The sequence below is a fragment of the Passer domesticus genome, chromosome 6, assembly GCF_036417665.1.
Source record: "Passer domesticus isolate bPasDom1 chromosome 6, bPasDom1.hap1, whole genome shotgun sequence".
NCBI lineage: Eukaryota > Metazoa > Chordata > Aves > Passeriformes > Passeridae > Passer > Passer domesticus.
Window position 1 is genome coordinate 55,467,451 of NC_087479.1, and position 69,874 is coordinate 55,537,324.

The following is a 69,874-nucleotide window of genomic DNA, read 5'->3' on the forward strand; positions in this document are numbered from 1 at the left end:
ATCTCTGGCCAAGGCACCTGATGTCTTCAAGTTCTGTCGTCCCTCTGAAAAGAGTCAATGAAGGGATAACCAAGGTGAAAGCAAAGGAAAAAAAAAAAAAGAAAAAAAGAAAAAAAAAAAAAGAAAAAAAGCTCTACTGGAAATACTGGTGTTCTTCTGACCTAGCACTTCATTGCCAATGCAATATTTATAATTAATTTATTGAATACGTACATCTGTTTATTTTGTTACTGTTATTTATGCTCAAAATTCTATTTATATACTTCTGAAGGTGGGTTTTTTAGTTGTAACAAATCTTGTGAAGTTTTGTAATCAACAGAATTTTAGCCAACAATAGCCAATGTTTAGCCAATTTTTAAATAGCCATAATTTTAGCTAATTTTTAAATCTCTGTGCATTATCATTAGTGTAATGTGTACATTTGCAATAAAAGAGAAAATCATCTTCAACACTGAAATCTGCTTGAATTTTCTGTCTCTCCCTAAATGCCATATCCACACATCTTTTAAATACCTCCAGACATGGTGACTCAACCACTTCTCTTGACAAAAAAGTCCTGTGGGTAGAAGGCTGCTCCCATTTAAAAATGGGAACCATTCTAACCAGCACTGCCAGGGAGAAAAGTGGGGGGTTTTGCCTGAAAAAGATGTCAGTTTCTGGCAGGAAAAGAGCCCGAATGTGTCCATTTGGAAATGCAGTGAGACACAGGAACAGCAGATTTCTTGGCTGGCAAACACCTCCCATGGTGTTTTCCCATTCTCTTTTGTGCTGAGCTACTGCCACATATCCAGAGGGTTCCTACTCCTCATGTGCTGCAAGAGGTAGTTCTGATTTTCAGGTTGTTTTATTCCAAAACTTTTCAGATTTCAAGGGGTTTCATTTTGAGTTTTGATCAGTCACTATATTTTCTTTGAACACCTTTTAAAGCCTTTCTTTAAAAAAAAAAAACCAAAAAAACCCCAAAAAAAACAACAACAGAAAAAAAACCCCAGAAAACAAAACCAAAACAAAATAACAATGGACTTTTAAAGTTTAGACAAGAAAAGAAAAGTCACTTTTACTCTTCTGCTAAAAAATTGCACAGATTTGACAGGAAACATGGCAAATAATGGAGTTTGGAGGGTACACGATTTAACTGACCCAGTGAGGGATTTTTTAAGTGGGTGTAACATTGTGAATATTTCTCAAGAGTGCAAAGACAGGCAATCTTACATTTTGGCAACATCATATTAAGCTCTCTTATGACCCTATTTGCTGACACCTTTGGCGTACATTCTTCCACCAGCAGCACTATGATTTTTCCTGCAACAGCATGATTAGAGGTTGGTTCAATATTTATTCAGACAGAGGGAAGAATGCCAGGAGCTAAATTAACCCACACCACTTCCTGGGGCACTTGAGTTTTTGTTGGAGTTTTCCCATCCCAGCTCTGACCAAACCTGGCTGTTTTGCTTATAAAATCTGACAAGACCTTGGCTTGAGGTGGGAGGATTGCTGGGAAGTGCTTCCCCTGCCACCTGACTCGGTCAGGAACCGGGTGTGCAAAACCTCCAGAAAGGACCTTTGGTTCTGTGGGAATGTAAACACCACCGCCACCCTCAGCACACCCCTGTCCCCTGCCCATCAGAGCTCCTCAAAGGCAGCAGGACAATGGCGGCGCTTTCATTTGCAAGAGCACATTTTACAGCCCTAAAACGTTTTTATAGCTCAGGTGTCAAATGTCTCCTTGGGAAGTCTCAGCTGGAAGCTGTGATGTGCAAATACGAGTTGCTAGAGGAGCGGGGAGGCTGCAGCAAAGGAGATACTGAGCGTCTTCATTTCCACTTGGAGGAAGTGTAAAAACCTATAAATCAATTCAAAGTCATAGTGTCCACTTTACCTCTGCTCAAATCACTGAAACCCTGTTGGTGGAAAATTTGGGGCCCACTCTTTCTACTCTGCCAGCGTACTTTTCATATAAATGGGGAACAACTTGATAAATTAAATAAAATTTCCCTTTCTTCCATCAAAAATATACATATTCCAACACCAGGGTGGCAGAGTGGTGGCCCAGAGGGTGATGGTGAAGTGGTGCTGCATCCAGCTGGCGGCCAGTCACCAGTGGTGTCCCTCAGGGCTCTGTGCTGGGACCAGTTCTGTTTAATATTTTTATAGATTACATGGATGAAGGCATCGAGTCCTTCATTAGTAAATTTACAGACGACACTAAGCTGGGAGCTTGTGTTGATCTACTGGAAGGAAGGAGGGCTCTGCAGAGAGGCTTAGATCGGTTGGATGGTTGGGCAGAGTCCAGCAGCATGAAGTTTAATTAGTCTAAGTGCCGAGTTCTACATTGTGGCCACAAAAATCCCCTACAGCGTTACAGGCTGGGGACGGTGTGGCTGGACAGTGTTCAGGCAGAAAGGGACCTGGGTGTGCTGGTCGACAGCCGGTTGAACATGAGCCAGCAATGTGCCTTGGTGGCCAAGAAGGCCAACGGCATCCTGGCCTGCATTAGGAATTGCGTGGCCAGCAGGAGCAGGGAGGTCATTCTTGCCCTGTACTCGGCACTGGTGAGGCCACACCTTGAGTGCTGTGTCCAGTTCTGGGCCCTCAGTTTGGGAAGGACATTGAGATGCTTGAGCACATCCAGAGGAGACAATGAGCCTAGTGAGGCGCTGGGAACACAAGCCCTGTGAGGAATGTTTGAAGGAACTGGGGTTGTTTAGCCTGGAGAAGATGAAGCTTATAAGTGACCCTATTGCTCTCTACAACTTCCTGAAGGGAGGTTGTAGACAGGTGGGGGTCGGTCTCTCCCACCGGGCAGCACTGACAGAACCAGAGGACACAGTCTCAAGCTACATCAGGAAAGGTATAGGTTGGATATTAGGAATTAATATTTCACTGAAAGAATAATAAAGTACTGGAATGCTCTTCCAGGGAGGTGGTAGAATCACCATCTCTGGATGTGTTTAAAAAAGACTGGACATGGTACTTGGTGCTATAGTCTAGTTGAGGTGTTAGGGAATAGGTTGGACTCGATCTTAAGAGGTCTCTTCCAACCTCATTTTTCTGTGATTCTGTGACCCAGAGCCACATTTTCATTAAGTATCTGGAAAATAATAGTATATGCTAACTTTAAAACATGTGCTTGTAAATGAGTATAAATATTTCCTTTGACCAGTGTTGATCTGTAACAACTTGTAAGTATTTTAATAGAGCAGCCTAGAACAGCACACTACAGTTTGGTTGGATATTAACACCAAAAATATTTATGTTTTAGAATCATAGACTGGTTTGGGTTGGAAGGGAGTTTAAAGATTATAATTTCATTCCAGGGGCAGGGACACCTTTCCACATTGCTCAGAACCCCATCCAACCCGGCCTTGGACCCTTTCCAGGGATGGCACATCCACAGCTTCTCTGGGCAACCCGTGCCAGGGCCGCACCACCCTCGCAGGGAAAAAATTGTGGGCATATGCACCAAAACCACACTTTTGAAAGCCACAGACACCAATATTATGTGAGAGACATGTGCAAACCCTATCATTCCACGACCAGAGACAGCAGCCGAGAGAACGCCCTGAGGCTGTGTCAGGTTGGATATCGGGTGAAGGCTCCTCGCCCTCAGGGGGCTCGCAGCACCAAGGCTGGCTGAACAACGCTTTGAGCGACAGGGTGGGATTTCTGGGACGCGGGGGTGGGATTTTTGGAACAGTGTGTGGGATTTTTGGAACACTGGGCGGGATTTTTGGGACACGGGGCGGGATTTTTGGGACACCGAGGTTTCCCCGCGGACGGCCGAGGCCGGCCGGGATCTGCGGCGGCGCTCGGGCGCCCCCTGCTGGCCGCACGCCATCGCCGCGCGTGGGCGTGGCTCACCACGAGGGGGCGTGGCCTGTGTGTGCGGACCACGCCCCCTGCCGCGCGCCGTCCGCTCCCGGCGTGCCGCGCGCCGCCATGGCGGAGCTGTTCGACGGGATCGTGATGGCCGAGCAGCGGTGAGGGCACACCGGCACCCGCGGCGGCTTCTCGGCAGCCTCTGCTTCCCTCTGGGAGCTGCCAGGGGAGGGAGGGAGGGAGGGCGGGGAGAAGAGACCGAGCGGCGCGGAGCGGGCTGAGGCTGGGCCGGGGGAGGTTTGGGCCGGACGTGAGGGAGCGGCTCTTCAGGCAGAGCATGGCCGGGCGCTGGGGCAGGCTGCCAGGGGAATCGACCTCGGCACAGAGGGGCACGGGGGTCGCTGGGCTGACACCAGCGGGGCGAGGGTCAGCAAGGCCAAGGGCCGGTCCTGCCCTTGGGTCACTTCTGCAGCGCTCCAGGACAGCGGGAGAGTTCCTGGAGAAGGGAAAGGGCCTGGGGGTGCTGGCCCAGAGCTGCTGAACACGAGCCCAGGTGGCCGAGAAGGACAGTGGCATCCTGGCTTGTGCCAGCAGCAGTGTGGCCAGCAGGAGCAGCGCAGTGACCATCCTGGGGTCAGCTTTGGGTCCCACACCACAAGAATGACTTTGAGGTGCTGGAGTGTGTCCGGAGAAGGGAATTGAGCAGGGGCGGGCTCTGGAGCACAAGTTGGATGAGAAGCAGCTGGGGGGGCTCAGCCTGGAGAAAAGGAGGCTCAGAGAGAACCTTCTCTCTCCCTACAACACCCTGACAGGAGCCCACCATGTGGGGCCAGACTTTACTCCCTGGTAACAAGTGACAAGAGAAAAGGAAGTGGCCTCGAGCTGCACCAGAAGAGGTTTAAATTGGACATAAGGAGGAATTTCTTAAAGGAAGAGGTTGCCAGGCCTTGGAAGGGGCTGCCCAGGGAACTGCTGGAGTCACCACTTCTGGAGGTGTCCAAGGAACTGCTGGATGTAGCCCTCAGGGCTCTGGTCTGGTTGACACAGTGATGGTCATTCAGAGGTTGGACTGGATGATCTCAGAGGTCTTTCCCAATCCAAACAAGCCTGTGATTCTGGAATTTAAATCGATTTTGTGTGGAGTTTCTAAGCTTTGGAGGCGATGCACGTTCCTGTTGCCCCGGGACACTGCGAGCTGCACAGGAGATTAACAGAGCTGTGATTCTGCACTCCCAGGTTCCACGGGCAGGGCTACCAGGAGGGGCTTGCCGAGGGCAGCCACGCTGGACTGGCTGAGGGCAGGAGGTACGGAGCACTCCACGGAGCCAGGATGGGCTCGGAGGTAAACGGGGAAGCTCTTCAGCACTGGGATCTCCGTGTTGCTGCAAAAGGACAGCCACACAGAAGTTTTCAGGCTGAGGCCTGCTGTGTTTCACTGCTCTGTCTGTGTCCAGGAGCTCCCATAAAGCTGCTTTAAAGGTGCTGTTTTGAGCTGGAGAGTTCAGTAGCTGCACTTGTGTTTTCTCAGCTTATTTGCAGTATGGAGCTTTGGTTATATTTTTTCCCAAATTTATGGTTAAAGGCCCCCCTGTACCCCAGTACCATCTGCTGTGGCCCAGCATAGGGAAAAGCGTGGAATCTTGAGACATAAAGAGGCAGTTCTGTGTGTCTTGTGAGCCCTTTGTTAGTTGTGGTGCTGTGGGGGTTGGTGGCACTGCTCCTCTTCTGCAGGTGGAGCCAGCTCTGTGTGCTGGCACACCTGCATCAGTAACCATTCCCAGGAACTCAGGGGCTGGAGACTGCTGGGGAGGCACTCAGCTTGTCCCATATGTCCACTCCAGTTTGTCACAGCTGCAGAACGAGAATGACAATGGATGGTTTGTACAAAATGGTCCTGGACAGACCATAAAAGAGACTTGCTGTTCTCTCCTCATACTGGGAAAGCTCCAGAGGGAGGCAGGATTAGACACATCCAGTGAGAGGTGGCTTGGGCAACCTTACACTTGCCAGCCTTTCCAGCTTGGAAACACGTTTGTGTATCCAGGGTTTCGTTTCCTGAAGAGTGAGATACATTGTAGTGCTTTATTTTTGTTCCACTGTCTATGCTCTGTTGTCCTTTGGGCTTTTTTCTTTCCCTTGTGACTCTTTTAAATTAATTTTAGATTGGTTGCTACCTTGGGTTTGCACTGACGTGGCACTGTCTGCTCCAGAAATGCACAGATGAAAAGAACAGGTGAGGTTAAAAAGTCATTTCACTGTGACTTCCATTCTTCTCTGCCTGTCTTTTTTTTCTGTCCCATTTTGATTAATCTGTCTGCCAGAATTGTCTTTTTGGTTGCATTTCTTTATTTTGCCCAATCATCTAATCAGTATTTTTGATGATTCTTGAATATTTTTGAGCTTTGGACTGGTAGGTTGAAATGGAAGCTTTAAATCTGTCAGTTGTGGCTAATTCCCAATTTGGAATAATTCCTAGTTTGGATAATTTCTTATTCAAGAATATAAATATCTTCTTACTTAAGAATATACCTGACAATGGGCTGAGTGGGATAAATTGAATTAGAGAAGGATGGAGGCTTGGATTTTGTACTTTGGATTATTATATGTCAGTATAATTTTTATAATGATGGATTGGAAAAACTCCTGTGTGAGGATCATTGGGTTTTCTTTTGATTTGATTCATTTTGTTTTTTTCTAGAAAAAAGATAAGGGCTCTGGATTCATTAATAGGGATGCTTCAGAAATTCCCATATGAAGACCCCACTTATGATAAGCTGCAAGAAGATCTGGAAAAAATCAGAGGAAAATTTAAACAGGTTTGTAGGATTAAGTTGTAATTTTAGCACATAAATTAATTTTTGAAGATACTTTGTTCCTAAAGCCACTCCAAAATTTTGTGAATCAGTTATTGTTCCCATTCTGCAATGATAGCAAAATACTCGAAGTGAGATAAATTAAGTGAAAATCCTTGATAGTTGAAAATTTCCCAAACGATAACAAATACAAAATAAAGGAAAAAAAATTCTTTAAAAAGTAATTTGGAAATAATCTTTGACAATTTGAATTACAAGTGGGACCAGAAGAAGAGAAATGGAGCAATTGGGAGTTCTGTTGAACATTCTTCTTGAAAAACAGACCCTTTGAAACACTTCTCTGTATTCCTTTTTAGGTTTGTTCAATGCTAAATATTCAGTCTGATTTTAGAATTGGTAATGAGGGATCTTCACTAACATTTTGAAAGCAACAGATGAAGATAATCGTGGATGACCAAAGGAAAAAACCCATTAAAAGAACAGATCTGGAAAAGTGTCTATCTACTTTTATATGGAAAAAAAATCAAAATAGTGAAGAGATGTTAAAGGGAAAGTGAAAAATCACTGGACTTGCAATATTATTTAACATTTATCATCTTCAAGTTTTATTTAGGATATTACACACACTAGTGTGTAAATCTGTTAAATAGAAATATTTGTTTTAATTCTTTCCTAGTCTTTTACTGATAATTCCTCAAAAGGAAAACAAGCATTTGCACAGTTTCCTTGTTTAAAGGATGTCTGTTGCTTAAAAATCTGTGTATGCAGATCATTCAGTTTGCACAATGTGTACATGCTGTGGGTGAAGGAAAATAAAATCAAATACCTGCAGACTTCGCAGCAGGAAACATTTTTGTGGGGAGAAGATGGAATGACAAAGGATGTCAGAATGCAGAGGAGAAGGATGAGGATACCTGCTCAGAATATGGAATTTGCACCTGGATTTTCCAATAGTTTTGCAGACTGATAGGGGGAAGGGAGCAAACCCCACAAAACCGAATCCCTCCCTACAAGTTACCAGTTTAAATGGTGGGTGAGATGAACGTGCCTGCCAGGGGAGTTGTGAATCTCATTGACTGTATTTATTGGTGCCTCTTACACAGGCCAGCTTTTCATGTGCCAGCCTTGAAAAGTGACCACTTCAGTCTCATTCCAGACCAATGGATGCTGGCAGCTGCCTGTATTTAACTGTGCTAGCTGAGAGGAGTACCTGCAACAGGCTTTGGCTTGGGCTGCTGGATGTCTTTGCATTCCAGTAAGGAATTGCAGAATTCCAGCTTTTATCAGCTGTACTGAGTGTGCCTGGCTCTGCCTGCATGGCACGGTTCAGCCTTACAAAGTCAGATTTGAGGTTTTTGGTTTGTTTAACTGTCCTACACATGACTTTTGATACACACAGGCAGTGTCAGAGCCATCTAGTGGATATGTGGGATTGTAGGAGCTCACAAATATCTGTGTGGGTGAAGTGGTTAAAATAGACAGTACAGAACGTACACACTCATGATAATTCTAATTATGTGGGGAATATCTTTGCAGTGAAGTGACACTGAGGTAGGAATTAATTTTTACTTGTTTCCTCATTTGGAAAAATGCCTGTAAAAGCAAGGGCAAGGTTGTGAGAGCTCCAGGTGGAGCATTTGTTTAATAGAAGTGTGTGATATGTGAGTGACAAGCCAAGGTGCTGCTCCAGAGACTGTATCAAACACAATTTTTTTTGTTCAGCTCAGGAGAGAAAGGGTCTTTGGCAGTCAGGTGGTGACTGTTATTTGGAAAATTGGTTTGGTGGCTAATTTTCTTGTATTGCTTTAGTTCTATTTTTAAAAAACAAAATTATAGTAAATTATTATATAAATACATGTGTATATACTGAACTATAAATATTGTATCAACCAGGATTTCCAGCTGGGATATACCAAGTTTAGGGTTATCTATTAGGTCTTTAATTTTTTAATTATGTCTTTAATTAAATTTCATTTGTGTGGACACATTGATGGAGTCTCTTCTTCCAGGAGTCTGTATTTTTCTGAATATCTGCTGTTTTCACCTTGTGTGGTCCTGATGTGGTTTATTAAATAAGGTACAGTTCAAAATCCTGTTGGATGTGCAGTTGTTGTGTGCTTTCTTCAGTGCCATTTTTTTGTTTCCTGCAGTGATTTGGGGGGGTTTGTGTCACATTCAGTGCTGTGGCAGTGGAACATTCCCAGCATTCTGTAGAGGTGTTTTTATGCCTGATTTACAGCTGAGGTTTTGGGTATGCCTGATTTATAGCCTAGGTTAAATCAAGAATATTAATTTGTCTTAGGGTCACAAAGATACTGAAAAATATGCAACGTTGTACATTATGATACTGGTTATTAATAAAGCAGGACATTGAGATTGTGGCTTGACTGATTGTCCAAGAAGTTTGAAATTTTGCAGAAGTAAGACTTAAGAATATATAATCTCTACTCATTCACCACCCCTACTTATAGCTCAGTAGTTATAGAGGGATGTTTGAAACATTTCACTCAGCAATTTCTGACTTGCCTGGACTGTGTTCTAGTTTGTTTTGTCTCTTTGTGATCATCTCTCAGCTGAGCCTGTGGAATATGGAATTTTATTAAAAGGTGGATATACAGCTCATTACTGCTAGGCTGCTGAAGTCATGGCAGTCCAGAAGAGTTGTAATTTTCCTTTCTGCAATGTGTGATGAGTACAAGAAATAGTGAATTTTGAGGCATCAGCCAAGAGGTAAACTTTGAATACCATTTGGTAAAGTTCCCAAGCACAGTTCTTGTTCTGTCTTCATTAAGCAACTTCCTTTCCATTTCTTGTCAGCTGTACTTAAGGTGATCCTTTAGTACAAATTCCAGCTTTGAGTGAATATCTATAATCAACAGAAATGGGTGAAATAAATCAGAAAAAAAAAAGAATCTGGGTGTGCAATTGTTTGCTTCAAAACCAACTCTGTAGAGATACTCTGGCTCATTTGAATCCTGATCTATTTATCTGAAACAAGGTTGTGGTAATTTCCACATTAGATTCAATTTGGAGTTTTAATTTTCCAGTAAATCAGTTTCAACGTTTGTATAAGTTTTGGTTTTTGAAGAGATGCAAGAGAGAGTTTGAACCTACCCCGTATTTATAAATGCTTATTTACACTTTGGCTGGAAACAACTTCCTGCATTGGAATAAAGGGAAATCCATCTGTCAAAAGCCTGCCTGCACCCTAATATCCCACAGTGCTTTAGAGTAAGAACTCAATATTTCTGGTATTGGTTTCTGATTCTTTCTATTCTTGGTGCCTTTTGAATAGTGCCCTTTGCAACTTCTTACAACCATGGCTTCTGGTCTAATTGCAGTCTAAAACTTCAGCTTTCATAGTTTGGCAAGTAACCATGAAGATTCTCATTTTACAGTCTGCCAGAGTTGTTTTTTTAATGGATAAAGTTGTGACAGTACACATTCCCACAGAAGTGGATGTATCACCAGGGAAAAAGGGGATTTGGGAGGTGTGAGAGGAGTTCAGCAGGTTCCCAGTTGCAAGTTGTGGTGTCTGGGACTGATGTGTAAAGGCCAGCTGGAACAAAGCACTGCTGAAGCACTTCAGTGTGTCCCAGGGCTTGGAACTGCAGGACCAGCCTAGCCTGGGGTGATAATAAAAATAATAATAAAAGCTCTGTGTGCTATTTTGTAAGCTTGCACAGTCAGTTCATTTGTAGCTAACCTGAATATCTCTTTGACGTTACACTGGGAATGCTCCCACCTTAGTCACTGGAGTGTTTATTCCCTAAGTGTGGTCATTATATTTTTTTAGCATTTTTCATGCTAGAATTCTGTGGTACTACTTATCAAATGCTGCACTACTGTGTGGAAGGAGACATGGTCACTAAGCTCCTCTGAAATGTGGAAGATTTCTTAAATCCATGGAATATATGACAAGTGAAAAAAACTCAGACATTATTTCACTTGATTCCAAAGCAGCTTGCTGCACAATGTTTTAAATTATTTTATCCTATTCTGTAACCATAACCAATTGAGCACTAGTGCAGCATTCTGTGTATCTGGTTTTGGGGAGATTTCTGAATAGGAATAAGAAATGGCATAAAACTTTTGCCTTGGAAAAATTAGAAAGCTACACAATTCAAGTTGTGCAGAATTTGTTAGGGTGACATCTGAAATAGTGGCCTCCTGTCTGATAGAATTTAACTGATACTTGTTCCTAATAAAATCACCAAGTTTTATTTTAGCAAAATGTTCAGCAGAAAGGAGGTTGGTTATTCAGTCCCTGCATCCTGACTGTGCATCAGACAGAATCAGCTCAGCATTTGCCACTGTTCCATTTTTGATTTTAACTCCCTATTTTGCTGCTTTATCTCAACACTTTTTAACTTTCAGCATCTTCAGGATTCTGGGGAATAATATGTGGAATCTTTCTTGATAGTAGGAACTGTGAGTCAGCAACCCTTTAATTTTTTTAGTTGCAGCCATTGTTCCAGCAGCAAGCTTTGCTGCTATTGTCCACTGTTTGTCCAGCTCACGTTTACTGGACTGTGGGAACGGATTAGGGTTTCATGGCTTTTTTTTTTCTTCTTGCATAAACTCTTGATCAAAGACATTCCTTGGATGACAAAACACTGTATACTGTGTCACACAGCCCTGACCAGACTGCACGAACAGTAGTTTAAAAACACATGCCTACATTGTTCTCTAAACTGGCTTGCTTCTTTTTTTTGCAATGTATGTGCAGACATTGAATTTTTGAGACCCCGTTTACCTCTGTTAAAAACACACACACATACAGAAGTTATTGTTAATAAGCACTTGACAGTTTCTGAAATACAAGTTAAAAAGCAAATTACTCTGACACTAAGAACAGACAGAACAGAATGTAATTTCTTAGCAGAGCTAGGAGTTATATCTGCAGTGTATTTCCTTCCTGAGGAGACCTTGGTTGTGGGGCAGGTAGTCAAGGACACTGGAAACCTAAACCCACATGGATTATGGCATCATTTGATGTGTTACAGCCAGAATCCCTGAGTCAGGTGGAGAATGATTGGAGCACAGTTTGGGACTGCATTAACCTGCTTCACCATAAACACATTGTTAGAACCACATTTTGAGAACCTGGCTTATTACAGTTTTATGTCTTGGTCTTCTTTAAGTTCTCTTATGCATTAGGAGGAGGACAAATTCCAGAAGCATCATTATTCCTCAAACTAATGAGAAAGGAAAAAATGTAGACACTTTTTCAAGGAGCCTGACCTTGTGATTTGCCTGAAATACTCCTTCAGCAGAAACATGGAGGAAAGAGATTCCTGAAGACACGTTGAGCAGGTTTACAGAGGGTTTTAAAAACATGGGAGGGCTGATTTTGGTGGTTGGAAAGCTGTTTGTGAAGGAGAGAAACGATGTTCCACAAACTTGCATTGTCTGGCTCTGCAACACTGTTGAACACTGTCATGCAGAAGTGAAGGCAGATGAAACTTCTTTCACTGACATTGGAATGTCATATCCATAAGGGAAGAACCCTTCTGATCCTTTGCAGTCCAAGGGTCTCCATGGAAAGAGAAACCTAAAAAATACATGGCTACCGGATGTGTTGTCTAAAAGGAATTAAATGGTCAGTGAGTGACTGAAATGGCTACAGAAATATTAAGTCAAACCCACAAAATAAATGTATTACACTTAGAAGAAATGATGTTTACTTATGCGTAAATAATTTATGATGTCTTCTGGAAATTTAATGGCATACATTGGCTGAAGCTTTGTCCTTCATATTTGAAATAGCCAAATGTAAAGAACTTTGGTCTGTGGATGTTCAGGGAGGAAAGAAAGCTGTTCAAAAATAATACCCTGTATTTGAACAATCTGGAGTGATACAATCTAATAAAGGGGAGAAATGAAACATCAAAAAGCTCAATTGCCCGTTGCAGACAGTTTGCCATCAGAGAGTGGCTCAGGACACCAGGTCACTGCCTCGGGCTGGCTCAGGGGTGTTGTCACAGTGCCCTGCTGGTGCTTTCGTGGGCCTTGGGTGAGGCTCTGCCCCTCTCAGCCCAGCCCCTTGGAGACTTGTTGCTAATGCTGCAAATCACATCTTAGCCACAAACAGCCACAAACGTGGTGGCTGTCAACGGGAGACCAGGCATCTGTGGAATATGGCTTGGGAGGGAATTAAGCCATGTCACAGGGCTGCTGCCAGGTGGGATGGATGAAACAAAACCACTTGGCAATGTAAAATCTAAAATGTATTCAGCAGGGAAGCGTAAGTGGATGGCAATTTCCACTCTTGTGATGCACATGCTACAAGCATGACTCAGAGCTCTAGACCTCTGTTCCCCACGTGGATCCAGAGGAGGATTCTTTCTCTGGCCAGTCCGTATGTCAGGTCCTGCCTTGGAGCTTGGCCCCTGCATGTCACAATTCCTCCTTTGGTCCAGCGTTCCTGGTGCTGGTAGAGATCCCCACCTGTTAATTCCCTGAAATATGAGACTTTTTAATACCCCATCTTCACACAGGCAGAAAGGAGAACAGGTCTAGGTAGGGCTCTGCAGGTGCTATAGGATCAGCAAGGAACTATTTCTGGTTTCATTCCTAAATGTTTATGACAGTCAAAAAGCAAATGGGTAACTTTTGCCTTCCTCCTACATTTGGTCCTGCTTGGCCATAAAGAACAAAATCAGAAGTCTGGCAAATGTCCCATTATCAGTGCAATCCCATTGACTAATTTGCAATCCTTTTCACTGGATTGGAATATGGTGTGGGACTTAGAAGACACATGGGAATCTATGCTGGCTATGCCAAAGCAATTACTACGAGCAATTATATTTGTGGGATCATAAAAATACCTTGTTTGTCTGAAGAGATACATTTCTCATAAAATGGTGCCAACAGGAATTCATTAAAATTAATTAAACTGCCATCATTTATAGCTTTACTGCCATTGTCCCATTGTAGGAATCTCAGCGTATGTAGCCCGTGTATGGGTCATTCCTGTGAATCTTTTAAAAACAATAGCTCCAACATTCTCTTTCTCCTCTATCTTATGGAGTTTTCTCTCACTTAAAATGCCAGCTGTGCTTGAATGAAAGTGGATTATGAGTCTTTTTTCATTTGCTAGTTCTTGTTTATTGTTTAATAAAGAGCATTTGAATTTAAGTGTTCATAAAAGGTCCAAGATTGTCAAATGGCCTGAATTCAGCAATGGAATTAGGAAGGTTTTTGGGAGGTCTGTTGGAGGTTTTTCTTTGTACATGTCTCAAAAAAAAATTACAGTACTTTTCCCTTTAATAAGCTACAGCATAGTCTAGCTGAACATGCATATTTTTTACAGCCTATAGTAAATTGTTTTTCTTGCTACATTCTTGTCTTTCTGCCCTTTGCAATGTGAGTAATACTGGCAAAGTTCACCCAGCATTCAAATTTAGGAGTCTGCATTTAGAGATGATGTTCAGGAGAAGGAAAATGTAAATAATAGAGCTATGTGGGCTTAAACCTACTTTAGTCACAACACTTAGTCAGTTTAACAGCATTTATAAAAGAGATGGGAATGGCAAAACCTACTTAACACATTCAACCAAACACAGGTTTACATTTCTCACTGAATCACTCTAATGTTTTTATCAGCACAAGATTTTTGTGAGAAGTCAAGATCCCCTAAGTGTGTCCTCACTTGATTTTCAAACACTGAAGATCAGAGGGATGAGCCATCAGCCATACAAAAGAAAGCTATTTGTTCTTTCTGGAGTTTTGGGGTTTTTTTATGCTGGAAAAAATTAATCATTTTTGGCCCAGACCAGTTTAAGCTTTGGCTTGGTGTGTTTTTGAAGTCCCTGTGAGTTTAGTTCAGGTCATCTTTCAGTGTTTTACACCTCCCAGTGTAACTCAGTGTACAGAGGAGCTACCCATTTCAAAAGGAACAAAGCAGACCCCATTTGTACTGGTTTTACTCACCCACCTGCCCTGGGATTTTGCAGCAGACCACACAGGCTTCAGGTTTCTGGCTGAAATGACTGGGATACCACCGAGCTCTCACAAGCTCATCTGGGATTCTTCTGATGCAGGTGGTTTCCCATCTAGTGGTGGATTCTTCTGATGCAGGTGGTTTCCCATCTAGTGGTAACTGGCCTGAAAGGAGCTTGTTCTGCACTAGACAACGATTAACCTGTTAGAAGTTGGCTCTGCGGTTTCATTTTTCATTTCCTGTGCTGCACTTGCTGCACAGAATCAGTTGTAACGTGAAGTTTAGTCAATGGGAAACTCAGAAGGCAGATACCAAATTTCTAATTGTGACAGCGAGGAGAAGCACTTGGCCTTTTACATAATTTTTTTTTTGGGCAGAAATAATTTCACAGGAAAAATAACCAAATACATAGGTTATAAGCTTGACCATCTCCACTGAAAATAAGCTGTTTCTGCTGTGTTCAGCTCTGAAAATAATAACAAAATTAAACTAATAATAATAATAATAATATGCAACCCCTATTTTCAGAGATATTTTGGATTGGGTATTGGAACAGAGGTTATAATTTTTTCTCATTTTATTTTGTAATAATATCTAATTCCTGTCCCAGGTCCAGTTCTTTTCTTACATTCTTTTAGTTGGCTTTAATGTTTTTCAGGTTTATTCCGTATTCTCTTAGCTGTAAAAGCTGTCTGAGGGGAAGGCACAGAGAAGGCAGCTTAACCAACTGGCTTTTAAAACCAACTGTCTTCTGTAAAGGTGTTCTGGGACACAAAACCTTCCACTGATGAGAAAGTACCAGCAAGCATTGTGTGCCATCCAACACCTACTTTGTTTTACCCTTTGTTCACATGAACCACCAAAGGGGCATTTTACTATGACTAATTTCCTTTAATGTGAAAAATAAAGTCTTCAGGCAGGGAAAAAAATATTTTGCTTCTTTAAAAATGCACGTTGGTGTGACAGGCAGGCAGTTACGTACCCATGGCTCGAAACACCCACGGTTTCCTAAAATAGCAACAAAAGGTCTTCAGCTTTTAGAGTGTGTCAAACCTAGAAAATGTCACGTGCTTTACTCACAGCACCAGGTAGTTACAACCATTCAGCATTTTCAAGGCAATTAAAAATAAATGTAAATTAAAAGACGACAACGGTTGGGTTTTACCAATTTTATTTCTATTTCTTTAGATTTTTTTGCTGGAAACTTGTCTGTTACAGGTCTGTTGGTGAAAATGTGCATTTCAGACCAGTGATGCCAATAAGTACAATATAAAAATGTACAAATCTGAATTGCTTTTGCTTACTACAGATTGTTATAATAATGTGACAAATAAAGCATCTCTGTTGGCACGTGAACCCACTTATCTGGATTTGGCCTTTTTCAGTACATACAATATTTCAAAAAAATTTGCAGTACACACTACCACTCAGTGTAACACATAATAAAACCAACAAGCACTAAACTCAATAATCATGTTTGGTTCAGAGACACAGAGATGCCACAAACAGAAGTGTTTTATGAGGTAAGCAGTAAGAAATGTTCCTGAAATTTGGACAGAATATATCCAGTCCTCCTGGGTCCTGCGACTGCTAGTAGCATTGCAATGCTTATTTATGCACTATGTAGGATCTTAACTGCATTTGCCTCAAAATGAGTTCTAATTCTGTTTTGGTTTAGCAGCATACAGGCAACAGCTAGATTATTCTTCAGCATACAACTCTGTTAGCTGGCTTGTTTATGAGATTTACAGGCTTTTTTTTTAAATTAGCATTATGCTATAATTATAAAAAAAAAAACCAAAACAAACAAAAAACCCCTAGTATATCATAACAGATTAAACACACAAAATACTTAGAGTTCCAGAAGATAACCTAACATACCAAATGATGTGTCCCAGCTGAGGGAGAACCACATCAGGTGGCACACAAGAGTTATATTATAATGCACCTTTCATATATCAATGTGGCTAGTAACACAACTTAAAACTACTATGATAATAAACCCCAGATCAGACAAAGAATCCAGCTTTATAAAATGCATAACAAAAACCAAAAAAAAAAAAAACCAAACCAAAACAAAAAACCAAAACAAAAAAACCCAAAAAATCAAAAAACAACCAACCCTTGATATTAATTGATCTTCTGAAATGTCTGCTAGTTTTTAAATTAATGCAGAGACCCATTCAGAGCAACGTTCGATGCATTTCCGTTTGCAGTAGAACTATGAGGCACTGTAAGAACATCAAAACCTGGTCTAGACACGGGTAACTGAAGTATGAGGTATTGTGAAACAGGAACCTTTTTTGGAATAGAGCAGTAATCACATTAAGTAAAAATTGATCACATAAAAAATCTACAAAAAATGATGTCAATAATATAATTTTCTATGAGAAAATTAAAACCTATTACATGGCAGTATATGACATTGTATAACAAAAAAAAAAAAAAAACTGATCCACAAAATAGCAGCAAAACACAATGACAAAGATACAGAAAAGCAATGTTAATTTTTTTTCAAACCATGCTGGGAATTTATCCATAGCAGCTCAATAAAAATGGAGCATCCACTCCTTTTGTCTTTTTCTTTTTTTTTTATCTTTTGAATTTTTTATCTTTTTTCATTTTTTTGTTCTTTTTTGTTGTTGTTATTTTTGTTACAATCAACACCTTAGCGGCAGTTTTCTCACATACATTTCACCATCACATTCTCCTCGAGCATCAACTTCAACAGCTATGTCCACGTCCCTTCAGCTACTTTCTAAAATAATAATAAAAAGATACATAGCCAAGATGTGCAAATTTTCTATTTGTAGCTAAATAAAAAAAAAACAAATGGGGCATATTCTGGAATAAAAACTTCTTTCAAGTACTCCAATTTTCATATCTATTAACTATGGTGTTTTTTCATGGTTAGACTGCTTTTGAAAATGTATAGGAAGGGGCCAAATAGACTGCCTGGTTTTGAGTTTGTTCTTTGAAGCATATCCTTTTTTTTGCTTTAATAAGCTGGGTAAAAAATTGCAACACCAAGGGTAGAAAGATTTTCTTTTTCAAAAGGGGTGATTGCATTAATTTACAAATCATACTGGCCTTATGAACATCCTCTGCAATAAATATTCTTTTTAGCCTTAACTATAAATTATATATTTTAGTGTTTAAAAACCTTCAGTTGTAAAAACATCTAGCGATAATCCTTAAAACTATGTGTCCTATATGTGAACCTTTAAGGCCCCTAATTTATAAAGATGAGTTGGCACCAAAGGGTTCTAAACTCCAAACTTTTCTATAGAAAAGGAAAGGAAGATATCCTGGCAATTTGTGAATGCAATTTTCTCTCACTGGAACACAACCTTCGGAAAAAAAGAATCACCTCTCCTCTAACACCATAGTTAAATGCACTTGCTTTGCAATTCCAAGTTTGCCAACAAGCACTTTATATATTTCCAAACCATTCCATTAAAAAAACAAACAAACAAAAAAAAATTTCCACACAATAAAAGAATGTATTTCCTATATCTAATGGACTGAAAGTGCTTTGAATGGAATGGTTTCAGAATATTACAAACGAACAAGGAAAAAAAAAAAAAAAGACTCAACTGTGGATTGAACCTGACTATAATTAGGCTGAATATCTGTGGGGTCAGAACAGCATTTTTACACAGGTAACTACAAAAATAGGAAGATTACAAAAATATAATATATTATGTCACTATTTCGGTTTCTCTTTATAATAGGGTCCTGTATGAGTAGTACATTGGCCTTTCCCAACCACACTAAGCTGGAACCCTACAAATGCCTCAATGCACAGGCAATCCACAGGCACAAAAAAAAAAAAAAAAGATTAACATATAATAATGCTGCATACTAACATACACTAACTTATGGGTTACGTTAACCATTTATAAGGTGAAGAGGATAAAAAAAAACCTAAGGAAATAAAATAAACATTTACAGATGAATTATAAAGTGACTAAATGCATAAGCAAGCAAGATACAGAAAAGCCTAGAACTGCGTTAAAGCTATGCTCTTTAAAGAAAAAGAATATTTCATTTACTATCTAAAAAAAAAACCCTCTTCTACTTTAAAAATGGTTGGTTGGTTTGTTTTATATGTACGAAATCAAATCTAATACCTCCCCTGGAGACATTTCGTGTGTTAATGCCTATTTTTACAACATACAGACAAGAACACTTTAATATAAAAACTAGTTGATTATTATTGTATAAAATCCTCTATTTTTGTAGCACAAACCCCTGGGGGTAATGCAAATACTATTTTTTTCTTTTTTTAAGACAGTTTTTGGGGTATTTTTTGTTTATTTGTTTGTTTGAAGTCACAGATGGAAGGGAGACAGAGCAAGAAAAAATATAACAAGACTGGTTTTCCCTTCTGGTATAAAAATGTCCTGGAGAAAAGGGTTTCTGGGGGGGAGATCCTGATGCCGATTCCTTCTCAGATGCCCTTTCTTTGTCTGCTTTTCTTGCCAAGCAAATCCATTTAGGAAGAAGTCCTCTTTAAATGTTCACGTCTCGCACATCAGTAGGTGTGCAGGAGAGGTCTGCTTCGTCCTCTACAGTCTTTGTTTCTGAAGATATGTTGTGCTGCTGTGCCTGGCGTAGACTGGACTCCAGGAGGGACTCAATCTGTTCTTGGCAGGCTCGTAAACAATCCTGCAGGAGGGTGCAATGGAAGGGGAGAGACAGAGAGATAGAGAGAGAGAGAGACCCAAGAGTACTTTAGAAAGATCACAGGCTAAAACACCATTTTTTTGACAAAGCAAGAGAAATGTTACCAGGTTATCTGGGAGAGCAGCAGGCTGGAAAGGAGGGTGGGAAGAGCAGAAGCACCCGACAGTGAAAGGACTGGCTGAGCAAGCCTGGTTTTTTTGCAGGTTGTACCTTGCACTGCTGCTTCTCTGCCTGTGCTGTTTACAGTTCTCTACAAGCCCACTGCTCACAACTGTGATTTCTACTTTTACCCCAGGAACCCTTTAGCAGTAGAGTCTGCTAGAAGCAATGCTCACTTTCTTCCCAAGGCTAAATTCCAATGACAGAAATGCCATATATATGTTGAGATGCCCATGGCCAAAGCTGCGTGCCAGCTGCTGCCATGTCCAGCTGTGGGCAGCTGATAAAATTCCTAACCCTGTAAGCATCTCCAGAGATGGACTGGACTGTCAGTCCCCGAAAGGGAGAGGTCTCTCAGAAGCTCCAGAATGCACCTCCCCAACCACGCGCTACCAAGCCCATCCAAGCTTCCTGTGTGCCACCACATCCACCTGGAAATCTCAGTCAGGCTGAGACATTTTCCTCTCACTTCCAAAGCATTTTCTCCAAGATGGATGTGCACACCCTCCTCCTGAGGGTTCAGGAGGCTGCACAGGCCTCGCTGGAAATTAAAAAACCATAAAGAACTAAGAAAGATCCTGTCTGTGGTGGGGAAAGGCAACTTCCCCCAGGCATTATGCCATACCATGAGGAGAGATATATCAGATTCCCAGCAACCAGAAGTGGAGAAGGCCTTTTAGCTCAACCTGCACAGCTTCCTGCAGGCTGTGGAGGCCTGTACACCCACTGCCATGACACAGTAAGGGTGCCCTAAACAGGCCAAACAATCCCACAGCATTTTGCCAAAACTCATCCAGCGTGCTGTTTACCCTTATCTTTATAACAAACATGGTAAGCTTTTCCCCCCAAACATCTTTAACTCTGTGTATGAAGGACTTTGAAGTTTCCTTTCAGCATTGCCTTTTCTGATTTAACCTATGACATGTGTTAGCCCTTGCGGTGAACCCAGTCTTCCATGATAAATTGCCGTCAAAAGTGTTAGGATGTGCATGACTGAGAATGAATGTTGTTTTCCTGAGAGGGTGACCTGCCTGCTGTTTTCTTTATTTCCCAGTTTCAATTCTGCCTTCATTCAGAGGCTTCTTGTGTGATCTACCAGCTTTTCACTGATTCCACTACCACAAGAATCTCCTCTGCCACCAATAAGGGCACATGGCATTTGGGGTAAAATAAGATTAGAAACCCAAGCAAACAATTCTCTGCAAGTCCTTTCTGAGAGAGAGGGAGGTTAATCCTACCTCTAAGCAGATCAGACCATCAGTTACAGCTCACTGAAAACACATAACCTATGACCTTTCCTGGTTTAAAGCCTAGTGTAATATTTCCTCTTGACAGAGACACACAGCGTTTTAAATGACAAAAAGAAACGCTTCATATCCTAAAGTCATCATGCCTTTGGCTCCTGCATACCTCTGGCCTCCACAATAAGGTCTCTATGAAGTCCCTGCACCCAGCCCTCCTCCAGATATGACGGATCAATCCTGACTGTAAGGCTCCCCCTTGTACCACAGACACATTAAAGAGTCCACAGCAGCACAGCTTTAGGTGTTCCTGGCTTTACAAAGCCACTTCTGAGCATAATTCTCTTTTAGCATGCTCAGTGGTCCAAACTGAAAGCATTTTTATTTTTCAGAGCAGAATGAATCCTCTTGGGTTTTGTTTTGGGTTTTGGTTTTTTTTTTTTTTCAAGTGGGAGTAGATTTTACGGTGAGTTTTGATGGGAACTTCAAATGATGGGGTTTTTTTTTAATCCTGACCATTTGCATATAGCATGTTTGAGCTCTGAAAACTAAAACCATTCAAAAGAATTTCTATAAATACCTATTCTTCTCCCTCTGGAGTTCAGTTATGAATAATTACTTAAGACTATGTAATTTAAAGGTACTTTTTGCCCACAGAATTTTTTTCATTTAAAATTCTCAGAGTGCAGCATGCTGTAACTGTTTTTTTTAAAAACAATCTTTACAATATATTATGAACAGACTGTCTTAAGCTACAGTTGAATGAAAAGGTTTTTTTACTTTTTAAGGCATTTTGTCCATGTCTTATTCACATGGCTATTAGATAAATAGTTTGCCTGTAGGAACGCATTAGAGCTAGCAAAAAACAACTGCAGAACATAAAATTCACTGTGAACAACCTCAACAAAGCTGTTTTCATTCTCAGTACTTCCCAACACTGAAAAGCAAATACAAAACTTGTGCATTACTCTGATAACTTCTCCCAACAACTTTTCTGCTTCACTACCCAAATTTTCAATGCCCACAGTTTGTTCAAGGTCATAAACCCTTCCTGGATTAATTAAGCTCCTCAGTGAAAAAAAAAGAAAAAAAAAAAAGACTTGCTAGCTTAACTGATGTGGTCAAATACCTTTAAGACACAGTGGACATGATCAGACTCCAGGGTCACATAGGAAAGGAAACAAACAACAACAAAAAAGGAACTGCTTGGAAATCCTTTGTTCCTGCCTGACCCGTTCTGGATAACAAGCACATGTCTGAAGGTGCCTCTGAGAAGGGGCAGGCAGGAGGCGAATTCCAATGCACTAACAGACAGCATGGAGACCCAATCTAATCTAGTTCAGCAAATTTCTGGCCTGGAAATGAATGTCAGGTAAAATTCCATCTGTTTGGATGATGGGGTCAAGAATAGAATGATGGAAGACAGCCCAAGACTTCTAATTGTGATTATCTGACTTCTAATTACCCCTGATCAAAGGCAAAATGGGAAATTGGACTCTTACCAACATATAAACACAAACCATAAAGGAATTCCAATCAGGTGATATTCATTTTACTTTAGATTCAGCTCTCTTTGAGACTAAAGGTAAAAAAGTGTAATTTTGTAACCTGAAATCCAACAGACCTGTGCTCCAGCTAACAGATCATCAAGGGGAACACCAGCCCTGCTCTTAACATTCCAAGACTATCCAATATAAAACCTGTTCCGTGACAAGGGGAACCATCACTGGGGCATGGCACACTTCATACAAATCCTAGTGAAATGGGATAGCAGGAATGGCATTTGATACCATGGGTTACACAGACAGGTATTTTGGGAAAGTCTCCCTGCAGGGGAATCATGCTCTGTATGAAACCAAGCAGATTCCTCTCCCAGAACAACTGCAGTGGAAGTTGCTGTTTCCTTATTCCACTCCAAACATGACAATACACCTGTACAGACAGAGAACTTTGTGATGCCAGTTTTCTGCAGCAATCCACACAAAATCCTTATTTCTACCCAACACGTGAATATATTTAGCACTGGAAGCTGGAGGGGAGTTACTCCCTTTTCAAGCTGTTAACCAAGCCCAGGTCAGATTCTGGCCTTGCAATGACTCAGAACAATTAAAATGAAATAATCAAAAAATCCTCTTTTCTTGCTAAAGCAACTTTGTTTTCTTTTTCAAGAGCTCTGTCATCAACTAAGTCAAGCCACATAAGGACAGGCCGTTGTTCTGCATGATGTGAGAGAATCCACTTCAGTGCCCAGTCTCAGGAATGGTTAAATCATCTTGCTTCAATCAAGATGCTGCCTGGACAGATAGCAAGCATTTTCCCTCAGTACCTGCTTCAAACATCTCCCCCTGGACAGTGGCCAACCACACACTGGAATTATCTGCATTGTTCACAAACTGACTAAAAGCGTCACACGTGCATACCAAACTGAGCAGCCCATTAGTTCAGCATTTCTTAAGAGTATTCAGCAGTTCAGGTCCTTAGAGCATTTAACACTTGCACACTATCACCTCAGCTGCAGTGATATAAGTGGCAAAAAGAACGTGCTCAATACTGAGGCACTGTTCAGGTGATAACATAAAATAACAAGCTGAGATACTGCGTTTTTCAGCAATTGTTTCACATGGTCTATCAAAAGTAAAATATTAATTTGGGAATAATTAATTGCAATGAAATTGCTCAATCCCATCAACAAAGCCAGTTATGCAGTGGCTGGGCTGGGACAGTTTTCTATACATTTAAATTACTAACATGTAAAATAATTTAACAGCATCTCCAAGATTCTGCTCCTAACCACAGAGTCGTCTTTATTTGACTCATTGTCCAGTGCTTGGAGACCTCACAAGAACCTTTTTAAAGCATCTATTTATTGGTCTTCCACATTGTTACAAAACAAAGCTCAACTCTGCCCCAACTTCACACACCATTATGACATGGATCATTGACTTTAGGTCTTCCTTGTAGGCTCCCTTCCTGGCCCATTCACTCATGAAAGGTTTATTGCTCACTAGTTACTGATGTGCATCTCCTGGAAGCTGCAGGGCAAAATGAAGGGTCCTGTGAGGACCATCCACCTTGTCAGAAAGTCGTGGGACAAGCACTTCTTCCAAAAAGGAATTCAATACCAGCTACTGTGAAGGTCTAGCATGTAATAAACCAAATTAGATCATTAGAACTCTTTTAAGAAGAGCTTTTTCACACCACTTGGCACAATAAAAGGCCTCAAAAATGGTCAAAGATAAGGTCAGAGATACCACAAGGTCTCAGCAACTGTTTCCTGGTCTTATTCCCCAAGTTTTGTTTTACAGGGGCTCCTGGTTTAATTACCCCAGCCAAACACAGGCTCTGCCACATCCTAAATCGGGGCAGGGCTTCCTCCTGTCCCAGACACCAGAGCTGGATGCACCATTCCCAACCGGGCATCACAGATTATCAGTGGGCATCACAACGGCCAAACAAGCAAGCCAAACAGTGGGCACAGGAGAACACATTGAGAACCCCCACTCTGAGGCTTGACCTTTCCCAAGATTTACTGTCAGATTAGCTCTCGTGCAGTAAGCAGGCATTCATTCTTAAAAACCCTTAATGCAGGAGATCAACCGAGAGAAAGAGTCACTTACCGGATCACATTTGATAACTTGTGATAGGAAATGTGTGAGGCATTGATAGGAGAGGAAAGTGTTAGTGTTCCCCAGATGCAGGCCTTGCACAGCTGCTACCACGCTGCCAGCTGCGATCATGGAGGGTGGGTTTGAAATAAATTTAATATCTGTATGAAGAAAGGAGAAGAAAAAAAAAAAAGAAAAAAAAGAAAAAAAAAAGACTGAAATGATTGCTTTAGGAGAAGCCTGTCCATACACATACACTCTTTGTACCAGCATGGCTTTCAGCTGCCAACTATTGCATCGAAAAAGGCAGCAAAAATGGTGAGCAGAAAGGTGCCTCCTGCTCTAAAACTCTTACAGGTCCAAACCTGCAAACATTTATCCACATGAGCAACTGCTCTGCAGAGAGTGGCCCTTCCTGGCACTGGGCCTCGGGGGCCATTCATCACTTGGAGGTACTTTTATCATAAGCAGGGCCCCCATTTTTCCAGGGTTAAATACTTTGCTCCTGTGAATAATGCCAGGGGGGTCAATGGCACTGCACATCTGAGAAAACCTGTTCACATCCTGCAGTGTTTGCATGGTCAGATCCAAGGTGCACTCTAACAACGAGTCCTGGGCCCCTTTAAAGCAGAAACCTTTGCTCTGACACTCAAAGGAATATTGCTTTAATGAACAACATCAACAAAAAGAAAGAAAAGAGAAAGACTGCTTAACCCTGTCAGGAGGCAGATAATCCATATTTAAATTAAGGTTTCATCTTTAAAATGCTTTGTCTCAACCTAGTCTCTTGTCAGTGGCTGCCATCCATCCTGGCAACAGGGATTTAATGTAAATGTGGCATAACTAAGTGACGGGGGTCCCAAGAATTGGCGGACAATCAGTTACATTCTGATGTGACACCATGCTGACAAGAGGCTGGGCCCCCTTCCAGACTGCATTGCTGTAGGTCTCTCCACAAAGCCACTCCCAGGATCCCTTAAGGGGCTATCTCTGCCATTTAGCATGTTTTTCCTTTGGGTTTGTTTGGTTTGGTTTGAGTTTTTCTATTTTTTTTTTAATAATAATAGTCTACATTTTAATGATAAGACTCTTTTCTACTGAGCAGGAATGCATTTGATCCGTGCCAGTGAAACACCTTGGAGGAAAATGGGGAACAAAGGAAGCAAGCAGCACAAGTCAAGGTCCAATTTTGTGAGGGAGAAAGGGAAACACCACAATGTACACCAGAACCTGAGAAACATTCCTTCAGCTTTTATCAGAATACAACTTCCTCTGGATTGGAAAAATATAAACCATCTGTCAAACCCCTGAATGAAATCAAAGGAATGGACAGCTTAGAGGGCTCAGTGGAACTGTTTAAGTATTAAATCATGCATCTCCTTTATTATGATAAAATAACTTTCGTGTAAATGTTTTACAAGTGGAACTAAAGCCTTCAGGACTCCATGGAAGTCCTGGCTCTGAATCTGTTTATTCAGACACCTCTGACACTCCACTGTGGCCCTGACCAATACCCACCTTCAAAGGGGCACTTAGTGAACCTCCAAAATTAAACTGATACACAAAATTCTGGCCAAGCTTTGAGGATGCACTGCCAACAAAAAGGGAAGCTCGAGCTAAAGCCATCTCGCTTATGTTAAAATAAACACATCAAAATAAATTTGGTTTGACCCCTTTTCCTAACCTGCCTGTTTCCAGGCAGATATAAACACACCCAGCTTCTAGCAAGCTGCTGTCATTCCAAGAAAAAAAAAAAGCTGTGCCATTCCAAAGCCAGCCCTGAACTGAAATACTGACACAGACCTGCAGGTGGACTTTGGAAGTGGGGGATTCCCAGCAGGGATCCCACCAGGATGGAGTTGCTCAGAGGGGTAGGGTGGCAGTGCCTTCCCGACACTGTTTACGATGCTCCACAAACGGGACATGACCAAAATGTGTCACTTTAATGAGCCCGTCCTGACAGGATCGCGTTTGGGATTAATATTTGTGTTCTTCTTTTAAATGGAGCAGTAAACAAGAACATGAATTCATAGTCACACCCTCATTCTTTCCAAGGTGGAAAAGTGATAATGAAGTTTAAATGACCAGTTTGTGTCTGTCCCTATAACCACTCCAGACAAGCAGCATGGACTGCCTTTTTGTTGCAACTCAACAAGGAATTATTTGTGGCAGAGGCCACTAATTTCAGCATATTAATCAGGGGGCCCCTCTCGCCTGTAATTGGATGCCCCCAAGTGAAGAGTGTGGCATCATTGTCAGCCTCCATCGCCTCATCTTGCGCTATTGAGCGCTCAGGAACAAGGGGGCTTCGGTGAGATGAATTAGACCTGACACAGCCACAATGGGGTAGGGGGCCCCATCAATTGAAGCACACATCCCCAGTAGCCTATCTGAGACTTCATCCAAAAAGAATAAACAACTTCAGCGTTGTTAAAAAGAGAGAGAGGGAGAGAGAGAGGAGGGGGAGGAGAGAGAAGAATGCCAGCCACCCTGAAGGGAGGACAAAGCAGGCATATAGGCGCTGCAGCGCTTTAAAAAAAATTCCTAACAAGGCGAGTCACCCCTTTTCCTTTTTAAATGGAGCAGCAATTCCATCCGTCTGGAGAGCTGGGGGCTATGAATGAAAATCTTTTCATTGAGGCAAATCAAAACTGTGAACATAAATCACTTGCTGCAAGATGCAACAGGTTCCAACTGGTCACATACCTTGAGACTTCCAATTTTATAAAGGCCGGAGAATGGGAGAATTGTAACGCGCTCATTTCAAAGGGGGGTCTTTCTTTCTCCTTTGGAGAGGACCGAAGCAGCAATAATAATAATACTAATAATACTAATACTAATACTAATACTAATAATAATAATAATAATAATAATAATAATAATAATAATGGAGCCTGGTATGTTTTGATAACCAGAGGAACATAATGAAATGCTGAAGCTCCAATATTTGTTGCTATTCATTGTTATGCTTGTATAGAGCTGCAGTTCTCCCTCAACACTGGTCTTAACTTGGGCCAAAAGAGGCCTGCTTCCTTTTGAGCTCTCCCTGCCTTGCTCTGCCATGCCAAAGTCCCATTCATTAAGCTCAATTATGTGTTAACTTCAAACAAGCCCTGGTAATTTTTTTTTCTTTTTTCTTTTTCTTTTTTTTTCTTTTTCTCTTTTTCTCCCAAACCTACCACAGCACAAAGGCATCCTTTGGTGAAAATGGATTTTTCAAAACCAAACCAAATCAAACAAATCCACTTCTACTAGCCAGACAACTGGAGAGGGAGCCTAGGAGGAATTCCCCTCAACTTCACCTTGCAGTGTAACCTTCTTTTTCTGGAGCAAACACATACACACTCATCTACAAACACTTCCACAGGCTTCACCTTGGTAAGCCAACTGGCCAAGGGTTTGTTTTCTAAGCAAGCATTATTTTGCAGTCTCTTCGTAGGAGAACCTCCTTTGCAGAAGAGGACACAGGCAAAGGAGAGACTGCACTTGCCCCTGAGGCCACTTAAGCGAGCTGTCAGTGTTTCCAGTGGACTTTGGATCGGGCCTCGCAGCATCCAGGCAGCACAAGGCATTTGCAGTCCATCTAGGTTCGTTTTGGCAAGGGGAAATGCAGCACAACCCAGCAACAGCAAAGCAAAGTCCAGATGCTGCTTAAGCCACATGTGATCTTCACTAGCCAACAAAGAAGTCATGAGAAAAGCAAAAGGTAGAGAAACCCCTGACATCCAAAAATAACAATAAAAACACGGAGCCTAGTGGCAGCCTTCCTGAGCGCTCCTTCCCCAGGCAATATTCCCAACTCCAGCAGGGAGCTGAAGAGGGCCCCAACTGGTGAGCTCAGCGCTGGTTTTTTTTAAAGCTCAGTAAAACTCCCAGAACATGGTTCTCATTTACTGATCCATTCTCCAGCTGTGGTGTGTAGCAGTGTTAAATAAAGGCTCTGGATGTGCTTCCTAAAAGAAACATAACAACACCGACAGTAGATCAAAGTACTGGACTCTTAGCAAGCCTCCAACCTTTGAACTACTCTTGCTTTCATCCCTGTCATTGCCAACACAACAACCTAGGTTAAACATCCCCACATCCAAAGGGGAGCCCGGGTGGCCGTTCCTTTTTAGCTGCAAACTTAGCAAATCACGCCTCCAGAGTCGCAGCAGCCTCGTATCTGGTAGAACCTGGCATGGAGGGACACACTGGACTTTCCCAAAGTGTTGCTGCAGGTGGTTTGAAGGTTGTGGCACTCCCAGGACCAAGCATTACTCCAGGCAACCTCCCCTATGAGCTGCCCCTCACGCTGATGTTAGGCCCAAGATGAAGAGCAATGCCAGTGTTTATAAACTTCTCTTTTATGGCTTGGTCGTTCTATCTTTAGGCCTTGCAGCGGGGCTGGTTCTGTGAAATAAAACTTTTTTTGTGTGTGTGGGTTTGGTTTTTTTTTTCCTGTTCCTTCTGAGCGCCTGCCATCTTCCTTCAACCTTTCCATACCAGATCCAACCTCTGGAAAACAAGCTACACGGCACTAACGGGCGCCACCGGCCGCGCACGTCCCACCGAGGTTTTTTGGAGCGCGGATGCCGCGGCTCTTTGGAGGCCGGCCCTGCTCATGGCTCCAGCACAGCACGTGGTCACGAGGGTGCAGATGGCAGCAGCTCGGTCCTGTGCCAGGAAAAGCCTCTGTGCCGCGTGGCCCTCCTCCAATCCACCGGCCACCGAGGAGAGGGGGGAAGAGGCAGCTTGAAGAGGGAAGGTTTAAAACCCCCACGCAGTGCTATTCACAGGGAAAATCTCCCTCTGCCTTTAAAAACTCGTCCTAAAGAATGAATCCACAGAGGGAGGGATGCCTCGCACGGGCAGTAAGCCTTTTGCAGCCCCCACATAAACCGGTGTGGGGAGGCGAGGAAATCATGCCACGCTGAGCTACAGAGAGCGGGCAGGGGCGGGGGGGTGGTCCCTCTCCCTCCCTGACATCCACACAAAACTCCGACTCAGAAGCGAAATATCTTCTGAAAAGAGAAACTTACCTCTGCCAAAGTAATCCACCTTCTGCAAACAAGGGGCAATAATCGGGGCTTAAACTACCTCCCCACAGCTCTGCGAGCGCGCCTGAGACCAACAGCTACGGGAAGCTTTACAAGCCGGGGGGTGGGCGCGTGTCGGGGAGCAACGCGCTTTGCGCAACGTGCAGGGCTCATACCTGTAGCGCACAGAGCCACAAAAGTCTGAGCATGTTTACGGATGATCTGCTTGGTGTCCTCTGCCAGAGGCATTTTAGTAAGGAAATGTTCAATGAAATCGTGGGGGGTCATTGCAGCCAGATTCCATTTCAGCTTATTCACCAGCAGCAGCTCCATTTGCTGCAAAGAGAAGAGGGACGGGAAGGAGAGAAGAGGAAGAAGGGGGGGAGCGTGGTTAGAGCCGCTCGCACACGGAGCCCGGGCGGGGTGCGGGGGTCCCCCCGCGCCGGGGCAGCGCCCGCCGGGGCCGGCAGGGGGAGCCCGCGGGCCGCCCAGCGCCCGGGCCGGCAGCGCGGGGGGGCCCCGATCCCGATCCCGATCCCGATCCCGATCCCATCCCGGCCCGCCGCCGCATCCACAGCTCTCGCCCGCCGCCAGCAGCCCCGCAGCCGCGGCCGGCTCTTCCCAACGTGCGGGCTTGCAATTCTTTTTTTTTTTCCCTGTATTTTTTTATATATATTTTTTTTAATGTTTCTTTCGATTTTTTGTTGGGTTGTTTTTTTTTTTTTTTATTCTTGAAGTGATTGAACGTGAAATTACCAGTAATTCGTCGGGTCTAATGGAGTTATCTGTATAAATGCACAGTTTTTCTGCGGTCAGAGGAATAGTTTCCTTCATTTTTGAAGCCACAAACATGCAGGTAGCTCCGAGCAATTGCAATCGGCTTTTCTTGAGGGGTTCAAACGACAAAAATCTGTCCAAATAATTCATAGCCAAGGGGAAAACCTCCTCTTCACACTTCTGCTCCTCGCAAACCTGCAAGAAGGAGAGAGATCGTTGAAGAATAATTTAGTTGAGGCGAAAGCCAGGCTTGTCCCGCTGCTCTCGCCCTCCCTCCTCCCTCACCCCCGGGCTTTGCAGGGCAAGGTTGAAGGAGACGAGGAAGAAACGCAGTTGGGGAAAATGGATAAATATGGGAAAAGCAGCGGCATCAAAGAAAATGAAAGTCACGAGTGACAAAGTGGGGGGAAATGTTGCGTTAGAAACCCGCAGGCGATTCATGGCAAAAGGGGAGGAGGGTAATCGAAGAAGAGGTCTGTGCCCAGTTTTCCAGCCCCGAAGAACAAATTTTTTAAAAGGGAATAAGACGGAAAGCGGAGGAAAATGCTAACCCCCGTGGTTGGTAACGGGGTGCAGGGCCGGGCTCGGCCCCGGATTCATTTATTTCGCTTTTATTTTTCCATCTAATTTGCCGTTGTGCTGCCGATTCCCCTCTCCGGTCGAGACACAAAGGTGGCGTCCAGCCTCATTTCCCTAGACGTCATCTTTTCAAAAAATATTTAAAAATATTTAAAAAATTATTCGAGCGCTCAAAAAAGGCTGAAAATGAAGCGGCGGAGGTCCTTTACCGAGCCCCGTGCCTCTGGTCCTGCTGGGGGGCTCCAGGAGGGTCCCCCGAAGTGAAATCCACCGCCTCCCTCTCTCGCCCTGCAGCACAGCCGGGCGCGACATTTCCCAGAGCATAGCAGGGCGCCGAGGTTTCAAAAATTAATTAAAAATACGTCGCGGGCACCCAGGGCTTCCGAAAAGGCATGAAAATGTAGCCCAGCTCCTGGGGCTCGCTCTGGGAGCCCCCCCAGACGTGTCCCGCCAGGGACGAGGCCCTTTCCAACTGGTTTTTCCCAGGCGACCTTGCCGCTCGCTGCCGCAGCACAAGCGTGCCTTTGAGGGGTGACCGCAGCTCCAGCCTCTCTTCACGCTGAACAAAGAAACTTTCACCCTGCAACTCCCCCCAGAAACGCCGGAGCCCCTCCGGCCGGTCCCCCTGCCCGCAGCCCCAGCGGGGTCCCCCGGCCCCCGACCTTCCTCCCCCGGCCCCTTCCCCCGCTCCCCCCCGCCACACACACACCCTTGGCTGTGCTCCCCGGGACTTTCTTCGTTTTTCTCCCGATTAATAAACACTTTTGCTTTGCAAATAAAAGAACAAAGATGGCGCGTAACACTGGCACGGGCAGCCGCTTGCATACGTGTACAAGGATATTAATTTAAAATAAAATCCCCAGAAAACACGGGCTGGCAGGGGCTGGCGGCGGCCCCGCGCGGCCCGGGGCTCGGCGGCCGGGCCGGAGCCGCTCCCCGCCGGGCCGGGGGAGCCCCGAGCCGGCTCTGCCCCGGCTCCCCGCGCCGGCACCGCCGAGCCCCGACGGCCGGAAAAGCTGCCGGGCACCCCCCGACCCCCGGGGGCACCGGGCGGGGGCGAGGGGGGGGGCTCGTCCGCCGCCCCTGGGCGCCGGGACCCGGCCGCGGCAGCGGGGACACGGAGCCGGCGGCCACCGCCACCTCGGGCCGCGTCCCCTCGCTCCACGCGGCCGTCTCCGAGGGCAGGCAACGTGTGCCGCGCCGGGGAAGCGATCCCGGGGGAAAGGGAGAGGGGGCAGGAGATGGGGCAGCGGCTCCCCGATTAATTCTTTTCGGTGCCGCAGCTTGCAAGGAAAAGTCCCCGAAAGATACAAACCTCCAGCATCCAAGTGGCAACTATTTTCCTCATATATGGCAAGATTTCTTTCTGCACGCACTTGAAGTAGGAGACGGAGGGCGAGCAGGTCTCCTCCGCCTTGAGCATTGTCTGCAGCACCCTGTCATTGAGGAGGTTGGCATCCAGGTAGGCTCGTCGGATGGTCTCCACCTCGCAGCACAGCAGCTGATGTTCCATGTCTGCCTTCGTCTCCTCGAGTCACTTCTCTGCAGCAGGACTGAGTCAGTCGCTCGCTCGCTCTCTCTCTCTTCCCCTTCCAGGAGTCCCTTGGATGCTGCTTCTGCTACTGCCGCTACAGCCCTCTGGAGGCTGCAAAACTTTCTAACTTCCAACAAAACTCTCCTGGTGTAGTCCGTGTGACGTTACTGTTGTTAAGCAGAGATCAAAGCACGAGAGAGAATGAGAAAGAGAGAGAGAGCCAAAAGCAAGGGGCAGAGCCCTAAAGCCATCCCATAGGCTTCAAGTCCTTCCCCTTTGCTTAGCTTATAGAGAGCAGGGTTTTAATGCAAATGAGACAAGGGCTCGCTTTCTTCAAGGGCAAGGGAGAAGTGGGGGAAACCCAAATTGTCTCTTCAGTGGATCATGCATAATTTTAAAAATGGAGCAAGTTCTGCACTGGGAGCCAAATGATGAATGGGGCTAAGGCCACACACAGACACCAGGGAGAGAAATGCAAGGAGACTTCGTATTATTTACAGGGGCGCCAGGGAGGGGAGCGGAGCAGCACCAGTGCCTTGCTGTTTGCTATCAATATTATTATTATTATTAATTATTATTATTATTATCATTATTAGTGCTGTCACTGGCACGTAGCTGCCATGCTGTCCTTCAAAAAGGCGCACTCCCAACCTGAACGCCTACTCTTTGTAGCTGACCCCAAGGGAAAACCTTTCTCCCGTTTCCTCAGTCCTGTTTTTTCCCAGCCAGGATGGTTTTATTGCGCACCAAACTTTTTAAACAATTGGGGTGCCCACCCCTCCGCCAAGATGGTTATTTTTCCAACTTTTTTTTTTTTTAAGGTCTTTCGCTTTAAAGGTTTCACCTTCCCAGAGGGGCACGGAGGTGGCAGGGGACAGGGCGAGAACTAATCCGAAGCCGGTGGCAGTGCGCACCGGGGAGGGGAAGGCCACCCCCACTGCTCACTGCCACCCAGGGAAAATATCCCAGCGGAGCAGCAAAATGGAGGCCAGGGCTCCCTCCAGCACCCATGGGGAGACAAGCTGGTGGGGTAGGAGGGAGGTGCCGGAGCCTGCAGGGGCCTCATCCGCGTCTCCAGGACGTTCTGTCCATGCGTGATGGGGCCCTGCTGTAAAAATATCTCCCGCTCCCTGGCCGAGCCTGCTGTACCTGAGGACAGTCTGCTTCTTGCTGTTTTTGTTAAAAAAGGGCATCTCTGAAAGCCTCCCTCCTCCCAGGGGCTGACAGTGCAGCTTGAGGCCCGCTGGGGAACACCGGGGGTGAGGCTGATGCATGGGAGAAGTGACTTGTCCTGCCCCAAAGTGGCGTAGGGAGAAGCGGCAAGGCCGTGAATTGGGGTGCATGGATTAACCTCAGCCTCGGTGCTTTAGCATCAGCCGGCTGTTGAATACCTGCCAGGGGTACAACACCGATGGCAGAAACTCCAGCTGGTGGCAGGGGCTGCTGGCCGTGGAGGACACAGCATCTCTCCTCTGTGACCCGCAGGGAGAGCAGTGCCAAAGATCACAGGGCATGTTGTTGCACAGTTGTGTGTTTATGTAATCTCTTTGCACGGACTGTCTGCCCATCTTTTCTCATTTACTCGTTTGCTTGACCATTTGTCTCCATTTTGTTTCCGTCTGTCAGGAGGAGGAGGAGGATGTTGGAGGCCCTGCGCTCTCAGTTCCCCTTGCACGCCACAGCCCGTGGGGCGACTCCAGAGGGTCCCCAAGTGAGGAAGCTGTGTCCCGTCCCTCTGCCTGCACAGGACGCCCACTTCTGTTTCCACAACTTTAGTTGGCCGGGAAGGTTTTAATGTTAAATGAAGAAGCACACACGTCCCCCCACGCGCTTGGGTCGGAATTGGACATCCAGGGGGACCCTATTTCATTAACAACGCTGCATCCCCAACACCTTTCTGGTGAGCAGCCGGTTTGGGGGAAGCAGGGCCAGCCCTTAGGGCAGCCGGTTGCATTCCCTGGGATCGCGCCAGCTCCTTCCTCCTGAACACTTCTCCTGCCCAGGCACACGGGTCCCTCTCGCCGCGCGGCGCAGCACCCACACCTCGGCATCCTGCCGGTCGCACCGGCCTCTCCGAGGTGCCTTTCCCCGCTCGGAGCACGCGGCCGCCGCTTCATTCATAAAAGCAGCGCGGCGGGGCGCGGGGCCGCGCGGCGGGCGGGCGGTGCCGGCGGCGGGCGGGGCTGGCGCGGGGCCCGGGGAGCCCCCGCGGGGCGGCGCGGCCGCAGGAAGCGGCGGCGCGGGAGCCAATGGGGGCGCGGGGCTGTTACCGGGCGGGACGGGCAGATCTCGGCCGGGGCTCGCCCGGTCTCGCCGACACAAAGGGGACGGGCCGGGCGGCAGCGCCAGAGCCGCCGCCGGGCCGCCCCCGCTCGCCCCGGTGGCAGCACCGGGGCGGTCCCCGACCCGCGGGGACGGCCCCACCGCTGCCTGCCCGCGCCGCCGTGCCCGCACCGGAACCCCGGGGTGCTCTCCCGAGCCGCCCATCCTTGGATGCGGGATGCGTGCTGCGGCCGCTTCCGCCGCTCTCGCCCCCGGGGGCTTCCGACGGCGCTTCCTTCCTGCCCGCTCTCCCTCCCTCCCTCCTTCCCTCGCTCGCTGCCCGCCCGGCGCTCCCCTCCCCGCGGCGCCCGCCCGCTGCCGGCGGCGCTGGGCCCGGCCGCCACTTTCTCATGATGTCATCCCGCCCCCGCCGCTGCGCGCCGCCGCGCCGCGCGGCCCCGCCGCGGGAGCGCGCATTCCTGGCGTGCCGCCGGGGCCCGCCGTAGTGAGGCGAAGAGAGGCGCAGCGGGGGCACCGCCGCCACAGGGAACACCTCCCACCCCAAAAAAACCCCTCCTGCTCCGGACTGCTCTGGACTAGAAAGAGAAGGAGCTGCTGGAGAGGGTCCGGCAGAGATGACGGGCCTGGAGCAGCTCTCCTGAGAGGGGAGGCTGAGGGAGCTGGGCTTAGTCTGGGGAAGCCTGCGAGGGCATCTCATCGGTGACTATAAAAACCTCCAAGGGGTGCCAAGAGGAAGGTGCCAGACTCTCCAGCGGGCGCCCAGCACCAGGATGAGGAGCAATGGCCGTAAACACAAACCAGGAGAAGTGTCACCTCAGGGGGAGGAAGAACTCCTCCACACCGAGGGGGCAGAGCTCTGGAACAGCTGCTCGAGCAGGGCCTGGGGTGTCCCTCTCTGGAGACATCCCAAACCCACCTGGAGGTGTTCACTGGCGCCTGCCGTGCCTCAAACCCCAGGGGGGGCCCGTGAAATAGGGAATTTGGTGGAGCAAAGCTCACAGAGGGTTTCTGTAGGGGAACCATCACCAAGCTGGGGAGAGGCGTGAGTCGGGGTGGGAGGGAAGATAGGGATGGCTGGGGTGTCCCGAGATGAGGAGCTGTCACTGGGCTAATGGAATTCAGCCCAAATTTATCCTGGGGGTAAGAAAACGCAAAAGGCCTAACTACGGGGAGAGGAAAAAGAAGCAGGGAGCAAGGTTTTGTTTCTTTCTTCATGGAGGAAAACCTCCTGTTAGGCCATGCCAGAAGTGAGCCAGTGGAGGGAGAGGCGCCAGAGGAAGCCTGGCAGACAGTAACAAGGTGAATAAACAATGTATTTAAGCACCAGCATCCTTAAAGTGAAAGTGTTTTAGTGAAGAATATTTTGATTTTGTACCCAGCAGCTACAGTTTCTGTTTTGCTCAGCTGACAGTATATTTTGGTAATATATCAGCATGAAAATGGCCAGCACAGACACTGGGGTTTGATATGGATATGTGAGGTAGGAAAAAGCACATCTTGCCCATGTAGAGTATTTACGTTTGATTTACAATGTAAAGAAACATTTTCTCTATTTCCCAAACCGGCACTCTCTCTTTGTCATCCCAAAGGCCCATAAATAAATACCGCTGGAAATTTGTTGTTGAATCGCTTATTTAGAAGGTTTTGAAGCACAATGTTATTATTTTTCTTTAAGGAAAACAACAAACAATAAGAAAAAAAAAGAAACAGCAACAAAAACACAGGGAGATGTTTTGTAGCGATTTTAGGCGTAATTCCCCATAAATGACAGTAAATCAGTATGGATAACATCCTCTGCAGAAATGCTGTCTCAGAAAGGATGGTCTCTCATCCTTTCTGTTGAGTTAAAGTGGGGGCTGTTGTTGGGAAGACCCTGGGAGCTGGGATTGCTGTGGTCAGCCGCAAGATATTTGCATCCCTCAGACCATTCTGAATCCTCAACCACTCTGCTCCTTGGGTGTAAAGTGGATTGGCACCTCTCTGAAGGACAGGCATGCATTCTTTGAACCTTTAGTAAAAATCATTTGGCTCAGAACCAAGTCTAAAACACGGAATTACGGTTTTGACCTGAAGCATAGATGACAAAATGATCAATTTGCAAAACTCAGGCGTTTTTCAGAGCACATGAATTCAATGGGAGTAATACCGCCAACTTCAAAGGGAGCAGGATTGAACCCGTAATGTATTTAATGTATAGCACTAATGACTACAATAAATAAACTCATTTTGCCTGGGCTTTTTACCACCTTTAGCTTTGTGTGTGTGTGTGTGTGTGTGTGTGTGCACTTTTATGTGTGTGCCAAAGGAGTGGACTCTCTGTTCTGCCATTTCAAATCTAGCACCCATGCCAGATTGGTGAAAATATTAACAATTGTACAGGGTGACAAGATCTGGGGAATCTGGTCCACTTGTTTCCAGAAATCAGTAAAGGAAGTGAAGAATTGAGAACCTTGAGGGATGAGATTACAGTCTTAGTGAAGCCTTCAGAAATATTTATACTTTATTTGAGCTGTTTGTGGCAGTTGGTATTTTCTTATTTACTTGAGGTGCAGTCTGATTTGGTTAAAAATGAGTATGGAATAGCATATTTTTGGAGAAATGCATAATCCTAGAATTACATCTTTGTATCCTATTTATTTTATATTCTTTTTTCTGGAACACTACACAGTGTCAGCAGTAGCTGCATTGTCCCCTCTGGTTGTTTCTTAACCTGACTCACTCTCCATTTAGTTACAGAAGAGGATGCAAGGTATAATAATAACCTCGTATTTAACTAAAGTGAATTTCTTTTGTTGGCTAATTTTCATTTATTTTTACACTGTTGACCAAATTGCTCAGATTTGCAACCTTGGACTGTGAATACTTCTCTTTTCAGAGAAGAAAAATAAAAAAAAGAATAGTCTTTCTGAGTGTGCATTCCATTTCAGAATGATTAAAGTAAAAAAAAAATAAAAATAAAATATTAATTCCAGTTTTGATCAACACTACATCAACCCAAAATACCACACAGGTCTTCTCCAGCCACATGCTGGTGGTGTCATGGTGTGAGTGCTGACCCACCAGCATGCCTTGAAATGAACAGGTAATGTCCCAGAATACTGAGCTGGGAAAAAAGAGTATCTGGAAAAGGGGAGTGGCTGCATTTTTGCTTGAAATGCTCAATAAAGCTGTGCCCCCACTTTATCTCTCCCCTTTAAAATCTGTGTATAGTTGGAGCGTATTCCCTTCACAACCAAAGTATTTAATAAATCCCAGATTTGCTTTTGAGTTCAGGCTGGAGAATGAAACTGGTGAAAAAAGCTGAACCCCCCAGCAAAATATTGGTATAAAATTTTCTCAAGAAATTACCAAGAATATTTTTTCCTACTTCTGCAGTAATCAAATGATGTAGCACAAAATCAAATGATGTAGCACAATGATTTGCACTGATGGAAGTGAGGCTAAATTGTGAATGTTTTAGAAGCTAATTCAGGAAAAGACTGAAACATGTGCCTAAATTTCAATAAGTAAGTACACCGGAATTTACATGTGCCTAAAACTTAAATATATGTTTAAATACATTGCTAACCTGGAGCCTAAGGGTATGGTTTAAAGTTAAGTCTAAACTAGTCTAGACAGTAGCTGTTGCTGAAAGTGATTATTCTTCTCCCAGTTGACTTCTCTGAAATGCCCATCCTGGAGTAAAACCAATACAGCTTGTTGACAATAACAGCTGCTTCCTCAACAACTTTGAAAAGTATCCATTTCTCATAAAAATGAAAGTAAAAGTCTCAGTTAATGGTAAAATTCATGGAGATGGGCTAGGGTGAGCTTTTGTGCTAACATGCAGCCCCTGTTTGATTTCACAAGCTCCAGCCTGCTGGAGACAGAACAGAGGGGAGCAGTTCTCACGCCGACTGGGATGCTTTTATTTCCTGTGCTCCTGGGCTCTTCCATCCTGCCAGGGATATCCAGGGGGAAGGGAACAGCAGAGAAAATGTGTCAGTGAAACCAAGCTGCCTGCAAAGCAGTGAGAGGAGACGGGGTGCTTTGAGATGCTCGCCCCTCTCAGAGGGACGCAGGAGATGCTGGAGTTTTGGGATGCTCACCCCTGTCACCTGAAACTCCTGACTGGAATTTTTCTGGAATAAAACCAGAGAGGTTGAAGGATGTTGACCTGACACAAAGGCACGTGGGCTCTTGGAAAGGCTGAGGCTTGCTGGACACAGCCCAAGAGGTCGTGGGCTGGGGCAGATGATGCTCGCAGAGCTGTCTGTATTCTAATCTGATGGCAAATCTCAGTGATGGCAAATCTCAGTCTCTCTCTGCAGACACTGAAAAGCAGCAGAGGTCTGAGAAGCCCAGGTGTCCTTCAGGCAAGTTTTCTGTGGAAGGAGCTGGGGGCCTGTGGATTTCCATCATGGACCATTTGTGCTGCTGCTCAGCACCTGGCTGCCTGCCTGTGAGGGCTTTGTGACAAGACCCTGAGCAAAGATCTAGCAGGTTTTTAATCAAATGTTTCCCTTGGCTTTAATATGCTGTACCCATCAGATTAGAGTGGCTCAGCAGAACTCCAGCCCTCCACACAGTGTCTCATTTATCCCTGTTCCTGCCATGTGCCCAGCTCAGCTCTGCTGACGTTGGTTCTGGTTGTGCAGTCCTGTTGTAGGGGTTTTTTTGGGTGGGGGAGTGCTGCAATTAGCCTGGTTGAAGCAACTAGGCCAAGGAACACTGAGCAGTAAAATAAAGTCTTGATGACATATTTGAACTCTTGGAGACCATGGGTTATCTGATCTGCAAGGTCACTGCTATTCTCTGGGAAGATTTTAAAGAATCTGCTCCTGTTTCAAGCTTAAAGGGCCCTCCTTGCATTGTAGAATGCAAATTCAGTTTTTCTTGAAGTATATGCAGTTGGTGAGTGTTTTAGACTATTTAGTACCTGTGTTTTTATTTCCTTTTCTTTTAACTGCTCATCAAAAGCAAACAGTATAGAATTAATTTTAATGAACAGAAGGAAAAAGTGACTCCAGTAAGGTTCCTTCTGCTACCAGAACTGAATGAAATGCAGAAAGGAAAATAACAATAATATGAAAATGAGAAACCTACAAAGAACTTTAAAAATTCCTTTTAATCACTTAAGCTGTCATCAGTAGCAGAAATAAGGAATTATATTTCAGACATGACTTATACCAGGCATGCTTTAAAAAGAAAAAGGCAAATTGATAGTGCCTGAAGAGTCTGTGCCTGGGAATAAAAAAGTGCAGAATTAGGCCCTTGGAAGCCAACTGCCTTTTCCACCATTCAGTCTGTAGAAGAAATGATGGCCCTTGATCTTTAGCAGCTCTAACAGATGGGCTTGGGGAAGCAGGAGGAAAATAACATCAGTGACAGTTTTGTGTTTCTGTATTTCTGAAAAGTCAAAATGTTAGAAGCTATTCTGTTACAAAGATTCATTATGGGTATGATTGGCTTAACAGTTTTCTGTAATACAGATCATAAAGTCCTGTCAGAACGGAATCAAATGCTAAAAACCTTGCATAATAACTTTCACAGACCATTAAGCTTTAAGGCTACAGCGTGGGAGTTTGTTACAAAGAGACCCTCTTACAGCAGCAGATACTTTAAGTGAGAGGTATTTCCCACCCCGGGCTTTATTTGCTGCCAAGTCTGATTTCTGGCTGTGTTTATGTTCCTATACGGGGGCTGGCTTAGCTTGGCAGTGGGGTTGCTGCAGTGGCACAAGGAGAGCTGTAGGAAGGGATTGGGCAGGCTGATATTTTCCTTTCATGGGAAGCTGGATATGTAAACTGCTGGCCATTTTATCCTTGCTGGCTGTGGCGAAGTATCCCCCCTCTGTTTCCCTCCTATTATAGTAACAGCATTATTCAGCAGGATGAAGTTCCTGGTGTCTTTCATGCCACTCTCTGTGCTTTTGGGAAGAAGGGTAATGCACTCCCTTGCCTCAGGGATTACGAAGTCAGTGTCCTTAAGGAACATGCAGTTTATCTACAAAGCAATGCGCTGCTTGTGCCATAAAAATCCCTTATCACCTGGTAGCAATATGGATTCAGATCCATTTGTTTGGCTCTCTGGAGGTATTGGAGTTTAAGGAAGGGATGCTGCCATTGTCTCCTTGGGCTGGTTTTACCCTGGTATAATTCCATGAAGCTCCTTCTGACTCGGGTGGGAAAGGATTCAGTGCATGGACTTGATGAAGTGATAGCAAAATGTGAGCTGGAGTCACTAGTGGGGAAAGTCTTTCATTTTGCATTGATAAAAAGTTTATGATTCATCATGGGCTTGATTACATTACCCTCTAATTAAGCTTGCAACTGCCAAAGAGTGGGGACTTTGGTGTGATTTTCCTTTGCTATCTTCTGATCGCTCTGCTGGTGTGATTTTATAGAACCATAGGATCATTTAGGCTGGAAAAATCATCAAGTCCAACTGTCAAAAAAGGTCTTGCAGTGATTTCTCCTTACTGTAAGACTTCCCAGGAATTTAAGTCATATTACTCCCTGCTGATGCTTCCACAGTTGGAACAACCTCAGTGGAAAGCAAAAATGTAGGTGAAAAAATGTGTTGGTTTGAAATCTTGGGATTTTCTTCCACAGAAAACTGCTGAGTCCAAGCACAGATCTACAGCCCAGGCAGCTGATCCTGGAAGTTTATGGTAAACTTCCTCACACAGGATCCCACTGCACCTCACAAACTCACCAAAAACACCACCTCAGACCGTGTGGATCAGGATAGCTTCATCCTGAGCCACAGGAGCCAGTTTCATCTCTGGTCAGACATGTCCTAGGACGATCAAGAGACTGAATGACACAGGGAGAATTTTAATTCTGAATGTAGGAACCAAAGGAAAGGCAGGTGCTGTGCTTCAGGAGGGCTCCCTCACAGGACTGCAGGGAGCCTCAGCTGCTTTTGTCCTGAGGAGGATTTGGTGCCTGGGCTCAGTTAGGAATGCCTATGGGACAGGGTGATGGAAAGGGAACAAACCCCCTGAGGACTGGGTGCCATCACAGTGCCTCAACCCACCTAAAAATCCAAACTTCACTCACTTTCACAAGTCATTCACTGCCTAGAGGGACAATCAGTCCCCAACCGGGATAGACTGAGACCTTTGATGGTATCAGCCTGAAGATAAGGAGGAGACCTGCCAAGACAGATGTTCGTTTCACTGCGTCTTGCAGGCAGCCCCTGAGACATCCACCCTTTTACAAGTCACAAAGCCACCCTAGGGAAAAGTCACTTGAAATTCATCCACTGGAAAGTGCAGGAGGGATCAGGCCCCAGGTCTGTTACCCTCTCTGAGTTCAGCATTTTGTAGGGCTCTTTCAGATGGTGCTGCCAAAATTTGATTCTTGCTCCAGCGGAGCTGGCTGGAAACACGGTCAGAAACAGGTCTCTTCTGCTCCAGTGCATCTTCTTAGCAGGAAAACCAGATTCTCAGCTCAGGCTGGATCGTCTTTCCCGCTCTTCTGACAGAACAGTGTTTAGAAACCCTCTCTGCCACCTTTGCTCCCATGCTGAGGGAGCCCAACCAGCTCAGGGCCCTGGCTCCATTCATGGTATAGTTATCTCATATGCCTGGCTCAGCTGATCAGGAGAAAGATGCAATTACACCCAGGTATGCAATTTTGGACTAGTTTAAATGATATCACGCAATCATAGTAACAATAACGATGATAATATCTTGTGCCATATGTGAGAAAAAATAGCTATTGTCTCAGAACAGAGCTGACAAGCAGCACAATGCAGTGTTATGTACTCAAGAGGGAGAATACAAGTTACTTCACTCATTTTCATCCCAGCCTAGGGCTTAAATCCGGGAGACAGAATCATCTGCATGAGAAATGTGGCATGAAGCATCAGGCTGGGCTGATAGGAGCTGCAGGCTCCCACACAGCCCACACCAGGATAGCACTATCAGATGGAAAGGGGTTATACACGAGGTGTAGCCTTGCAGCCTCAGCTGAGTATCTTTGCAATGGTTTCCCACATCACTTAACAGCTTGTTTAACCTAGAATGATTAACCAGCAGGCTCTACAAGAATTTCCCACAATCAGTAAAAATGCAGCAGAAGGCCTGAAGGACCACAGTGGAGGGCAAACACAATGACTGACAGTCAGTGCTTGCTCATGCCTCTCCTGAAAAGTACCCACAGCTATCTGGGTTCCAAAGTGCTGTAAATTAATTGCTAATATTTTAGTTTCAATCCTTTCCACATATATTGCAGTCAGGTTTAGGAAAAGCAGCAGAAATCTTGATCATTGAAGGCCTATCACGTGTATGGCAGAGCTTTGCAAAGCCACAGTTTTTTCTCAGGCTGCACAAATAATCAGTTATCTCTCTATGATTCTCAGAAAAAGACTTGATCATGAAGTGATTACAGTGAGATCTTTTACTTGAGTCTGAAAAGACTTCTATCAAACGTGACAGATAATGCCTTATCTGGTATGCCAACTTACTTTACATTAAGATCACCTGGAGAAAGACAGCATGTTGGTTTTATGATGCTTTTCACCTCCTTTTTGCCATACACCTTTGCCTATTTACTCCTTTGCAAAGTTTGGCTATTGGTAGTGGATATGCCAACCGTGCAAGCTACAAAGTTTCCCTCTGCTCTCAAAACCACAGGTTTCTGCTCATTCTAATTGCAAACTGCTTTCTTGATCATGAAAATTTTAAATTTCCATAAATAGCCATCCTGAAGTCTAAGTGAATGCTAAACAAAACTAAAAAAACAAACTGAGAGGAAGTACAACGTGCAGAAATAACCCAAATGCATAGCTGGTATTCTTTCAGGAGGTGCTGAGCACCCCTGAGACCTGCTTGCATTGATAAAGTTCAGCAGTGGAGGTGTAGAAGCATCCTACAATGCATCTTTAAAACAACCCCTGTCAAGCCTGCTTTCTTAGATCAAAGTCCAAAGCTTCACTCTATCAAGCCACAAAACTTTAGTCACAGAGATGCAGGAAGGAAGGGCTGGCAGATGAAGGTGACAGATAGTAGAAGTGCTTCTTAGATGAGAATTCTAGTTACTTAAATGCTGTTCAGCTTATATATTGCCTTTCCATAACTTAACTCCTGGAAACTCAAAAATATTATTCCACTCAGAGAGCTGGTGCAGGGTACGTCAGCAGTGATGTAATATTGACAGACAAATACAACCATTGTATTCACAAATGTTCTCCTTCCAGAGCAAAGAGCATTGTGGCAGCATGTACTTACTGCCAGCGTGCTAGACTGCAATGCAATCAATGCCTTGGATGCACTGGGAACACAAACAAAAATATATTAGCTAACAACCAAAATTGTGTTTATCTTGCTTGACAGGGCTCGCTCAATAGTGAGTCACTTTCTGATCTAATGGGGCTGCCAGCTTCAGTCACCCTTCTGAACCCTGTCTTTATCTGTCCAGAGCTGAGGGCCTCCCAAATGCCAGCACAGATCTCAACAGCAGCATCACCAGAGCCCAGGGCACGCCAGTATCCCAAAGATTTTTCCAGGAGCCTGGCTGGTTTTGCGGGCCACAGTCTGCTCCACCCACACCTGCATCTCTTTGGGACCCGCAGCTCTGACGGATCTATTTGTTTGTAATCAATGGGAATGTGCAGGAAAGTGTACCCCCCAGCATCGCTGCTTTGAGGATTAAAAGCGCCTCGCTTTCATAATGACAGTAATTAACTTGTTTGAAAATAGTTGTCAACTTAATGTTAAATAAGGAAGCTTTGCGCTGAGGTCATTCGGGTTCCAGGTGAAAACTATGGAAGACAAATATTCAAAGCAAGAATGGGCATGAATGTGATTGGGCTTGGTTCTGATCAAGTTTACATTTGTTTAAAGGCCCAGCCCAAAGCCTGTGAAAGTCATTTGGAATAAATCAGCTGGAGTCAATGGGATTACCCTACTGTCAGCCCGGTATGGCTGAGATCAAACCCCAGATCATTATCTTTTTGTGGTTTTCCTTTCCGCACACTGAGAGGGAGTCGGTGCGAAAAGCCATTGATTGTTTTGTAAAACATGCCTTGGATTCAGGGGGAGTCTGCCTGCCTGCAGGATATGGCCCATAAAGCCACCGGGATGGTGACGATTCCTCCCTCTGGATGTGCTGCCTCTGCTGGGCTTTGCTGCCAGAGGTAATCAGAGACTTAACATCAAAATGCAGCACGAAGGGATGAGTTAAACCACCACATTCTTCGGGGAAACGCTGATGGGTGACAGTTGTCTCTTGCCACCTCGGTCTCCTGCTCTTGCATCAGAACCAATTACTTAATTTCTCTTTTTGTGCACGACAGTGATGCATGGAGAACAAGTCTGTGGAAATACTGAATGCCGGTAAGTCGGGAGAAGGGAAGGATGCAAACCTGCAGTTTTCCCATGGCCTGAAAATGACTCCCTCCCTGGCTTAGGGCAGCCACAGGTATGCTGTTAATTTTCAGTCCTCTTGCCAAAAGGCTATAAAATGTCTTTTCATCTTATGTTACATAAGTATCCAACAAATAAGAAGACTGTTATTACAAAGGCAACCACACCGAAAAAAAGGTTTCATTTACTCTCAAAACCTTCTGATGTCTCTGTGGAACTTGTAGGTTGCTGAACACTGTTGGAGAGGAAAATCCAAATCCATTACTTTTCTTTTTTAAAGAAGTGAGTCTGATGCAACATCATAATTGGAATGCTGTGAGGAACCAACCGTGTGATAAATCTACTGTTAATCATGATGATAATTTGCTCTGGAAGATAATCAGCTTCTGTATTCTTTCAGCTTAACAGGCAGCATTCTGGAAAACAGTGCTAATGTCAAGCGCTCTCTGATTAAACATTTCAGTGATCCTTCTGAACTAGACAGAAAAGTTAGATGCATGTCAGGAGTGAAAACTGCAAGGGGCTAAGCACTTCTTAAGACACAAAACCACAACTGAGTCTGATGATGCTCAGGACTCAGAGAAAGTGCCCAGCAGCCACAGGGAAGGTCTTCAAAATCCTTATGCTTCTTGTCACCAAGGAAATAATTCTGCTTGGCTTCATTGGGTGCTGAATGGTTGCTTTGCACTTTGACCCAATTTTCTTCGGGATAATAAAGTGTGGTTTTGTGCCGGTAAGGCACAGGAGGATCCCTCTGTGGAGGTGATTCAGCACACATTCAACATACCATCCAGCAATTCAGGCATTCTTCCTGAAGTTTTTTAGTTGTGTTATACCCTTCTACATCTTCGCAAATTGATTAGCATCAGGTATATTTGAAATATGTCCTAAGTCTTTCAGGCAGTAAGGCATCCTCACCTGCTCATTTCACAGGGGAAAAAAAAAAAAAGCCCCAAACAATAGAAAGGTCCTTGTGCATGTTGACAACCTGCTTGTGAACCAATATTTTCACGAGCAATAGGCTTGGAGAGACAGGCCAATCAATGAATATGAACTGATTTACACTGAGCTAAAATTATATCCAGTATCCCGACTGAAGTTATTACAATTAGCTACATAAACACACAAGCTCAGGTAATTAATTTTGTAGTACTATGGTGCCTAGAGGTCACATCTGAGACTGAGAGACATCTATGCTAAGCACTGAAAATATATCCAGTAAGATACAATCCTGATTCTGAACAGCTTGCTGCTCATATAGACAAAAGGAACAAAGGACTGGGGACAGAAATCATTCTTTATTGCCTCTATGTCAGAAAATCTGGCCCAGAGAAATTGAATTGTCTTGCCCAACACTGTATAAGAATTATTTGGCAGGAATGAGAAGCAAATGGGGAACATCAGTATCCACTTCATGGATCTGCCCACCCTTTCTCCAGCAAAAACTCCTTTTGTTTTTTTTTTTTATCCAGGAGGCTGCTCAGGCATAAGACAGCTCTGGACTCTTGTTTCTTTACATTACATTACTACTCTTTTCAAGTGCAACAGGAGGTTTTGGTTTCTGAGGTCTTTGATGAGCCTGTGTCCTGTCCACTTCACCAGAGCGAAACACACCTCTGCTCCCTATTAAAATTATGTTTCTTCTGCAAAATTTCAAGGCGTCAAATGCACAAATCCATGAGCTCCCACATCTCTGCTGACTGCTTTCACTTGGTTCAAGAGCTCCTGCATACGCTTCCTTAAAACTGGGAGTCCAGCTTTGCCTCCTTTGTGTACACTTGGAAATCAGCTATGCCGAGAAATCTTGGCAAGTCTCACTGCAAGGGGAGCAAATGTGTTTTGTAAATTTTATAGTGGCATCTTCCAGTGTTACAGACCTTTAGCTTTTCTCCCTCTACTGTCTCTCAGCCTCGGTTCTTTCAAAATCAATGATAAAATGGTGATGGCTTTAATTTAATATAGAATTTCATCTTCTCCGGAAAAGCAGTGCACGGTTCTCAAAGTTTCTTTTCCCCCTTTTCTGCAGAGAACAAACCTGAGAAGAAAGCTGAAAATCTGAGGTTTCAAAAGTACTATTCCTTAACCTCAGATTTGTGTTCCAGACATTGATAGATTCATTTTGCAGTCAATCAATTATTGTTTGGGTCTGAGGAGGTTTGAAAAATTGTCTTGAAACAAATAGTCTATTCTTTTTGTAATCTTAACTATGGAGGTATTTGTAATGATTCTGTAATGAAGATTTCTGTTTCCAGCCGTTTAGCTATAAAATATGACTTTATGTGAATCATTGAGTCCATCTGGAACTTCAACAAGTCAATGTCCATGCCATCTTCCTGGCCATAAAATTATTTTCTGCCTCTTTGCCAGGCTGAAAGTTCTAGGAAAGGTCCAACTGACAAATTAGAGAACAGTGCATCAAACAATATTTTTTTCCCAGATAACCACATGTCTGAAACAAAATTTTCTTTGGGTAGCATGGATATATATTTGAATACGTGCTTATTTCCTGGTTTTGGAATATTTATCTACCTGAAATCCTGCAGCTGTAAGAACCATACTGTGAACTGAAGACAAAGATGGCCTCCTGGCTGAGAGAGTGAAGAAAAAAATAGTCCTCTGAAGCAAGAACGAGGTTTCCAACCATGGAAAAGCCTTTAGAGATACAAGTGAGGTTTTGATTCCTGGCCCCAGTGTCATCCATCTTGGAAACCCTTCCAGTTTTATTCTTTCAAACAGGTCAGTGAGAGCGAGGTGGGAAACTGCAGTTTCAAAACAGGCACCGCTGCAGTGTTTTCAGCAAAACAGTGCTTGATTTCAAAGGGAAATCTAATACTGGTCCTGGATCCCTTGCAAATTCCTTCAGGTCCCAACACCTCTGCCTGTGCCAGTGGTGAGGTGCTCAGAGCTGGAGCACGCAGCTGCCCCGCGAGTTGTGCATGGCCATGATAGCCCTAAACCCAGGGTGCCATTGCAAAGAGGAGTCCTCAGCCATGAATGAGAGATACTTTCCATTTTCAGCCCCCTGTCATATGAATGGAAATTATGCAACTTGCTCAGGCTGGTGCAGCTTGGGGCTGTGCGTTTGAACAGGAACACAGGAGCTGTTTTCTGCTTCCTGTGTTTGAAAGCAGTGCAAACACGATCTGGGCCTTCTTCAGTGCTACTCGCTGAGACACTCTTTCTTTAGGAAAGCAATTCAGGAAGAACAACAAAGAATTCTCCCTTGTAGAAAAGGTTGTGGTTGCCTTGCCAGCTCTCAAAATTAAAACTATGTTCCAGTCAAAAATGCCTATTCAGGCTGACATCAAAGAGAAAAATGCGAGCAGGTCAGGGAGTTTAATTTCCATGGCACTCACATTTGTGATTCACATGTCAGGCGCAGTAATGACTTACATGCCCATTGGCAATAATGGAGCAGAGGGCCAGCACAAAGGGACACAAAGGGAAAGGATCCCGAGGTAGCAGTGACAGGAAGGAGCCCCTTGAAGTCGGGTGGTGTCACTCGGAGCACGGGCTGCTGGTCCCTCTCACAGCCACGTTTCCATCAATGACAACCTTGTGGAGCCCCCTGGCCTGGGTCGAGGCTTTGGGAATGCTGCTCATGGGGGGCCTGGTGCCAGAGGGCTCCTTTTCATTGTCAAGAGACCAGGTCCTTTTAAATGCCCTGAACATAGTGGGTGAATCCCAAAAATCTGGGTCTCAGGGCATATTTCCTGAATTCTTTGAGATGTGGTCTAATACCAACTTTGTAACTTCTCAAAATCTCCAGTCCAGGTGAAGGGCTATGTCATGAGATTTGAAAGCAGGAGGTAAGTAAACTTTTTAACACTGTCTGTATATTCTCCTACTACTCCTTATTTGCTTTTCTCATGGGACGATCCAAGTAGGCATTACACACTGTTGATAAATAGATTTTCAGCCCATTCCATTTAACCATTACTGCATTTCCATATCAAAGATTTTACACTTGGCATGCCTGAACCTATTTTATTTGTAATCTATTCCCAAATGAGGAGTTTGGAATGTTTTTTTCATTATGTGTTTCATCTACAACGTACTGCCCTCATGTTATTTTTTAAGATGAGATCTTATATGCTACCTCAAGTCATTGTACAACTCATTGGCTCTTATTTATTCTGGCCTCCTAATCTAACACCATTTCTGTGTTGAAACTTGTTGCTATTTTTTTTCCAAGGATACACCATAGGATATTAAGCATGTGCTCTATATCAAAGTGCAAATATAAACTAGTTGATAGTCTCTAGTCACACCCTGGATAGGTGTGGCATTTGGGAATTTTTCACTTGCTGGCTGGAGATCAGAATGTGCTTAACATGGCTCCACACACAGAATTTTGGTTGGGAGAGAACTGGTGGGGCTTTTTGGGGTTTGGGTTTTGGTTTTCGGGTGGTGCTTTTTAAATTTTTTTTTTTTGTGTATGTTGTTTGAAGAGTTGGGAGCTAAATAGTTGTACTGTTTCCAGAAACAGATTTTTACATGTTTGGCTATATTTAGAGCTGCAGTTGGGAAATTTGAGGGTATGATAACCCAGTGCCTCACTGTCTTTCTTTTTCTCTACCACTTTGTGATGGACAAGCTTGATTCTATTGTCAGCCTAAGGCATGGTGCAGGGCTGCACCACTCCAAGAGAAACTCCAAGGAGGAAGTATGACTCAGAGAGCTGCAATTCCTTCCACAGTTCCTCCTTGTTCCAGCCAGGGAAGTAAGTTACTTTGGTGTGAGCTGCTAGACTAAAGCTTGCTTCTCCCCTGGTGCTCACAAGCCTCAGCTTGCAGGACAGAAAGAAGAGGGATAAAAAAGGCCTTGTGCCTGGATGAGGTGCCACCAGCCTGGGAAATGGTGGCACCACTTGAGCCCCCCTTGGGGTTTCACTGTGGGCAATCACCTGCCAGCCTCTCACATTTAACAGAAAGAGCAAACCACCCACCTTTTTATACTTAGAGACTGGCAGAGAATTTGCAGGCAATCATTTTCTTACATTATCATTTTCAAAACAAAAACACTAACTGGGGCATTCCTGGTGAAAACGTTCAAAATCAGTATTTCCTCACTGGCAATGCAACTCTGAGGCCTGAGGACATCCACTGATGTAGGATCTGCTTGCAAATGGTGACTCCTCTACCTGCCTGACATTCTCTCAGCATCAACATGCTCTGGAGAAGAACATAAAATAATAATAACAACAAATCATGAAATTCACAGCCTATTTTTGAATATGCTTTTTTCATGGAGGGCAGAAATGCTGTACTATGGAGAGATCTTCAACTGAGCACTATTTTAAAAGAATTTTTAATGTGGCAGTAAAATACTGTGGTAACTGAGACAGTGTCAACTGAGAGCACAGACTAAATACTGCAAGATAAAAGGGGCCAGGAAAACAAGACAGAAATTTATCCATATGTGCAACAGCTAGATGATCCAGTTAGGAATAAGACCTTGTTATTAAACCCTCTAGGATTACCAGGGATAAGTTTTCAGGAAGTATTTTGCAGTTAAAAAAAACCAAAACCAAACCAAAACCAACAACAAAAAAACAACTAAGCAAAACCAGGAGCAAGAATGGACTTCAGAAAACAGATCTGGCCCTCATGTGGTGTTCAGCAGCACAGATACACACACTCACACTTCCTGCCTGAGTTATATCAGTTTCAAAAATAGCCTGTGAAAGAAGATTCAGGCTATTGGAGCAACTTCTGCTTTCAGCAAAGTGGACTGAAACATGGAGCTGAATTTATACCTCCATGTGTGATTTGAGGTACCCACATGTATAAAGCTCATCCTTCTGCTGTGAGCTCTGAATGGCATCAGTGCTAATTCACCTGGGTACCTGACAGATATCTCCAGAGAAATATAGAAAGAGAAACACCACTCACTTAACTGGTCTTTATTCCTACACCAAAAATAAATGATGTAAAGGAAGCCTGCAGTTCAAACGTGCAAAAGTTGCTTTTGTTGTGCATCATTTTATTCAGGTATTTTAAACAGGCTTAGTTAAAATAATCAGTTGAGCTTTTCTGACAACTTTGTAAGAAAGCCTTGTGTGGCTAATTCTTAAATATCATCAGACAGCAGGCTAATTGTGTCCTGGTGCACATTGTTGCCCCAGGTTGCAGATAACTTCCTGTGCTGAAGCGATGACCTGAGAGCGATATCCTCGTAGACAAGGAAATATCATCTTCCAGTGCTGCTGGGTCTTAGACTAATCTGTGAGAACCCCCTTCAGCTGTCTGCCTGTGCTTAGCCAAGTTATTAGGCACATTCAGGATGCATTAAACCTTTTAAACTACTGGGTGGGTTTGAGGTCACACAGCCAGCTGATTTAGTCATACCTCTGGTGCTAACAAAAACAGAATATACTGGACCTGCCTGGACTGTTGCCTGTATGGGTATGTAATAAATGTTCTTGAATGTGTTTAATCATACAGATATGCAACAGGCACCTTACCACCTTCTGTAGTATCTATCCTGTTTTCAGTGCTTAGCCATAGCATTTTGACAGGGGATAATACCTTGGAAGAGCAAACATTCACATTTCTGAACATGTACTCAATGAAAAATATGGCAACAGAACCATTAGTGGACCAAGGAATGTACCATTTTGAACAGAAGTAAATTAAAAATAATTCCATTAAGTCAAGTCAGGGCAGAACTTACTCTCCCTGATAAGTAACATAATAAAATTGGCTGGATGATTCACTGTGAATGGTTTAGTGAAAATATTATCTGTTTTGTATACCCTTCCTTTTTCTTTTCTCCATATTCCTCTTTCTCTTCCTCATCCCTTTTTTAGCCTTTTCTACCTTGTGATGCCACACAGAGAAGAGCTAAGACCCAGAGTAAGGCAGAGTGATAAAGATAAAAACAAGCCACTGCTGGAAGTGCAGGAGCTGGTGAAATACCAATAATCCATGTTGATATCTGACATGGCTAACAAAGGAAAGGCTCATTCCTTGTATTGTCTGGGTTCCTGAGAGTGCCCCTTGCCTGCTCCGTTGCACAATATAGCCCGGATAAAATGCAGCTGCAAGAGGGAAAAGGTGACACTGATCCTGCTCTAAACAGGAGTCGATACTGTGCTCATCACTGCAGTGCCTGAAAGCAGGACACACTATTGCTGCTGCAGGACAAAGTTCATGGAATATCAAGTGTTGATAGTCTGTGCTCAGAGTCTGTAAATGTACGTACAAATGGGTCACATCCACAGCTGGCATCTGTCTGGCTCCAGATCTGGTCCAGTAAGTTTCTAAAGAGTAGTTCACGACAGACCATTGAAAACTTCCAAAGGAAGTCCCAGGGCACATGACAGAAATGGCCAAGTGGGACAGCACAGTAGAAGAAATCCTGTGGGTTCATTTCTTTAAAGCATAGAAGTCATTAATCATTTCTATTCCTTTCCATTTGAAACAGCTGCCTGCCTGTATTTGCTAAGTAACTGCTTTCTAACCACACAGCAACTAAGTTGTGGGCCCCAGAATGCTCATGCTTCCAGATATTAATAAACAATTTCCCTCCTTCACTGTGTCAATGAAAGCACGTCAACATTCTTAGCATCTGGTTTTGGTAGGGAAATAAAACGCTGATGGTTCCACACTTGATGAATTCCTTCCCCCCCCAAAAAATCTTCTCAAGTGAGCCTCCAGAAGCTCAAAAGCTTGGCGTGAAAAATCTCAGCGGCCTTCTCCCTGTCACCTGCCATGCAGGACGTCGCTCGTTACCGAATTAAGAAAACGCTCTCTCCTGCCTGCCCATCCTCTTGCGGAGGCGAGCGGCGTGTCCCAGGTGAGCCCGCTCCCGGCAGAGCTCCGCTGCCATCCCGGCGGGCGGCTGCAATCAGCGGAGTGCCAGCCAGCAGGTGGAGACGCACGAAAGCAATCCCAGCGCACGGACAGCCTGCCCTGGGATTCCCAAAGCCCCGAGAGCCACGGAACACCGCCGCTGCCTCCATGGAAAAGTTCGGAACTAAACGTCTTGGAATGCTGACGGGACGTGTGACGGAGCAGCCGCGGCTGAGGAGCGTCCAGCGCCTTTCATGTCTCAGTGAGTCGCGCAGGGAGGGAGGGAGGGATGCTGGGGGCTGCCTCTGGCCTGACCTGGGCTCATTCAGCTCCTTCAAGAGCTCAGAGCTGTCAGCATCAGCTGTGCTGAGGGATGCAGGCAGCCGCATTCCCTGCCCGCCGCATTCCCTGCCCGCCTGGGCTGCGCAGCCTCGGGGCTCCGCTGGCCCCAGAGCCCCGAAGGCATTCCCAGCCCTCGGCTGCAAAGGGCAGCCTGGGACGGTGTGGAAACAGCTCCGCTTCCCCCGTTCCTCCCGCGACTCCTCCCACCCAGCGTTTCCTCTCCCGGAGTGGGAGCACCATTGGGGTGGCTGTTTCTGAAATGTCCCTGCCAAGGTCGGGAAGTGCGGAGGGGTGCGGGAGTGTGAGGAGCGAGAAAAGCAGCTTGGATGTTAGCGATATTGGAAGATATTTACATGAGTTTGGCAGCAAATCCGGGGATAATTCTGTGTCGTCTTCAAGCCAGTGGTTAAGTTTCTAGCTCTAATCCCCCTAGAAATGATAAGAAACTGCAGTGCTGGGTCTGCAGAATACCTGATGTGAACTGACTGACTTCAGTGGAAATAGGCACACAATGGGAGCCAAGCCTAAATGCCATGCCACAGAATGCTGGCAAGCCCTTCCCTTGCACCAAAAATGATTGCTCAGGCTGTGAAAGACAAATTTTAAGTGACAGCACATGTCAGCATCCACATGCAGGTAGGGAAAGAGGGAAGGAGACGGTGTAAAATTAGGAGAGTCCTGAAAATTGCAAAAATCACCTGCAAACATTTTGAGAGAATTCAGTGTTTGAACACAGGATGTTCTGTCAAGTTATGTTCATTGTGGAGGCAGCTGAAAATACGGTGTCTCGTTTTACAGCTCCAGACTCCCCAAACTCTATCGTTTGTGGTAAGTTTATTGGAGTTTGTTATTTTTCCTTTAAATGAGAAAGGCTCTTCAAATCTTGAAAATCCAGTTTCGGTGTTCCAAAGGAAATGTGTCTTGCAGCGTTTCCATCCTCTTGGATTCTTCTCCCCCTCCACACTGCCTCTTGCACTCTTGTCTTTGGAGAGCAGAGTTTAACATGCTGCTGAGGAGATAGCCTGCATGCAAAGTCCCTCAAACATAAACACACTTCAGGAACAGATTCACCCCAGTGTGCTGCCAAATGTGCAAAAAACATTCCATCTGCACCCTTATCAACTGGTCAATAGCTGGGATGTTGAATGGACATTCCTGAAAGTGAAGATTATGAAAACATACGTTACTGCTCAGCAGCGATTCCCCAGCTCCCAGCTCTCTCTGCCCAAGAGCAGCTGAGCTCAGAGTGGCTCAGGCTGGGGACTTTGAGAATGCTGTGCAGGAATTTGTCACACTGAGCTGCAAAACCCTCTTCAGGTGGCTTCTCTGGTGGTTAAGAAGCCCTGTGTTCATTCAACTCTGGTATTATTCTGCATTTGCTGTCCTTTTAAAAGTTTGTTATGTCTTACTTTATAAATTATACATAATTATAAGAGGTGGTTTTTTTTTTTTAAACCTGTCTCTGATTTTCCATTCAGGTTTGCAGCACTGAGATGAAATCAATGACTTCTGGGCTGTCACCCCAACAGAAAAATCAGAGGCCATGTAAGCCAGCTTGTCACACACCCTGCCTGATGATAAGGCAAGTTATCACCATTATTCTTTGACCTATTTTTTGGCTTGTAAATGACTGGGTGTAAATTCCCAGCCAGAGACTGAAGATATTGTTTACTGATCTATTGTATAGGATTGCCTTGAAAGAGCTAGCATTTGTCTTAGGTGACTCATAGATTGCTCTGATGATGGATGTGTGCTTTGGTTTGCTCTTAGTGCATCTCTCTTTCTCTCTGTATGCATATATGTCCATAAATATAATATATATACACAAAAGAATTGGTTTGCTTTCATGACATACCCTTTAGACATACCCTTTGATTTCTGTGGGGGATTGACCACTATTAGTCAAGCAAAAGCTACTGAGGCAGACAGAAAGAAACTACCAAAATTATTTGAAATAGAGGACAGTTTATTATTTAGGGCAATGGGATAAGGGTGCAGGAGAGGGGAAATTAAAGTGCTGAATCATGTGGACTTGCTTAGTATGTAGTTGGTAAATTGTTTAATCTACGTGGTGACTCAGTTCCTTGTTTATGACAGGAGGACAAAGCTTAACAGCCTTGTTAATAGAATAAAATCTATTAATCCATATGAATGAATATGGACTGTGGACATGAAGGTGATGGCAACTTATTCAGAGCTTACCCAGTTTATCCCTCCCAGCCAGACCTTGCTACTGGATATAATTTTGGATCCTGCCTTAAACAATATTCTGTTGACAATCTCCTAAAATGTTGATCTCTGTGGTACCTGTTCAAACTGGAATTAGGTCCTCATTGGGTTGTGAGAGAAGACAATGAAATTAAACTAAAGATGTAACTCCAAATATACATTTTTTTTTGGCAAAACACCAAAGGGGTTGTCCCAGAACAAAATAGAGGAGTGTTTGCACCAAATACATTAATGAAGGAATACAATTTTTTGAAGGATCAGTTTGAAAGCTATTTTGGAAGAACCTAAATTTATTATACAAGTACTGTTCAGCTGCAGGCTATGGGTCCTTAAGATCTACTTCCAGAGAGCATCAGGTGCTATTTAACATGAAATAAGGGTTTTCTCTCAATCTGAAGTTCAATTGCCTGTGTTTTCTCTATCCCACTCTTAGTTTCCTGAGTCACAAGGATGTATCTTGTACCTGCATATTAATGGCAACATTTGGTTTCTGTTACAAACCCCTCTTCCCACAAGTACGTGGTGCTGTCGTGTAGAACGCACATTCCCATAATAATTTCATATGTTTTCTGTCTTAAAAATAAAGTTTATATAATGAAAATACAATATAATTATACACATGGGAGTTCTGGTTTGGAAGAGGTTCAGCAGAATTCTTTGATAAAACAAGCCCCCGACCACAAAAGCTGCATGCAGTGATTTGACAGTCAAACATGTATAATCACTTACTCTAAATTAAAGGCAGTGTCACCATGGTAAGAGCAGCACACTGAAATTCCTTCTGTCACTTTTGGCCAGCAAGTGGCAAATACTGTAAACCTAACCAAAATGCATCCTTGAATAAACTTTAAGGAACTTTTTTTAAAAGGTACTTGGGGTGGTAGGTTATATAAGGAAAAGGGAGTGCAAAATATCTTTTTATACAGGGTTATTTTATGATACTAATTGACGTCTCATCAGCCTGGTCCTCTTTTATTTTTTCTTTTTTGCTTTGCACCAATTTCTAGTATCCAGAAAAGGACAATTTTTTTTCAGAGAAAAAAAAAATCTCATTAGGCAGAACAGAGATGTCAAAATCTGGGAAGTTCAACACCCTAGGGTTTAGGTGAGATTTGCAATTTGGGGTTCCTGCCAACATCTCTCCCCAAAACACACAAACCCTTTTTCACTCCACCAAAACTGCCCCTTTGAGCAGAAAGTTCATGAGCAAGATGCTCCATGGGTACAGAATTTTGCAGTTCCACTGACAGCAGCAGGATGATGCTGATTTGCACCAGATATGGATCTGGTTCGCAGCATGTCTCAGTCTGAATTCACAAAGTGTGGAGTAATGTGAAACAAGGAAGTGACTTTTGTGAAAAGCATTTTGGAAAGGAAAACCAAAAATGATGGATGTACCACTGGGGCAGAGGGAGTGGAGCCTGCCTCAAAGAAGACCTTGTAGAGCTGCCAACCTTGCCACAAAATGGGCTGCTGCCCTCAGAGAGGAGGGGGAGGTTTCCCCGGGACAAATGCAGCCACACCAAGCACCCTAATAACCACTTTGTAGATATTTTTATGTACCGGCACATCAAAACCAGACAGAACTTCCAAAACATTTGAATTTGACCCATCACTGATTAATGGAAGGAGGAGAAGGAGAATGGGTGGGAAGAATAGTCATTGTGAACTGCCATAACACTGGGCAGCCAGCCATGCTATTCAACAAATGAGACAATACATTAAAAAACAAAACTCTGTTTTCAGGGGCCTTCTATATATATCAAGAGCTTGATTCACAGACCACTGAAGTTAATGGGAATCTTTCCTGTGACTTTAACCAGCTACTGGCCCTGCTGTTACAAAAGAGGAATTAATATGAGTTTGCACTTACTCAGTGTCTCAATTAGAAAATTGCAAGGTTGAATAAAACATCAGTAGTTAGTTGCTAATTGAATCTAATTAGTCATCATGCACACTCATTTTGCCCACCTGTCTGTAGTGTATTTTACTATTGGAACTATTAGCACAAACCAATAGCAGAGAAAAGATTTTTAAAAAGAAAAAAAATGCACATGATGACAAGAAAAATAGTCAATAATTTGGTTCCACCTGACATTTAAAGCTCTGCAAACATAATTAGTCGGGGGTTTGAGGGGGGAAGTCTGAATTTCAACTATTGGATACCTTTTTGTAGCTTCTTTCTTTTTCTTTCCCTCTGGAAGCAATTAGCTCAATCATATCACAAACCTTATGTCTTCAGCTATGCAAGTGACCATATTGCCATTCCAGTTAAATGTGCAGCAGTCCTTTGTGAGGAACAGGATTGTTCATTTCCATAGGAGTTTAGGATGGGTAAAGTAAATCATCTCTTCCTGGTCCAACTATGCAAATGGAAAAGGTGACCCTTCTCCTTTTGCCATGACTTTGTTGGAGGTCCTGCCTCCACCAGTCTGCAGGCAGAGAGGGCAGTATGAAACTTTCCAAATTACTTAGCTGTGCAAAGTTAAATTCTCAGTCTAATTAGGGGAATTAATTTCCCCTTGGAGCTGTAACAAATTTTACCCAGGTTAGCTCATCAGGAAAGACCGAGCTGTGAGGGTACCTGTGACAACTCACTGTTTTCATAGGCAAAGGGGCATTCACCAGGGAAATGGAAAACAATTCCTCATGCCCACTTAAAGGTATTTCCTCCAGGATGTTCTTGGACAAAATTTCTGTAAATACACAAGACAGTCATTAGATCCTCAGACCTGTTAAGCAAAGCTCTCTTGATCGAGCTTAAAGTGTGCATGAAACTCAACAGTTTTCCAGGTAATCTTAACCATGCACTTCCATTTTGCCAAGGGCTTCCCTGGTATGGCTGGAGTATATCCCACAGTATTTCTCTCTGACTTTGGGAATTTGAGGCTGCAACTACACTGATTCCACCAGATCAGCACAAATACTTGTGTTTTCTTCACCAATCACTTATTTTCTCTCTTATATTTGTGACCTCATGAATAGAAAATCAATATTTAGTGTCACAAAGGATCAGGACTAGGGACATTTGTGTAGCAGAACTTTGTCAGTGAGCCAGGCACAACTCAACTGAAATGATGTTCTGTGTTTCCGCAGTACAGGAAATGCTTGTATCACTTTTCCCCTTCCTCTCATATGTAAATGCAAGCATATTTAATATCCTGGACACTTCCACTTGGTGATGTTGGCAGAAAGTGACACTGCTGACCTGAAGTGATCGCTTGGCACTGGGAAATCAAATGGCAGCAGCAACTTAAGGTGGCACTGAAGTTACTGTAAATATTGCCATTCGTTCCATGACAATATGTGCCAGTAAAGAAAAAAAGAGTTTTCCTCATCATACTTCTTGTAAATGTCACAAGGATTATGTCTGTGTTTCATCTAAGAATTTCCAGCTTCAGCAATTTCAGTGTAGAAGACTGGAACAGTTCATATCCATTGAATTCTACACTTATGTACACCTGAAATACCGCAGATGTAGATGCTGCCGCTTTTCACTCTTCATGGCAGAAAGGTTTTTTCTTTTATTTTCTGTCTTTCTGAGAGGATTTTTTCCTCTCCTTTTTTTTTTTTTTTTTTTTAATTGGAGAAGAAATGTTTAATCTGTTTAATCTCCTTGTTTAGGGCCAGGGCCAGCAGTAGTTCCTCATCGATAAGCCAGTGCAGAGGTCCTCACTATATCCAGATGACAGTTTTTCTCTTACTCAGGTAAAGGTCTCAGCATGTACTGAAGTTTAAATACAAACTTTAGCTCAAATTGGGGTACTTTCCAAAGAAAAATCCTAATTTGCTCCTGCTAAAAATTTTTGGGAAAAAACGTAAGGAGAAGCTCAGATAACTGCTGGGAAAAGTAGATCCCTGGAGAAAGGCAAACAAGCTGGCTCCCTGTAGACACTGCCTGGGTCAAAGGGAGAAGGTGAGTCACTGGCTTCTGCTTACATTTTTTCTTTCATCTTATTGATAGCAGGAATATGAGTCCAGTTCTCCAAGGTTTTCTGTCTGAATTCCTCTCTTTGCTGGCCTGCCTTCCCAAGACCAGTCCATTTCCTCTCTTTTACCTTACACTGCAGCTTTCAGTTTTGCTTGTTGAAGAGGCTTGAGCTGACTCTGTGCAGAGGTAATGGCTGCTTGAAGGAAGAGATAAATGTTCATTTATAAAAGCATTTTGGCACATGAGTAGGTAAAAGGGTTCCAGCTACACTGCAGGAAAACAGGCATCTTCATTCTTCCTGTTTTTCGGTAAAGTCCTTGAAATAAATGATTTGATATTTGGAAAATAAAGAGGTGCCTACATCTCTGTTTCAAGGATGCCTGGATGGGAATGCTGGTCAACTTCCTTGAAAGTGCAGAAGTTTCATGATTGTCTTATATAATTTGGCTTTGTAATTGCTGATAATGGTCAGGGTTTCCACGCAGGAGGAGATGCTCAAGGCACCAGCAGGACTGTGGCTGACTGCCTGGTGCCAAAGGCAGGCCCTTCAAACCCAGCACGGTTCCACGATGATGTTCCAGCAGGATCTCTGTGGCTTCTCCTGGGAACGATGTGGGGCTGTTGGATGTGGAGCCACTGGTGGAGGTGAGACAAGCTGCTGATCCTGAGCAACCCCACACACACCCACTGCACACCCAGCCAGACTGAACCTCCAGTCCTCAGCCTCCTCCATCTGCTCTGTCCATCCCTTTTGACTTATCTCTTTTTTAAAGGCAGCGATTATGCGCAAATCAAATGAGTCTGTTTCTTTAGGTCCATTAATTATTACATTCCATTTACATTTTCTGTTTACTTTTTCCCTTCTCTATGGAAGCTATTGAAGGTCTGACGATTCAGAATGCTCTGGGAACACTATGTGGCTTTCCTTCTTGTTTGCCCATTGTAACGGAGCTCATTTTTCAGTGGAGGTTTCCCATTATTTCCAGGAAAAATGTGGTCAAACCCATGTACTCCCAAACCTTTTGATCTCCTGAATCCTCTTCATATCCCAGATAAAAAAGTCAGTGATTAAGACAGAGTTCCTAAAAGGACACATAGTCAGGTTTCCCTTTGACCAAAATGGTTTCCCAGTGAATCAAACCTTTCTCAGCTCAGGGGGGGCCCGACAATAGACCCTGAAAAGATGGATAGAGCAATTGTCCTGCTTAGTGATCCACGAAAGGAAAGGGGTCCTTAGTGAAGGGAGACCTACAGTAAGTCTGACCTGACACTGCAGGAGTAAGACAATGAAAGGTCAAGGAGACTAACGAGAGGGAAAATGCAGACAATGGGTGCCACAGCCAGCACACAGCTCCTGCCACGCAGACTATTGGGCAGCAGCCTTAACTGCCTCAGACATGTGAAGGGCAACTGAAGCGGAAAGAACTTGAAGTTTCCTTCTTAAGAATTGTGGCCCAGCATCTCCAGGATTTACCCAGGCCTCACAGAGAGGTCAAAGTGATGCAGCTAGGCCTGAGGTGAATGGAAAATAAAGATTATTTAACTGGGGAGGAGAAAAATATAGATGTATTTTAGACTGAACAAAAAGGGCAACTACTTGACAGTTGGGATCTGCAACAAGTTCCCAAGGCATTTTGTGGGAGGAACCCCACAAAAGAAAAGAAAGCTTTTGCCTAATTATTTGAAAAAAGCCCCAATAACTCAATATTGATATATGTGGGACTTGCAACCATCATATTTTTCTTCTGCATGAACAAAAGATCCATAGTTTACAGTATCTGGGGCTCAAATGAATTTCCTTCAAGCACCCAGCAATTGTTTCTTTCTGTGTGTGAAAGAATCCTGGTCCTTGTCATCCGTCTGGAGACAAAAGAAGTCTCTATGGCTTCTGCAGGCATCCCTGTCCTCAAAGGCATCTCCATTATTCCTTCTTTTAGCTGGGCTTTACCCTCCTGAAACAGCCCCTTCCTCCTTAAGACAGACCTAAGTGCTACTTTTGAATGTGTACACCAACAAGACAGTCTTTAGTTAACAAATACCATTTTAAAAGCTTCATCAGAGGACTCAGAAACAAAGTCTACCTCAGTTATATTTGTCATAATAGCTTAATTTTTTTTTTCCATTCTAAACCACGTTTTTCATCTTTTCAGCAACCAGATCTTTTGACAGCAGACACGAGCATTGAGGTTTGTCAGTTATCATGTCTGCGGCAGGAACTGACAGGTGGAATAGACATTTTCTTACCCACAAAAGCAAAACAAAGTGGTATTTTGATATTTGACAGATTCAGGTAAGACAACTTGCTCTTCTTCGGAACCTTGCACAAAAATTGCACTTTCCCAACATTGCTAAAATCAGATATAGCTGTAGAGAGAAGGAATTGGGATGGTGGTGTTGGTTAGAGGATGGCACATGGAAGTACACCTGGACTTAATTCCCAGGTGAATTTCTGGCTTGTTGTGTGATCCCAGACAAAGCCCTAGAGCTCCTTCTGACTCATCTTCTCTGCCTGGAAATCAAATCCAGTTTCTTAAGGAACTTTTTGGATGTTGGGTTAGAGATACAGCAGATTATTTCTTTCACGTATGCATTCTATTCTGTTATCAAAAGAAGTGAAAATTTAAGAAGCATGTGTTGGGCTGAGGAATTTCAACTGGCATTAGGCAACTAATGAAAATTACAATTGAAGAATAAAATACTTTTCCTTATTCTGAGATGATGGCTGAATCAAGCAAAAATTCTTTTAAAAGCCATCTCAATTGGAAACTATTAGGTAATTTCTTTGGAGAGTGGAGAAGGGGGTAGATGATATTCCTTCTACAATTACCCAGCCTTCTGTAATTGAAATGATCTCTCTGCATTCCAGTGATGACCCCAGCCATGGATGAAAGGTGATTTTCCCATCTGACCTCTTGTTTTAAGTTTCCACCTGTGTAACTCTGCATTGTGGTTATTAACTCTCTAGGGCCTGTAGGTGAGCACAACACTGAGAGAAAATGAAAGATGGAGCTCTCCTTTAAGGAGTTTAAGGAGAGTTATTCCCAGAGTTAACTCCATTTGTGCTGGAAGGAATTCCTCTGGAGATCAAATTCTAAAGTGGTGAATGCTTACAAAACCTGTGGGGTTACAAAAACCCAGCCTGGGAGGGAGGGATGTATTTCAGATAATTTGTCTGAAGAAAGAGAAATGGTTGCCCATGAATGTATGGTTGGGCCAAGCCAGCCTGGTCTGGGGCTCCTCAGGGCTTGGGGCTGGGCAGAAACACCATCAGCTGACCCCTTGCTCTGAAGGCAGCACCTGAACCAGGTGTGAAACCCAAGCAGATCCCTCATGGGCAGGCACTGGTGTCAGGCTCTGTCCCCAGGCACTCCCCCCTGGGCCTGGCAGAGCATTTTCCATCAGGTGGAGCTGCTCCATCCAGCCTTTTCCTGGTTGCTCAGCACGAGGGCCAGGACCCAAATTTTAACTGCCACACATACTGCAAGTGTGATTCATGCCTCCAAACACGAGGGAGGTGCATAACTAAGATCCAATGAATCATGTTGTGGAAGTGCCTGGTTTTTTCCAGTGACTTTAGCTCTAATAGAGGAATGAAGACCAGCTGAAGCATGGTGGAACTGCTCCCAGAGCACATGCCTGTTATCTCAATTTTCCAGATTATGTTTAGACACCTCATGAGATCTGGAAGGGGGTGGTGACTCTTCAAATAATTCTGCTGGCCAGGTGTGTTTTTGTATTAAAAAGATAAGTGATGTCACACAGATGCATTTGACCTGTAAAAAACAAATCTGGGCTCCTTCTCTGTAGGTTATAATGACTCCTGTGAAGCTCCTTTCTGATTATTACAGGTTTTTTGTTGAGTTTAATTAGCCATTAAAATAATTTCCTGATGTTTATAGCTTATTTTCCCTCACTAGGACATTTTAAATCAAGATGATATCTTTTTCCAAAATATATGCTCCAAATCAAACAGGGATTGATTCCAGGGGACTCAGGAGGCTGGTGCACTCACACCCATCCCTTGCAGCCTTCTCACTTCCAAGCAGGTAATGGGAATCACTGTGGTTTTTCCATGCAGGATGCTGGGGTGAAGGAACAGGGTGGGATGAAGTGGGAGGCTCAATTGCCCCCAGACTGGCTGGATCACAATTCCTTTAGGGGTTTATGTCAAGGAATGTTGTCAAACGTTTGCCAGAAGCTCAGAAATCCTTAAAATTAATGTACCAGAATACTCTTTCTTCATTAAATGTTCATTTTTCTTATTTCCAAATTCTTCCAAGGCATATCGTGCATGAAATGAAAACTCTTTAATATATTCCAAAAACTTGGTTTCATTTCTCACCAGGAAAGATTTTTTTTTGGTTAATCAAAGGGGAACTTTGCTACCTGGAGCCCCACTTGTAACATTTAAACCCAGCTGGATCTGAGGATACTGAACATTTTGCTGCATTAAGTCAAAAATTTGGGCCAGAAACTGCAATCAGTCTGCTCTAGACTGATTGTGAGCAGTGTGAGTGTCAGTGTGAGTGCCATATCTAGGTCAGCTACAAAAATCAGGTAATTTTTACAGGAGATGTATTCTCTCAGAATATGTTATGATTTATTTGCAGGGCTTCCACAAGGCCATACTCCAAGCATTTAGTGAAATAATGTGCAAATCTAATTGTGTTTCATCCAAAAAGGAGGAAGCAATGGCAGCCAACTGAACTGACTTTGCAGCTCCGTTCTGGTGTATAAGGAAACAAAGAATGCAAGTTTCCCTCTAACTGAACACAGCTACAGTAATTGCTTCAATAACACAATGTTCCCCACCAGCTTTTGGTCAATACCTGGCATTAATAACCCTGTCAGGATTACCCTGATTAATGAAGAGTAATTCATGCCAATCAGGCAGCCTGTGAGGTGGCCAGTGCCATGTTAACCAGCTCAGTTCTTCTCAAATGTCTCCTGACACTGTGGCCCTTTGTGAAAGGACAAGACCAAGCAGGACAGTAAAAATTGCTGTATAAAGGTTAATTACTCACATGCCTGCTCATTCTCACTGTTACCATTTGGTTCTCTTTCATCTCCCTGCTCGAATTTGCTGTTTTCTTTGCTCAGTTCTCAATTTGCCCCTTCATTTGCTCTTTTTTCACTGAGTACAGATCATCTCTCATTATTGATCTGATGATATCTTATAATTTTTTAGCACCTTCCACTTACTGATTTTGATATTTTTTCCTGCGTACTAACCCACAAAATGCCTCAATAACCTCTCTGAGTAAGGATGGCTCTGTCTGCTTCTCCATGTAGGTCAGCTCCACTGAGCTGGGTTACAGTTCATGACTTGCCCAAGGTTACACAGGAAATGTGTGGCAGAACTCAGAATGGAAACCAGATTTCGCGCTCTCCTGCCTTAACAACAAGGTTATCCTTTCTCTTTGTGATGCTTTTGGGCAGTTCGTATAGATCTACACATATGTTTCAAATGAGTTAAATTTCCATGAACTTGGTGCTTCGAACAAAAGTGGGTGGATAAATGACAAAGGGCTAAATTATCGGAAAATGGCAAGAGCTGCTCGGAGATTTGCATACGTGGTCACAGTAGTTGTGCACATAAATAACTAATTGATTACATGCATAATTGTAGGAACGGCGTGTGCAATTTTCTGAAAATTTAGACCCAAATTCACAGACGGGTAACTGGAGAAAAGAAGTTAAAATTTAATTTGATTCACATGCCTGGTGAGCAAGGGCTTGAGCCACAGAGGATGCTGTAACTGGGCTGAGGTCTGGTGTGTGCAGCTCACAGACCTTGCTGAGCACATGGTCACCCTGATAAACTACCTTAAAATGGGTTTTAATTTACGTTTTCCTTCACTGAACCAAATAGTGATTTGCCTCTCCTGCCCTTTAAGAAAACAGGTAGATGTGTTCACCACTCTCAGTTGTGTAATTTGTTCATCTTGTCTTTTTAAGGCAAACACTATTAGGAAGTCTGGGGATTTTCCATTTGTCAGTGGCTTGAAAACTGAACCCCATGATGAAAATTGAATCCCAGTATGATTAGAACTTTATAAATAAAAGTGCTAAGAGATGAGATGCTGAACAGTGGCACAAAGAGTCATCCTCAATGTGAGCATCCCCTGAAGAACTCCACACAGAACGTCACATTCTGCTTGCCAAAATAAAAAAGGAATGAAAATTTGCATTTAGAAAACTCCAGTGGTTCCTGTCTGAGGGGCAATTTCACAGACAGCTCTTCGCCCATCTAGGGAGTAGACAGAGTAATTGCCAAATACTCTGCTGGTGTAAATCAGGAAATTATGTGTGTGTCCCACAACCTGGTGCTTTACACACAGGGAGGATCTGGCCTGTAGCTTCCAAGGTGGCAAGAGAACATGTTTTCATTTGCAGCGTGTCTGGGACAGATAGAAATGTCTTTAAGCCTGAAGGTCTTCAGTGCTGGGTTTGTGGTTTTTTGCTTCACTGACCCTGTCCCTCGCTGATTTGATAATGAGAGAAAAGTGTGCTGTTAACAGCTCTGGAGCAACGTGCTGCAAATTTAGGGAAATGAAAAATCTTTAACAAGAATTGAAAGGAAATCATTGATTTATGGCACGAGCTTCAGCTAAGCGTGGATTAATTAAAAAGCAATGCAAAGATGAGCATGGGTCAAGAAATGAGCAAAGATTGAATTTTGCCAGGAGCGGGACCGTGAGCGGGCACGTGGGTGGAGTGATAACAACACCTGGCCTTCTGCAGAGAGGGTGAAAAAAATCCTGTTGGCAAAAGCTGAAATGTTATAAGTGAAATGCAACCAGCAAAGTGTCAGCAGCTGTTCTGGAGATGCTGCTCAGAGGGAAACACAGACATTCTCTTACATCATCCCCGTAGGTGTGGTGTTGTCCTATTTATAGGGCTAAGGTAATTGGGCAGTGCTTCACAGCCAAGGTATTTTGGGAGTTATAACAGATATCTCCTGGCACTTGGTAGGAAAACACAGAGGCAGGGATCTGTCTCCAGCTCCAGCGATGTGAGCAGCAAGGAAAGGGCAGCTCCTGGCAATCCCCAGGCCCCCACAGCACTGCTGAGTGGCAGGGTGTGTTCACGCACACAAACAGCTCCCAGTGGGATAGACAGGGAGCAAGGAGGTGTGGATCATGAATTCCCACTCCAGGGAATGAAAATGTTACCATTTTTGAAAATGTGGGTTCATTGTCATGTTACAGTGACGGTGGTTTCAGTCTGTGGACTAAATATAGGCTTTCTTAATTATCCAATCCATTTAATTTGTGAAGTGGAGGGTTTTATGAAGGCAGATTTTGTGGCTGTCTTGGTGAGGCAGTAATAATTCAGAGCCACAGTTATGAAGTGCTGTTTAATAGTGGTGGGTTTAGACTTTTGGTTATTGTGTGCATTTATTTTTCTTTATGGTTTTGTAATTATTTATATTGGTAACAGGGAGTTTGTGAACACAACTCTGTTGTATTCATGTGAAAGAACAATATTGTTTGCAGAACAATTATTTGGAATTTTTTTTCCCCTCTAAGCTACCTTGTCATTTGAACGTGAGCATGTAGGCTGATTGTAATGGGAAAACAAGGAATTGCAATTATTAACTAGGGACAAGGGATTGTATTTTACAGAGGGGAAAGAAAGTGTGTTCCAGCTGTTCACCCAGATGTTCATGCACTGTCATCCTCACTTCTCCAGTAGAAATCTGGCATCCTAAGTCCCTCTGCAAGTCCAGCAAAAGAAGTAATTTTTGCATTTTCAACCCTTTGCGCCTGGTTAACTTGTCCCCATGCCAGTTCCCAGCAGCTCCTGGTAGCTACTGGAGTGGTACAAACTTTGCAGAGAGATGCCAGCATAAACAACTAGAGGCAATAGATCAAAATCTCCTAAAAGATGTAGAAGCACAAGTCCTGGTGAAAATCACTGGGATTCAAAACACCATCCATTAGCTGCCATGGAGAGATCCAACTCTGGATCCCCAAAGAGGGACATTTTTATTGAGGCAGCACATTCCTGGAGGGGAACAGTCCTGCCCCGTGGCTTGTCTGCTTCAATAGAAGTGAATTAACTTCCAGAAAGTTCAGGTTTCCCTTTGCCATGTACTGCTGCAGATGCTCTCCTTGGTGTCCTTAAAAATATCTTCCTTTAGCCATTAGTCTTTTGGAATGATGAGGAATTGCAATGACTCTTCAAACAGCATCAAACTTCAGTGCTCTTCCTCCCCCATCCACAATCATAAAGAACCAGAATTAGGGTTCTCAGAGACTGTTTTGGAGAGTATCATAATGGTGGGAATTGAGAAAAAAAATTGAAGGGGAACTTTTAATGATCAGTTTAACTTGGCTAGAAAAAAAAAATGCTCACTGAACTCATCTTGATAATTTTCTCCTTGACTGGAGAATTCCAGCAGTGGAAAAAAAGGCTCTTTTGGAAGCAGTGAAGGGAAGTTTACACAGATGGTATGAGAGAACTGGCATTGTGCTTGGAGATGTGGTGGGCCAGAGAAAAAGCTGTCCTAAATAGAAGGGACAAGATGCTGGGTTTAATTTAAAAATGCTATTGGCATTTTTGTTACTGGAATGAAGGGAGCCACGAGTCTGCAAATGAAACAACCCAAAACCTTCACCACAACCATGGAGTGTAGCAAAAGTGCAGCAGCTTGGTATTTGCAGGCTTTGATATTTTTTCCTTTGTCTTGCCAGCTTCTGGAGTGCTCTCTCACCTATTTAGTTGCTTAAAGATAGCTTGCAAAGTACAAAATGTCAGCCTGATGCTGATGCTGTAAAGATATTTTGAAAATTCCAGCCATTCCTTTGGTTTAGCAACTGTAAAGCTCTTGCAACTGTTATCGTTTGTGATGGTCACAAGGAAGTGACATTGTCCAATAAAATCCCCACCACAAGTCAAGCTACTTAGCAAGGACATAATTTAGACCTTGGTTTGACAGCTTTTTTTTTTCTACTCCATGTGAATTGACCAAGTTGAGTTGTTTGCTAGATGCATTTGGAGCTGTTTGAGGTTTTCTAACAGTACAAGAGAAAGTGATCCCCAATATGCCATCCTTTTCCTTGCTTATGAAAATGCATTCTCATAAAACCACTGGAAGAACTGAGAAATATGGTTAGTAACTCCTTGATAAAACTGGATTAAGATTTTGTTTTATTTATGTTAACAATAATCATTGTGGTTTAGTGGCATTTGGAACAGCTGGAACCTTCTGTTTCAGCTGGTGTTTTGATATGTCATTTTTGCTTGGACTTTGGTCCTGATTTTCTGGTCTATGTGAAACAGGTAAATCATTTATGTATCTCAGAGGAGTGCTTTAAATTTAGGAATTTAGAGAATTACCAAGGGTGGTTATTTTAATCTCTGCCACTCAGTCACTAAGGGCTAGATCAGAAAGCAGATTTAGGAATATAAATTGGTACAGAAGTCAAATTCAGGTACTATGCCTGTAAACTAAAACTAAAGCCCAAAAACCTTGTTTGAAGTCTCTGCATTCTGAAGTTCTGCACATGCCCAAGGGCACCTGAAGCTTGATAAAATGCAGTGAGTAGATCATGTGTATGCCAAGTCCTCCCTTGGTGGAGGAATCCAGCTGGGAAGGGAGTCCTCCATGCCAATGCCACTGTACTCTGAATTTACTGCCCGGGGTGAGTGAATGCCTGCATGTGCAAAACTGAAAAAAACATGTAGAGGGAGCATCTTTAGCTCCAGTAAATTGGAGCTGCTGTAGAATAACCAGGGAAAAGTGTTGGGAGGGCTGCAGGGACTGTGGTGGCCGATTAGTTTAAATCTACTGGGTGCGTTACAGCCCCAGCAGCAGATTAGATGTCAGGTTTATTGTACACTGGGATAAGTTCCCAAACTTTTCATGCTACTCCTTATCTCCTGAAAGCACCTGCCCCCTGGGCAGGGCTTCCAGGGTAATTTGAGTGTGAAAGGAAAAGAGCAGAAGCTGTGGTGACAAATAGCAACTGCCCAAAGTAACCCTGTATTGGCTTCCAGGTTTCAGAGCCCAGGAAACAGCAGATTTCATAACGAGGGTAACATTTTGCAGGTTAATATTTCTGGAGGTTGTTTTGTGGGGCAAAATTTCCTCTGAATCTCCAGAGGGTTTGAGAAACTCTGAAAAGAGAGTTTGGAGAAAAGCAAGTATGACCTTATCTGGTGCTGTGCCTTAAAATACTGGTCACAGTCTGTGATTTCGAAGTTAAATTGTCTGGGAAAATGGGCTTGTGAAAAATGATTGGCTATTCACAAATATTAAAATGAATATTATGTGTGTTACGTTAGAAAGTTATGCTGTATTAATTTCCTTAAGTAGTATGTTAAATGTAGTTTAAGGCTATAATATAATGTTAAAATAGAAAGTATGCTATGCATGATGTTTTTTAAGAAGAAAGGACTCGCACCAGATAGCAGCCACAGGACACCTAAATCTTTCAGAGAATTTATTGCTTCCTTATCAGCAGAAAACTAACTTCTTCCCGGCACCAGCACTGTTAGGATAGTCCTGTGTTTGAATAGAATTTATGCATCATGTATGAGGTGTATGAATATGCAACAGGCGATTGTTTTTAAGGGTTAATCCTCTGTTAATGGGGGTCCTTTTTCGGGCTTGCGCCCAGAAAAAGTACGGTACCCGGACGTCTGTATCTCTTTGTTTTTATTGTCTCATATTGTCCTAATCTCAATTGTTCAAATTTTATTAGTCTAATTATATTACTATTGCTATAACCATTTTATTATGATTAAACTTT

The 69,874-nt window shown here is 43.9% G+C and overlaps 3 protein-coding genes and 5 long non-coding RNA genes across 21 annotated transcripts in view; 5 read left to right on the plus strand and 3 right to left on the minus strand.

Annotated features, from left to right (window-relative positions):
* The window catches only part of FGF19 (fibroblast growth factor 19), a 5,773-nt gene extending 5,316 nt beyond the window's left edge, over positions 1 to 457 (plus strand). The window contains exon 3 of the mRNA XM_064425948.1: positions 1 to 457. This exon is cut by the window's left edge and continues 1,344 nt beyond it. The gene's annotated coding sequence lies outside the window, so the exon portion shown is untranslated.
* Positions 458 to 3,899: 3,442 nt separating this feature from the next.
* On the plus strand, positions 3,900 to 8,726 carry LTO1 (LTO1 maturation factor of ABCE1). Its single transcript, XM_064425956.1, has 5 exons — positions 3,900 to 3,980; positions 5,056 to 5,161; positions 5,982 to 6,052; positions 6,518 to 6,635; positions 6,989 to 8,726. Exons 1-5 carry the CDS (start codon positions 3,940 to 3,942, stop codon positions 7,055 to 7,057), a joined length of 405 nt encoding a protein of 134 aa, XP_064282026.1. The 5' UTR covers positions 3,900 to 3,939; the 3' UTR covers positions 7,058 to 8,726.
* Positions 8,727 to 9,392: 666 nt separating this feature from the next.
* LOC135303790 (uncharacterized) lies at positions 9,393 to 12,703 on the minus strand. The gene is made up of 3 exons (XR_010365162.1): positions 12,467 to 12,703; positions 11,877 to 12,186; positions 9,393 to 9,498 (listed from the first exon to the last, which is right to left on the minus strand). It is a non-coding gene; the product is annotated as an uncharacterized LOC135303790 (long non-coding RNA).
* A 3,028-nt stretch (positions 12,704 to 15,731) lies between these two features.
* On the minus strand, positions 15,732 to 32,416 carry CCND1 (cyclin D1). Of its 5 annotated transcripts, none has more exons than XM_064425950.1 (5): positions 31,961 to 32,416; positions 30,046 to 30,261; positions 29,466 to 29,625; positions 24,284 to 24,432; positions 15,732 to 19,248 (listed from the first exon to the last, which is right to left on the minus strand). In XM_064425950.1, exons 1-5 carry the CDS (start codon positions 32,156 to 32,158, stop codon positions 19,093 to 19,095), a joined length of 879 nt encoding a protein of 292 aa, XP_064282020.1. In that variant the 5' UTR covers positions 32,159 to 32,416; the 3' UTR covers positions 15,732 to 19,092. The 5 variants fall into 5 exon arrangements, with proteins under 5 accessions (XP_064282020.1, XP_064282022.1, XP_064282023.1 ...); XM_064425952.1 differs by lacking the exon at positions 31,961 to 32,416 and adding an exon at positions 31,355 to 31,486; XM_064425953.1 differs by lacking the exon at positions 31,961 to 32,416 and adding an exon at positions 30,855 to 31,162.
* Positions 32,417 to 44,006: 11,590 nt separating this feature from the next.
* LOC135303794 (uncharacterized) lies at positions 44,007 to 52,436 on the plus strand. The gene is made up of 3 exons (XR_010365174.1): positions 44,007 to 44,786; positions 48,586 to 48,625; positions 49,414 to 52,436. It is a non-coding gene; the product is annotated as an uncharacterized LOC135303794 (long non-coding RNA).
* A 198-nt stretch (positions 52,437 to 52,634) lies between these two features.
* The window catches only part of LOC135303793 (uncharacterized), a 64,872-nt gene continuing 47,632 nt past the window's right edge, over positions 52,635 to 69,874 (plus strand). The window contains exons 1-2 of one of the 2 annotated variants that reach the window (XR_010365173.1): positions 52,635 to 52,874; positions 54,433 to 54,540. This is a non-coding gene — a long non-coding RNA (uncharacterized LOC135303793). The remainder of the gene's footprint in view (positions 52,875 to 54,432; positions 54,541 to 69,874) is intronic. The other variant, XR_010365172.1, reaches the window with a different exon arrangement.
* LOC135303795 (uncharacterized) lies at positions 58,810 to 62,245 on the plus strand. The gene is made up of 3 exons (XR_010365175.1): positions 58,810 to 58,891; positions 59,600 to 59,759; positions 61,265 to 62,245. It is a non-coding gene; the product is annotated as an uncharacterized LOC135303795 (long non-coding RNA).
* LOC135303791 (uncharacterized) overlaps positions 69,758 to 69,874 on the minus strand; it is a 50,059-nt gene continuing 49,942 nt past the window's right edge. For all 9 annotated transcript variants that reach the window (XR_010365164.1, XR_010365165.1, XR_010365163.1 and 6 more), the window contains one exon: positions 69,758 to 69,874. This exon is cut by the window's right edge and continues 785 nt beyond it. This is a non-coding gene — a long non-coding RNA (uncharacterized LOC135303791).

What these genes read in the sequence shown, in the direction of transcription:
- LTO1 (XM_064425956.1), top strand. Translation starts at nt 3,940, where the DNA reads ATGGCGGAGCTGTTCGACGGGATCGTGATGGCCGAGCAGCG. An exon ending in ATCGTGATGGCCGAGCAGCG is followed by an intron (nt 3,981 to 5,055) that starts GTGAGGGCACAC and finishes CTGCACTCCCAG; the next exon opens with GTTCCACGGGCAGGGCTACC. An exon ending in TCAGAGGAAAATTTAAACAG is followed by an intron (nt 6,636 to 6,988) that starts GTTTGTAGGATT and finishes ATTCCTTTTTAG; the next exon opens with GTTTGTTCAATGCTAAATAT.
- CCND1 (XM_064425950.1), bottom strand. Translation starts at nt 32,158, where the DNA reads ATGGAACATCAGCTGCTGTGCTGCGAGGTGGAGACCATCCGACGAGCC. An exon ending in TTGCCACTTGGATGCTGGAG is followed by an intron (nt 30,262 to 31,960) that starts GTTTGTATCTTT and finishes TCCTTCTTGCAG; the next exon opens with GTTTGCGAGGAGCAGAAGTG. An exon ending in AAGTTATCAAATGTGATCCG is followed by an intron (nt 19,249 to 24,283) that starts GTAAGTGACTCT and finishes ACCCTCCTGCAG; the next exon opens with GATTGTTTACGAGCCTGCCA.